This window comes from Archocentrus centrarchus, chromosome 9 (genome assembly GCF_007364275.1).
Source record: "Archocentrus centrarchus isolate MPI-CPG fArcCen1 chromosome 9, fArcCen1, whole genome shotgun sequence".
Classification (NCBI taxonomy): Eukaryota; Metazoa; Chordata; class Actinopteri; order Cichliformes; family Cichlidae; genus Archocentrus; species Archocentrus centrarchus.
The window spans coordinates 25,771,915-25,824,386 of record NC_044354.1 but is presented as its reverse complement, the minus strand read 5'-3'; the positions used below and the strand labels follow the sequence as shown (position 1 = coordinate 25,824,386).

The following is a 52,472-nucleotide window of genomic DNA, read 5'->3' as shown; positions in this document are numbered from 1 at the left end:
GGACCTGAGGAATGCCCGTAGGTTAAAAGGCATAATTTTTGGTTAAAACATATTTAAATACCACATTTATAATTGTATGAAGGAACTACAAAGCCAGTCAAACTGTAAAGCAGTAGAAAATAATTTTAAAAGAACCAAGTAAATGTTAGGGCTTTAGGCTTCCGATGTTCAGCTGATATCTGTCTAGCTATGTTCATAAAGTCTTCCTAAATTATCCCCCATTTTATGTCAGCAAGGACACTAGAGATTTAATTCTTTCATTGACAAATTGTTTGTTTTGTTTTCATGCTGAAAACAATATTTAAATCCCATGCTGTCTCCTGCTCTTATGTTATCTCAAACAGGAACATCTCCATGTGTGTGCTAGGACCCACAAGAAATTACTCTTAAATTGCTAATTGTCCAAAAAAAAAAATTGATGTGAAATAATACATTTGGCTAGCTGTTATTAAATAGAAAACTATACTACTAAATAAACATTGATTAATGTTAGTGTGCATCTTCTGGTGCATTCTCATAAATATATACTTAATTAAAAAGCACATAGGAACATGTTGCGCACACGTTCAGCGTGGATCGGAATTAACAATTTGGGGGGTGCGACAGTCTGGATTGCTGCTTTTGTGCCCTCTGCTTTTCCTGCTGGCCTCCTTTGCCCCCTACAGCCTCAGGAAAAGTGTCCTGGCTGGCCACACTTATAACAGTGGTCCCCTGTTCCAGGCATGCTTTTCATCCCCTCCTTGCACTGGTTCTCATTTGGCGAGTGGGTCCTTGAGGGCTGGCCATGCTTTTTCTTAATTCAGCCATCTCCTCTCTCAGCAGCCTGACAGTTTCATACAGTTCTGAGTCTCTAGGAGCAGCCACAACAGGTTTTTTGTTGCTCTTGGGTTTCACAACTTCAGCTGATTGCTCTTGAATTAGTTTAAGCTACATCATGACCCAGCTGGCTGCTTTGCATTTCTGTCTGTAAGTTCATTTACTTTTACTGGTTTGCTGCCTGTACTTTTCTTTTGCTCATAATTCATGCATGAAAGGGCTACGTGTAGAATGGGAGGTAGAGCCTTCAGATTTCAGGCCCCTCTTCTGTGGAACCAGCTCCCAATTTGAATTTGGGAAACAGACACCCTCTCTATTTTTAAGATTGGGCTTAAAACTTTCCTTTATGATAAAGCTTGTTAGGGCTGGATCAGGTGACCCTGAACCCTCCCTTAGTTATCCTGGAATAGGCCTAGGCTGCTGCACTGTTTCTTTTCATTCACCTTATTTACTTTGTTTATACTACACTCTGTATTTAATTATTAATTATTATTAATCTCTGGCTCTCTTCCACACCATTACCCCAAAATGAAAAATGAGTGTGGTCATGTCATTTGTGCATAATATTTTACGAGACACCAAGATGAAGCCACAACTTCATTAATGCAGGTTTTTCTTTAGATGCATTGCACATACTATACCTCAGCTGTGATGCTGGTGAGTCACGGGTTTGTCTTGTCCACGCTTGTCCACTTGCACCTGTGCCCTGCCTGATAGGGACAAATAACTGAAAGCAGAAACAAACATATTCATGTTTGATTGATTATAGTACTGTTAGTGATGGTTACTTCAGAATTACTTCAGAATTTTGATGCAGGTACTGAACATACAGAAGCATCTTGTCCATCTGAAATGGTACTGAAGATTTGCAATAGCTTGACAGCAAAGGCTACTTTTGATGCTCCACATAAACCTACTGTGCAGTCGTGAGGAAAGTATGTGGTTTAGACGGGGACTACATTGTGATGAGAAGGGCATGCATAGTGCTTGGCATTGCTTAACAAGAAAGCAAAACCTTTTGATCAAAATTACATAATCTGAGTCAAAAACACTGTAAGACTTGTAACAGGTACTGCCAATTCATGCACTGCCATCACATCAGACAGACAAACATAAGTATTTGTGATTATGTGATTTAATATTCAACACAGAAACAGGAAAGTTATCATACATACATGTTTGGTTTAATTGACTGTTAGAGCACTGAGTTATTAAGACTGAAGGAGTATGTTTCACTTTACTTTTTAGATGTGAATGTCAACTTACAGTTTATTTTGTTTTGAATTTAATCATCATTGTTATTGCTACAATTATTAATTTATTAGCTGATATGTTTGTTATTAAACATTTTATGGTTAGTATAGGGCACAATAATCTGTGAAGTACACAGACTTAAATATTACACACAAGCCGAGAGCCACTTGAACTGAGCGGCGTGAAAAGCCACTCGCAGTGATGCCAACTTAGCAACTTTTTTCTTCAAAAGTTGGGGGGTTGGGGGCACATACCTCCGCATACACCTCAGAAAGTATATACTATAGCTGCACCCCTGCAATCATTATAAGCTCACATGGGTCTGCAAATTTTAGTCACAGTCGTACAGCCAAGTTCACTGTATTCACGGACATAGTCAAAGTAGTACAGCCTCAGTCACGGTTGTACGGCGTTCCTATGGCCAGCCTGCGGGTCATATTATAAAGCGTGATATTTATATTTAAAAACGTAAATATTCCAAGTCCATCCATTTTCATCCGCTCATCGTTTTCAGGGTCTCAGGGACCAGGCTAACACAGAGAGACAGACAAACATTCACACTCACATTCACACCTATGTGCAATTTAGACCAATTAACCTAACCACACTGTCTTTTTATATATGCTGTGTATATGTATATTTTTCCTGTGAAGTTCAGTGCTATATTTGTTTGTGAGTCACTGTAAAGTATTGTTAATAGTTGATTTGACTGGTTTGGAAAAACACATCAAAGCAGGACAGACTGCTTTGCCTCAGATTCAGGTTTCTGCTGTGCTGCTGTGGTTAGTCGTTTGTACATTGTAGGACTTTGAGCAGTTTATTACTTGCTGTACTAACGCACTTCTGTGACATAATGACTAATGAAATTAAAGCCATATGGTTTTCAACATATGGCTTTGTTTCCACAGTTTCTGTGTTTGCACATGGCACCATGTCAGATGACTCGCAGCTACCTTACACTCACACTTGCACACCATTGCACTTTCTCATAGAAGAAGGAAAACAAAAAGCTTAAAGTTTCTCAATACTCTTGCACTTTATTGTTTAAAGCTCATTAACACAGGTTTGCCTGAAGGGACTACAGCAGAAACTCCAGACTTACAGGCAATAGATGTCGTGTATATTGAAAGCAACATAACACAGTGAGTGTGCACAATCTTCAGGGTGCCAAAATTAAAGGCTGCAGACTCCAGTGAGAAGTGTGACCAAGCAGGATGTCAAGCATATTCCAGGTGTTGCCAAATATGTCCCATCGCAGCCTGTTTATGAACATAGAAGGTCTACAGAGAGGCAAAGAGGCAAGAATGACATTCACAAGGCAGAGCTGTGAGGACAGAAAATTTGAGATCTCTTTTAAAGGAACTAAGATACAAATGGAAACCATCTGGAATGAGGCACGACAGAGAGAAAGAAAGTGCTCAGGAAGACTCGTGTTCAGGGATAGCTGAACATGTGGAGAGAGAGTGTGGGAAAAGCGGCACATGCAGCTTTGTACACTCATCTGCTTAAGGAGCCAAATGCCAAAATTCATAGAGATAAACTTTCATAAATCACCCACTTTCTAACAGGCAGTCGGCATGACAACAGATATTAATATATTTGTTTAGGAGCGTGAAAGCCATTATTACTTTACCGAATTTGCTGAGTCATCCTGAGGATACGATTGCTTGAACTGCTGCAGTCATCTGTTTTTGATCATGTTTTTCATTACACACTGAACTTTCGCAATACCAGATGTTAATTTTTTCAAAGGTGCTTGAACATAGATTTTTGCTCACGATGATCACGCGGATTCTCAGAAAACTGTGCTTTTCCTGAGATGATTTGAGGACAGAGCAGTGAGAAATGAGTGCTGGGTGGTGGAGCCAGGAGATGGAACGATAAGCATGTGACCCAAAACGGAAACAATCAGACCTTATTACAGACCCCACGTCAGAGTTTAGGGCGAGTCACTCAGCTGTGGGTGACACACACCAAAACACACGTTCACAGCGGGACGCACGTCGGGGTCCAGCAGTCGGCGTTGTGATGTCATCCGGTGGAGAATTACTGAAGCACTTTGAAGTGTCTGTACATGGAGAACTTCTCTGAATGTTTACTGTTAGGTGTGCTCTTAAAGTTGGCACGTAGGCTCAGTCCTTCCATGCCACCACTGCACCTCGTTAAAGTCCTTTCAAATCAAGAAATGAGAAAAAGTAAAAGGCACTCTCAAGCAGTCCTTACAAGCAGAACAGACACTAAAGACTTCCCATTTCATCACATTCCCTGAAAGCTTGCCATTCAGTGACAAAGGCCAGATTCATATTTCTTCCATAGTTCTGTAAATATTCAATTAGTGAGCTTTACATAGCCGAGGCCGCCTGTTGTCTCAGTAATTGAGGTTCCTGCTCTCTTGTTACCATTTTTAGCCGACCTCTGCTCTCATCTTCCGTGAGGGGGTTATCCAGTGCCCGAGTTGTTTGCTTTCTCAAACATCTCAATGCACTTGTCATCAGCTTGCAATAAAGACAGGTTTTTGGGAAGCTCTGCAGAAGCGCAAGTTATTTTTGTAAATGCAAGACTCTAAAAGGCAGCGGAAGCATCGCAAATTTTACCAACTGTAGGGAGTCGGAGCTGCGGTATTTGCAAAAAGACATTCACGACACGCTTCACGCATTCATGCACTGAGTTTGTCTGCATCTTTTCACTTTTATAATTTACACAAACTGAGCACAAGTGCCTTTCATCGAACTTAATTGTGGTCCACATGCTTTTAACAACTCGGAGGCAACAGAAAGGGTTAAACCTTCCCGATCTCTCTGATCTCCAGCTTTTATTTATACCTTCAGTCCGCGCTGGTGCAGAAAACCAACATCAGTCAATCTTGCGATTCGGTTTAACATTCGCAGACACGTTTGTGACAGCAGAACCAAGATTTGTTTGCTTTTTCACTCTTTGTGAGCAGGTTTTCTATCACTGCGGCCTGTCAGTGCAAACAGCAGCTCATCCATTTTATTCATTAGCGGGCCGCAACTTATTTTCCCAGGGCTCTTTGTTTGCTTGTGGTGCATGACCTGTGACCTGCAAGCTGATACTGTTGGACTGGGTGATGTGCAAACATCATGAAGCAGCATAATGCATTTATAGTTAAGCACGCAGTTCATCCAGGATTTTTTTTTAAATAGTTATTCTTTATTCTTTTACAAATTGATAGCATTTCTCTTCCCAACAAAATTCACTTGTGCTGCAAATGCATTGTCATGATTGCATTGTCATGGTTGCAAAACCTTCTCTAAGCTGACTTACACTTTGACATATATATAGTTATCTGCTCTGTTATAAAAATCAATAAATTAGAACAATAAATAGTGTTTTATTTGACACAAGCAGCAGAGGTATCAAAAGGCTTCTAACAAAAGAAAATAACTTTAGCTTTTTTTGGGAATCCATATATCGATGATGTGGCCCCTTCCCCACTCCACAATAATGCTCCAACAAAGCCATTTTACCTTCAAAGTGATGAAAACCGAGGAGTTGGAGATATGTCGGTGGGTGGGGCACATAGTGCTAGGTCAGTGAGACAAACCAGTTAAGAATGTTTGTTGCCCAGGAATGTGGCCCACCCTTGCCCCACTCCCCCTAACCATCACCTCAAAAGCTTCCCACAGTGGCTTTAAGTTCTCCAAGCCTGAGTGGTGGCATACATGTTTCTCAACTCATAACACCTTGCTATCACTGCAGCTCAGGGGAGTGGAAAAGAGGCATGTGAAGTGGGAAACGGGGTTAGGATAGATAACCCTGACACTGGGACCTCAACACAGTACCCACGTATCAGGAGGCCACAGGAGGCAGGCGGCGGGCCTGGAGAGTTCATGCCTTGTCAGGTTGCCTCAGGGAGGTCATTTTACTGCGCCAAGGCACATGAAGTGCTGATTAGTGTTTGCATCAAGTGGGGAGGCCAGAGATAAGTGGAGAGGAAGGCAGATGTCAGGGGAAAGGGGAGAGGGAGGGGGACAACTGGCCCACTAGTTCCCACCAGGCTGCAGGATGGGCTTGGTTCTTTGGGAAATCTTGAGAGTTTCTAGTCTTGTGGGGATGAGGGCATGCATCATTACTGACAACAAGCTGCTCATCTTTACTCTCTTCTTCTCCACTGTCCATATTCACCTTTGCATTATAAGATGAAATCGTTTCTGTCTCATGATACAAGATATGATATTTGTCCGCACAATATGCATTTTGGAGTTCTTATAGTTTCAGGCATAGTGACTGAACACTTTCAATCCCACTGAGTAACCCTTACAGAGATCGTAGCAATCGGCGCTCTCTTTCATCGCAGGCATTCTCAGTTCATCTCCCTTTTCAGCTTCTCATTGATTTTGTGTCCTTCCTCTTATTGTAAGACTTTCTGAAGAGTTTAGCTTTCTAAAAACAGCGTGGACTATCTGCAGCCACACTCAGCCACCACCATGCCTTCGTACTTGTACTTGTAGGTGACCACCCCCGTGTCGTCCAGATACAGCAGGGAGATGGGGTCCAGCTTGGTGGGCACACAACATGCTCGTGCTGCCTTCTGAGGGCTGTTGATGTTGACCAGTGTCTGGACAATGGCATGCTTGGTGGGTGTGACGTGCTTTGTCAGTGGGTAAGAACAAATTCCACTGCACTCAAAGGCATCGTAACCAGTGGGCGCCAGGATCCAACTGTCCCATCCAATGTCCTTGAACTCTACGTACAGAGATTGCTTCTTGCAGTGGTTTCCCTTGGCATTGCGGCGAATCCGGGAAGCTGAGTCGTAGATCAGATTGGAGCGCATTTGGAGAAGGTCTTCTTCATCTGACTCACGTTCTTCTGTTCCCCAAGTCCCCAAGTCATTCTGCAGAACCACATTGGAGGTTTCATGGTCAATCATCTCATTCAGTTCTCGCCTGTCTTCACGGTGATCACTACTTTGATCATCAGAGAATACAATCAGCAGAGGTTTGTGTTTTTCCTCTGGGCTTGTGTCAATCTTCATGTCCCCTTGTGGTGGACCGCTGTCTTTGTCGTCTTCTTTCATGTCTTGAACCTTACCGTCATCAGCAATGCTGGCGATATGCACTTCCAGCCTGTGTGTGGTTCCATGGTCAGACATGTGCCACCGCTGAGCAGCAGCAGTGAGGTCAAACGCTTCCCAGCCATTATCGGTGCCGTAGACCTGGCGTGAAGCCAGTTCCACCAAATCTATCCGCTCTTCTCCTGCACTGAATGCATCTCCTCTGGCAGCGTTTGCATCTGTCATGTTATCGTCATGCGATTCCAGCTCATAGATAGTGACCCTGCGGTCAACACCAGCGTAGAGGTGGCGATCGTTCTGCACTAGGGTGTACAGGCGAAGCTCAGCTGCTGTGATGCGTTCGTGATGTGGGACTGACACATTGAAGAGGAGAGGGTGGCGCCTCACTCCTCCAACACCCACAGCACTGGGAGAGGAATCTGGCCAAGAGGGAAAAAAAAGAAAGAAAAAGATCAGACATGAACTTGTTTATCCAAGACAGAGAAACTTTAAACTGCTATTTGAACTTTATTGCAAGCGCCATTTCAGAAGAGAAATTGCATTGTGAAATGAAAGGTCTACAAAACTGAGTATAAAGGAACATTGCTGTGAACTTAATCAATAAACTTTGTATATATCTGCAAGGAGACCCTTGTACTCAGTTTGACCTACTTGCGGATCACAGTGTGATGATAATCAAACTTTTTTTTTGTGATCAAAAAAAATCATTACACATATAAATTTTGCATTTTACTCTGTGACGTTTATGTCCTCATTAAGGGCAAGTAACCCTTATTCCTAAAGCTATGCTTTAGAGAAAAATTAAAGGAATGTTTATTTACATGAAGAATATTTAGCAAAAGCTGTACCATAGGGGTAGGGACAGGGTAATTTATCATCATCAGTGGGAAAGTCTGAGTGTTAGGAAAGAAAAGGTAGTTCTATTTTTTATGACCGACATGATGTGGAGAAGTGCCGTACCTTCATTTTTGAAGCTGCGGATGATGTTGGCAGTGGGCATGGCACTGTGGTCATTAGCAAAGCGGTTGTAGAGCTCCATCATGTACTCGGGTGGCTCCTGTCGTGTGCTTCCAGGAGCCAAGGAAGACGGACCCATGCCCGACAGGTTGAAAGTCCGCAGAAACTGTTCCTTCAGGCTCTCCAGCAGGTTTTGCACATCCATGTTGCCATCCTGCTCCAGCAATGATAAATCCACAACCCCTCCATGCCCGTCTCCGAGCCCTGGAGCGGGACGTTGTCTCTGATGGGCTCTGGAGATGGGGCTGCTCTCTCCACAGAGAGGCCCCTGGAGCAGTAGGATGGAGTATATCAAAAACAAGGTCTTGGAGGTGCAAATGGTTCCCAGTTGAGAGACCCAAGTGCTCGCCATGGGAGAAATAATCTGAAGCACTTTAGTTTATGCCCTCTAGGGTTGTCTTTGGATGAGCTCATGCAAAAAAAAAAAAAAAAAGAAGAAGAAAAAGTTTATGATCTCTAATTCAGAGGTTAATTTTGGTTAAGATCAGTTCATCTGTAGGCTGAGAAAGTTCTTCTAGCTGAGAAGTATTGGTGACCCTTGCACAGACCAGTGTGAGCCACTTTGCAGGCGTGTGTATTCCTGATGCTGTCTTCCAGATCTCACAGCATTTATTTTCATGCACACCTTTTGATGTCCTTTGTAGCAGCACTGTAGTTCCGGTGGCAGGGTGGCCGAGGCTCGTCTTTGTCTGTCCAACTCATCTCTGTTGTGTCCTGTCCTCCGTCAGTCTCTCTCTGGGCTCTGCTCTCTGTTGTCAGCTTGTTCTTTCTGTCTTTTCCTTATCAATGCTATGTTAGGGTCTGCATTGCTCTGTGCTTATGGGCTCTTTGCTGGGGTGTGTGTGTGTTTGGTGTGTGTGTGTGCGTGCGTGCCTTCTTTCCCTTGTGCGATGCACATGAGCGTGTGTGTTATCTCACAACTTCCTTAACGAGGATAAACATTGTCCTATTTTGTTTGGGTGGGTGCTCCAGGGTTTGATATTCTGCACTTGTTTATTTGCTTTGTAAATGGTGGATTTTTCGCGAGCTGCTGTCTAGGCTCCATTGACCATTTCTTTTTTGACAAAATACGACACAGGTCTGTTGATATCATTGAATGCAACAGGATGCATCTATTAGGCAACACTGGTCCAACTGAAATTGAAATGCAATGAGGTGTGAGGCCTTAATGATAGAGCATAAAAGATACTGATTTCACTTTGAGTCTGAAGAACACTTCTAGTAGTTCACGAGAACGACAGCATAATACAAAATCATCATTCCATTCAGCAAAGTAAGTATCAACACTCTGATGCTTGCTGAAAGTTACTTCCTCCTCTGGGAAGTGCATAGTATGCTTGAAATGGGTTAACTGAATGCAAGAAGAGATGAGGCACATTCACAACATTTCATCAGGGGCACACAAAGCTTACAAGGCATTCCTTCAATTAGAATAACAGGAACAAGTCAAAGGTGATGGCAGTGGAAACTGGGTGACTAATGGAGAAGACGTTTAAGTCCTTGCTGAATGTACTGATATATACTATACACCACAGGGTGACGCAAACAAACAGCTAAGCTGTGAGAGGCTCTGATGACATTAGCAATGATTCACACCAGCTTCTCACCAGATCTGAATAACTGCTCGGTTCATCACCTGAACCCTCGTCTCACTACACAACTGTCCTTCATTCCTGAGCTTCTTTGTGTGACCCGCAGATACACTCCTGATTTTGGTGCGTCACAGAGATGGGAAAGAATGAGCTTTTCCTGCCTCTGCCACTCATCTGCCAGGCTGACGGTTGTCAGACATTCTGTTATCTGCTGCTTTGTTAAACTGCTGTAGCAACAGACTGTCACATCTTCCTGATGGACTTAACACCAGAACTCACGGAATTTCTAAAACTACTAGAATTCCCATAGGTGGTCACTCTGACCGCCATACATTATTTGCATATGTAAATATAATTTATAACCACAAAAAAAATAAATCAAAGAATACGTGGATCTGTAAGGTTACCAGTCAACTAAAGCTGGTTGTGGTAAGGAACAGCAATAGCAGGAATGCATGTCTGTGTAGATTCTCAGTCATCCAGGTCATGGTGGTCTCAAACACTTGAAAAAAGGTGACTAGATTTCTTTAAATTCTTCTGAATATGTTTCACCTCTTATCCAAGAGGCTTCTTCAGTTCTAAAACAAAAAGGTGGAGAGTGTCAGGTATTTAAACCCTAGTGAGGGTTGTCCCCTTTGGAGGTGGTCTGAAAAAAGGCATGGGTCATTACCAGCAGGAGTAACATGAGGTTTATGTCAACAAAGATATTGCAAAATTTAAAAATTGTCAAAATGACCACCTAGCGTTATAAAAGCTTGATAGTAAAAAAATGCTTTTTTGCACATGTGGTCAGGCCCCTGCATATGGTCTCCATTATGGACCTCAAAGTGTATCAGCAGTGGATTTAGGGAGTACAGGGTTGCTATTTTTGGACTGAACCTTTTAGACAACACTAAGTGCTAATATCCTGTTTCAGCATTTTTATGATTTCCATCTGTGTTATGCTTTAAGGAACAAAATGTATTAAAATTAAAACAGTTTTCACCACAGAGTGTATACTGTAATATCATTTAGCCTTTTTTCTGTATTTAAAGCAGTACTTAATTATTTTTATCCACTTGGAGACAACGCTGACAAAACATTGACAAAGTCATGTTGTTCATAAACTTTGATCTCACTCCTGATATGATATTGTGAGGGGTTTAGTGGATTTTAAAGAAAGCCGTTAGAGCAGATTTGCAGGCTGGGCATCTGGTACAGTGAGCTGAGGTTTTCTGTTATGCTCCATAGCTTTGAGATAAAAGGAACCTGGAGAATCAGGTGTTCACTGGCTGCCAACTTGAAGCTATGTGTCACTTTTCCATGTCCTGTAGTTTTGTTTTGTTTTGTTTAATTTATTTTGGAAATACAAAATGATGATTGGTTAATTCAGCATTAAACAAGATGCTGTTACAGAAGAGTAATTTTAGTTGCAATCCAGTCTTACTGACTTTGGTGATGCCTTTTTTTTAAACTCAGACACCCATTTCATTCTGTCCAATGCTTTCCATTATGAATAAATGCAAGGCTAATGGTGTTTCCACTAGGATCCGCTGCTCTCAGTCTAACACAAATGCCAAGTGGGACCAAAAGGAAAATTTCTGGTATTTCCTCATAGACCCACTTTCCTCCTTGAAGAATGGTTCAACAGCACAGAGGACACAGTCACGGTGGGGTCTAGTTTGCACATTTCTCCCTGTGATTGTGGGCTTCCTCTGAATACTCCAGCTTCCTCCCACAGTCTAAAGACATGCATGGGGTGGCTTTCATGGGGCAATCATGGCTGAGGTGCCGTTTACACGAAGCCGTTTTCACTGGAAACGGCTTCGTTTTGATGCGTTTCAGCCTTTCGTTTACACGATGGCGTTTCAGAAACGATCCGCGTTTACACGAGGACATGTGAAACAATGAAAACGATGTAGTTCCCATGCCAGGCCACAAGTTGGCGTTGGTTTTCTCTTTGCAAAGTTTGTTTATGCAAGACGCGCATGCGTGGAGTGACACAGTAGGTAGTGCGGCAAATTGTTCATTACTTACAAAACGGCCAATGTGAGAGGTTTTGTGTGGACCGATGATGAGGTTGGATCGCTGCTGCACACAACGCTGAATTACAAAACGGTCAAAACACAGGAAAAGCATAAGAAGCACTCGTGAATCCGCGAGTACTGTTTATCAGTTTGCGCGTGCGCGAAAAACTGGCCGTTTCTGAGGTGCCGTTTACACGAGACCGTTTTCATTTTGAAACGGTGTCGTTTTGATGCGTTTCGGCCTTGCGTTTACACGACAACGGTGTCGTTTTGATGCGTTTCGCCCTTCTGTTTACACGACAACAGAGTGAAAACGATGTGTTTCAGAAACGGGGGCCAGAGTGGAGCGTTTCAGAAACGCACCGGCTTGCGTTTTCGTGTAAACACTTGAAACCGGGGTGATTTGAAAACGCTCGACTCGCACATGCGCACTATGGTTGCGACGGCCAGTTTTTCGCGCACGCGCAAACTGATAAACAGTACTCGCGGATTCACGAGTGCTTCTTATGCTTTTCCTGTGTTTTGACCGTTTTGTAATTCAGCGTTGTGTGCAGCAGCGATCCAACCTCATCATCGGTCCACACAAAACCTCTCACATTGGCCGTTTTGTAAGTAATGAACAATTTGCCGCACTACCTACTGTGTCACTCCACGCATGCGCGTCTTGCATAAACAAACTTTGCAAAGAGAAAACCAACGCCAACTTGTGGCCTGGCATGGGAACTACATCGTTTTCATTGTTTCACATGTCCTTGTGTAAACGCGGATCGTTTCTGAAACGCCATCGTGTAAACGAAAGGCTGAAACGCATCAAAACGAAGCCGTTTCCAGTGAAAACGGCTTCGTGTAAACGGCACCTCAAACACATCGTTTTCACTCTGTTGTCGTGTAAACAGAAGGGCGAAACGCATCAAAACGACACCGTTGTCATGTAAACGCAAGGCCGAAACGCATCAAAACGACACCGTTTCAAAATGAAAACGGTCTCGTGTAAACGGCACCTGAGTTGAATTCCACTGTTTTTGTTTTAACTGAGAATGCTGATACCGATGTCTCTATATTAGATTGGTAAATAGATCCACTGTGTCACTTGCCTAGTGATAGCTGTCTCCAGCACCCCCTGTGGGGTGATTTCAGCTGCATTTTCAAACATTGGTTTCTGTCAGAGACTGTATATAAAAGATGGATGCAACCATCACGCTATCACCCAGTCCTTTCTTGGCTGGTTCTTTGGAACCAGCAATGACCATATTTAGACCAGAGGGTGGAGTGCTATATCAGCTAAAAACTAGCAAGCTTGATTTGTGAGGAGCATTCATAAATGAGGGTATGCACAGACACACATATACCTATTAATTAGGGCTGAGTAACACACTAATAAAACACCTGAATTTCACTCACCAAAACTAGAGCACAGACTTATCAGATAGGCTGTACCACACAGCCAATTATGTATTTGTCAGATAACCCAATTAAAATACTCCAAAAAATATTCACTTGAAGAGGAAGTGAGGCCTTGCCAGAGCTATCGGCTACATCCGTTTGTGCCCCACCCCCATTTTTAACCCTTAATAAATGCTAAGAAGAGTTGGACCAAACTTGACCTCCTGTACAGTTCTTATAAAGGGGGAAATTAGTGAAACAGATCAAAAAATGTTTTTTGTGCAAGGCTGTAAACATGTTACATTCAAGCATGACATTTTAAGATGGAGTCAGCCTCACTTGCAGCTGGCTTCATTTTCATCCCCTAGAGCAGGGGTATTCAAATAAAATTTAAAGAGGTCCAGTCAGACACAATTTCATGAGGCCAAGGTCCGGAAGTCCAACTATATATATATATATATATATAAGAAATTATAGATAAAATAATTTTTATCTATAATAATTTATATCTATATAAATTTATCTATATAAATTTATAAATATATATATATATATATATATATATATATATATATATATATATATATATATATATATATATATATAGTTGGACTTCCGGACCTTGGCCTCATGAAATTTTGTCTGACTGGACCTCTTTAAATTAGTTTTCAGAGCATTAGTTTTTATATTTGGTTTCATGCTTAGTTTTAGTTTAGTTTTCGTCAGTTTTAGTTTTTCATACTTTGTTAGGTGCAAGAGTGACTATTGTGTAATAATAACTCGACAAAAGATACCGTTTAAAAATTGCATTCAACAACCAACTGTTCACAAAATAGTAGCATTACGTGTTTAATGTGTGTAATATTAACATGAACATCAACAAGGAGAAACATAAAGAAAAACATGAACTCCAAAACTGAATAAACTCTCCAACAAACTTCATCGTCAGTGCAGAACACGTGGTGTAAAACATCAGAACACAGCGAATGTTGGACAAAAGCAAACAACTCTTTGAAGGAGTCAATGCTCAAATCCAGCTGCATCCTGATGTTCTCACCACATGAAGCTGCTTCTGTTTTGGAGCTGCTCGGAGCTCAACCTACTTAAGTGGCCAACCATTTATGCTTGTGTAGCTGGATTGTGTGTGTTAATTACCTTGCGGTTGCGTGCTGGTGTTTTATGTGCCGGCTGGGACTTTTTTGGTCCTAGCTCTTTGTGCTCAGTTTTTTGGCTGCAAATATATTTGTCCCTGTTTTTCCACTTTCTTCATTTCCCCACATCCATTCCGATAATTCCAGCACTCTCCCTCCAGGAATTTGCTGACATTTGTGAGTCCTTATATTGATGCTTTGATTATTATTCCTGATTGTTATTCTCTCACTGATAAATTCAAACACTGCAGCAAAAAGTAGCCAGAAACGCACAAAGACTGAACAGGTTAATCACAACCTTGTGGGCTGTGTGGACCCGACATGTAGTTTGATTTCACCGGAGGCGCACGTCAGGTTACATTGACGGATCAGTGCGGTTTCAGCAGACCGCTGCCATTTGCGGACCGATGCGGTGAGCACGCACAGGCGCGCACACAGTTGCCCGATGGCGCTCCCAGCTTAAACTGTTAGATGATAAATGATTTCATATCAATCCACAAGGGTTGTGTAATAAAATTTACGAAAACAAAGGTCATTTTATCTATAATTTCTCTTAGTTTTAGTTAGTTTTGTAAACTCACAATACTGTTTTTTGCTTTTAATTATAGATTTTATTTATTTCAGTTAATAAAAATGTTTTTTTTCAGTTTCAGTTTTCATTATTTAGTTCGTTTTCGTTAACTATAATAACCCTGTTTGTTACAAAGTTTACCAGCCGGCAGGAACCAGCTTGGTGGTATCACGTGGTATAGCCAAACTTGCATGCAATTGGTCAGTGGGTTTCCTTGGACGCTTCACTACTACCGTAAGGACTGTAAAAGCTGCGCCGGTAAACCAGAAAGCGCTCAACAAGATTTTAATAAAGTGGTTATTTCTGTTTTCGTATTAGGTTCGGGTCCGCTTGAGACATCATTTCGGTTCGGATCCGGACCGAGGTCCGCCTATTGGTGATGGCTGCCCTAGAGGCTGCTGCATGGTTTCTTTCATGCACTATGTTAACTTAATTTTTTCAGGCATACATCTGTGCTGATGTTCCCAAATATTCGAAAAGAAACTTTTTTTTTTCTATTTTCTTTCACTCATTTGTGTGAAATGTAGAAAAAAAATTTGATTAGTGCAGAAAACTTGAGATGTACAGTACAATGATTTTGCAGATCAACAGAGACATTTAGATTTGTGCAGTTTTATTAATTTACCACTGAAACAAAACGTGATGACCCCTGTATGACACACACTATTTGCATTGTCCAGCATTTATATTAGATGATCCAGTCATCCTCTGATCACAGGGCTGGAACAAAGCTGATTTCTGACCCTAGACGTCCATGTAAGTAATTCATGTAAATATGTTCTGTATAACAGTTACACCAGATGAAGGAAGTTCATACACAGTGACGTGACTGCTGCAAAGGGGAAGGTCAAACATATTTAAAATCTCTCTTGTGTGATATTATGCCTCAAATACAAATTTATTAATCAATAATTTACCTATAAGACCACACAGAGTCCAAACAGAAACAATCCAGTGACTCCAGTGATTGATGCAAAGATTTCCTGTGTTAATGGGGGAGCCACTCTGGTAACTGGATCACAAATCCACTATAAGTGAATCACAAAATGACTTTTAAGCAGGAGAGTTTTTTCTCGTGAACTGTTCAATGTCTCTTTGCAGCTCCTGGTTGCGTCTCTGGGCCTCGTCTCTGCTACGTTCTGCATTTTTTAGGCAGATCTCCAGAGCGGCCACACGGCGGCGTTCTGCCTCCAGAGCAGACTGGAGTTCTGCAATGGTGGCCTTCAGTTCCTTGTTCTCCTTCTGCAAACTGTAAGAGGCAATGACAAACACAAATGGGTTCATGTATGCAGTAAGACAATCCAAAAAAACTGTCCTGGAAATAATTCCTGCTATGAGATTTGTTACTCCAAAAAAGACATCAGCATTCTTTTTAGGAAAGTTTGTTTCTGATTTAAAGGGTTTGTCAGGGTGTCCATGTGACTCCTTTGCTAAACTTACCTGTCTAGAAGCGGCTGCTCGGGGTCTTTCTTCAGTTGTGGCATGCTGTTGACCTGCTGTGTGGGGCTGGTCATTGGCAGGGTGTCTACACTCTTTTGATGAGAGAGAACCAGGGCAGACTGGGAGTTACTTTTAGGGCTTTGGGGGGCAGCAGTAATAGAAACTTGGTTGTCACTCCCCCTTCGGGTCTTTAATCTATCCTCTTCATCCTTGTTACTCATTTGAGATCCCCCGAAAAATGATCCGGAAGTCCGCAGGTCCAGGATTTTAAAAATGTCTTCTGACAACGTCCCGCACTTTTCATCCACGCTCTCCTGAATGCGACTCCACCTGAGGGCCTCAGTCTTGGCTGCCATCCCGGTGAGTGGACAGCTGAAGGAGGGTAGGGTCTGAGTGCGCTTGCGGGGGCTTCCTAGCCAGTCATCTGCAGAAGGAGATGAAGGCCCCTGCAGGGGGGTTTTGGGACTGTGGTCTCCCCTCAGTGGGCCAGGACTGTCAAAGTCCTCCTCTTCTGGAGACTCGGACAGACTTGCATCACCCATCTAACACAAACAAAGAGCTGAAGATTAGTTACAGATGAAGAGGGTTTTTTTATTTGTCTGAGTTTTACATGAGTTTTACAGGAAAGAAACAGGGGCAGAAGATCAGTTTTGAACTGAACCAAGGTAGCTTGGAAATGTGTGCAAAAATATGGGAATAACATTCTTTAAATCCTTTATGGTTTTGCAACTGTGAACAAAGGTCAAAGAACCACTGCCACATATTCCTGTTTATTAAAAGCTAAATAATACATGGCACTTTATAGCTTAAATTTCCTATAAAGTTGCAGTTATCCTCCTATTTATCCATGAAGTTGAAATACTTGATAACTTTTCCGTCAATGTACTGGTAAGAAGAAAAGCTGTATTTCTCAGAGAGGCTGAGACAGAGTGAAAATAAGTGTAAAATTACCAAAACATTAATGACAGCAGAGTCCCATTTATATGTTGTACATAACAGACAGAGTCTCAGGCACTATTAATGCAAATGTTAGCTGGTACAAATACCACGGTAGAGTGTATCGGGTGTTCTCCATTTAGAATATAGTAGAATATAGGGGGCCCCATTAGCTCTGCCTTAAAGTGCAGCAAGTCCAAATAGTTTTTCTACTCTTGGTTTTGTAGTGTGAGTGAGAGTGGGAATGCCATGGTCCCAATATGCTCATCTCAGGCATACTGCTCAGACTCTGAATACAGAAGCCCCATTCATTCCGTGTAGCCCTTTAAGACCTATAATAGAACAAGTCTGGCAGACCATATCGTTACAGTTATACATGCTGTGGTACCAGCATATAGAATATTACAACTCACTATACATCAACAGAACCTTCAAAACCCTAATTATAATAATATGTTTGAAGTAATCCATAGTAACTACATAAGGTAGCTAAAGAGTGCACTAACCCTCAGAGAAATTTAAAACCATTTTCTGTATCTACATATTATGCTAGATACAGAAATGCCATAGCTGTACATGCTAATGCACATGATAAAGCGCATGGAGTACGTGTTGCGAACCTTTTGGAAGGATACAGCGCTCTGGGACATGTTGAATGCATCATATGTAAGTGTGAATCCTCTGGTTTTATGTGCAAAAAAAGACTTATTGCTCTATCATATGTGGTTTCAATTTTACTGGCATGACATGATTGCCCTACTGCTGTCTATTTGTCTTTTACTTGCTTTCCCCTTTTTTGCTGTTGACATCAATGTGTTCTCATATATGTTTGTTGTTTATTTATGGTTTGAGGTTTCTGATTATTTCCTGCTCCATATTTTATAGTAGCTTTGCATGATTCACAGTTCAGAATAATCATTATCTATCTGGTACTGGGCTTTGAAATTGTTTTAGTTTACTTCAAGTAAACTTTCTTCTGATTGGCTGCCCCTCATAAACAACAGGTTTAAGGGTGAGGGGTGGGAGATCGGACGAAAGACATGCTGAGAATGCTGATACCAATATCTGTATCTTAGACTGGTAAATAGATCCAGCAACTTGTTAATTTAGCTTAGCATAAAGACTGAAAAGAGAGGGAAGCGCTAGCCTAGTTTTGTTTAAGATACAAAAATCAATCTACTGTCACCTCAACAGGTCAACTAATCCCACATCACACCATGCTTGTTTACCCTGTACACATAAAGTTTGTTTCAGCTGCTCCCTTATTCACAGGGGTCATCCCAGTAGATGGATCTGTATGTTTGGTTTGGCGGATTTTTATACCAGCTATCCTTCCTGATGCAACCCTAGTGATCTGAGTCTCCTCCTGGTCTCAAAGCAGGGATTGTTCACAGCCTAGATTAGCTGTTTCCAATCACTGTGTCAAGTAGTGGCTGTGCTACATAAATCTCCTCCATCTCCTGGAAAGGTCCATCTCCTGGATCCAGTTATATGTTTATATTCATTGTTCATATTGAAGAGATGACAGCACCAAAATGAATACAGTATTTCCCAACATCAGTAGCAACCTGGGAATAGTTACTGCTTTGGCCACAGATTTTGTTAATAAACTAACTCCGCTGTTTGCCATTTATCCAAATTCCAAATGTTAGTACATGGAAACTCTGGTTTATACAGTGCCAGTCAAAAGTTTGGACACATGGGTGAGTGTGTCCAAAATTTTGACTCATACTGTGTATTTTATCAATAAAAATGTCAGCATAGTAATGCCTTATTTTGACATTAGAGAGCATGCTGCAAAGGCTTGACGTGCGGTTGGTGGCTCGTACCTCTGAGGATTCCCAGCCCACAAAGCTTCGGGGAGCGTTCTTCTGGCTCTCTGCCTTGTTTGAAGGAGAGGAGGGAAGCACGTCTTTGGAGAGAGGAAACAGAGTCTCATGCTGTCTGATCATCACAGTCATCAGCTTTTGGATCTGAGGAGTCGCTGTGAAGAAAAACAAACACAAATGTGAAAAGATTATGATCAAAAGGTCTTATCTTTTGGCATTTTGATACACTTTCTTCAGTCTTTTGAAAATTCACTTGGATGGTTTTATACAGTAAAACCATCCAAGTTTTTGGATGGTTTTACTAATGGTCTCGTGTTATACAGACACGAGACCATTAGGTGGAAAAAGAGTGGCAACAGAGAGGCAGTAGAGTTTGTTGAGGTGGTTGTTAAGTTAACTGAGGAAGAAGCACATGTGGCTTCGTTATTTGTCTAGTGCCACATATTACAAAAGTATCTATACGGTACATCCTTTTTTTTGTTGTTTTGGGGGGTTTTTATGTTTTGTTTTTTAAAAAATGGCAAATCCTTTTCCAAGACTTGAACATATGCAGTTTATAAAATTGAGAAGGATGGAGACATGTTGCTGCTGTCACTTCTCATTTGGGGTGTTTTCTGGACAACGATGATGATGATGATGATGATTTGTGAGTTTGCACAGCCATAACAAGTGAATGTGTGTTCTCACCTTTCATCACAGTGATAGGGTCTTCTATCTGAGGTTTGAGCAGGTTGATGCCCATCACAGTTGCCAAGTTTTCCACGTTCATCTTATTTACCTTGGAGTGTAGCTGCACCTCAAACAAGAACCTGGAAACAGCAAGACATATGATTAGCACAGTAACCAGAAGAGAGGCTGATCTCAGTACAGTACTTGGCTCATGTCTTGAAACAGAGGGACTTTGTGGGAGCTTGCAGATTCACGGTAAAATTTCTCTCTCAAGGACTAATTAGATAACTTTCCAGTTAAGGGCATCTTCTGTAAATTCTAAGGGCCTGTGGTTTTTCACTGGAATACTGTGCTTCAGTGTGTACTCACCGACAGACATAACTGAGAAGGTTGTAGTTTATTCTGGGGAGAAGAGCAATTTGTTTCTCCAACTTTTCCCAACCCTGAAAGGACACATGAGCAACCAATTAAAGGACGTGTACAATCAAAACATCCGAGAATGTCCGCTTCATGTCCACACGTACACTCATGTCTGCAGTGTTTTTAAATTAAGTATACCTCAGTGCTGGTGAAGTCCAGCAGGTTGGTGCAGTCCAGGAAGTCTTGGTACTGACTCCAGGGCACCACAGGTTCAGGCAGCTCCCGCAGGTACAGTTTGAGCAGTGACGCCACCGTGTGGACATCTGTGTCACTGTGTCAATTTACACAATATTCATTACCCAGTGAGCATACATCAATGGCATGCAGATCGGTTGGTTACATACTGCATCTGTGTGGAAGCTCTTGAGTTTATCAGCACATCTTGTGGCGTTGAAATGTTTACCCCAAGTGTTCAGTTTTTTGTATGTTTTCCTTCGCACTAAGATATGTGTAAATATTTTATTGGACTTACAAAAAACATGGCATGGTGGGGTGTAGTGTGAACAATGTCTAGATCTCCTCTAAGGCTTTACTTTGTGAGTAACTTGGACAAGAGAACAATTCAAGAGGGAATTTATGTTGTACAGTGTCTGTCAGTAGGCTCAAATCTCATGGTCCCTGACTCTACTCACATTAAAATACAGACAAACAAACAAGTTGAGTTGAATGGATGTTTTCATCTGCAGTTTTCTGTCAGAGGAGCTTGTGATGTTGAGTAATAAAGGCGTCCTCCTCTGTGCCTGCCAGAACAGGATGTGGTATCACCCTTAGCTCTGAGCAGACACAAATCTATCAGCTTCTCTCTACATCTCTTTCATCGGTCCCTGCTTTCTCAGGAAGAGAGAAAAGAAAAAAAAGCTGATGCTGCTGATTGATTGAGGTTAGGATATTTGTCTCCTTTTATGGAAGTGGCCCTTTTAGTACATTTACTGTTTTTTAAAGTTTGTTTGAGATGTGTGACTTTATCAGTCTCTCAAATCATTGTGCAGAAATTTCTGGCCCACTCTTCTTTACAGCTTTGCTTCAATTCATTGAGGTTTGTAGGCATTAATTTATGCACAGCTCTCTTAAGGTCACCACCACAGCATTTTTGTCAGGTTGAGGTCTGGAGTTTGACTGGACCACTTCAGCACCTTGATTCTTTTCTTTTTTCAGCCATTCTGTTGTGGTTGTGGTTTTGCTTGGTATCATTGTCCTATAGACCCACATGTGGCCAAGCTGTAGCTGTCAGACTGATGGCCTTACATTTGACTTTAGAACACTTTAATATACAGAGGAGTTCAACTCAATGACTGCAAGGTGCCCAGGTCCTGTGGCTGTGAAACAAGCTCAAATCATCAACCCTCCACCACCGTGTTTGACAGCTGGTAGGAGGTGTTTGTGCTGATATGGTGTGTTTGGTGTTCACCAAACATGGTCCTGTGCATTATGGCCAAATATCTCCATTTTGGTCTGGCCTATTCAAAGGACACTGTTCCAGAAGTGCTTTGTTCAAATGCTGCCATGTCTTCATTTACTATAGAGGGAATAGTAAGTGCATTACCTAGGGAAAGAGGGCCTCTCTCCTGCATCAAAGGCATCTCTGAACTGTTTGACAGCGTTATCCTGACCAGGGAGACGGAAGATACCCTCCTCATCCAGCCCATGTTCTTTGATGAACTCCACACACTTCTGCACCAGAATTGGCACCATGTGAGGTCCAAAGCGTTGCTCGTATGTCACAATGTCCATGAGACTCTTTCCAAACACTGCAGATATACAGAGTATAAAGATATGACTCCTTCTATATAGTACAGTTAGAAAAATATTTAAATGAGCAGCTATCGCCCCGTTTTAGCCCCGACCACGTGAAAGTAAGGTGATGCATCGTCACATGAATTTATATGTTTACTTTGAGAGAACAGTTCTCATTTCTTGAAAAAGCATATTTATATCTGACATCAGTGTGAAAACAGTTGCGTTTTCGTTCATATGGCATTGATCAAGAAACAGTGTGTTTCAGATACAGCCAGACATTACTAGAAATATCTTGTGGTTTAGGCAAGAGGGCTGCCTGAACAGAATGTGCAGGCAGTTCCCACTCATAAGTGTGAATATGCACTGGAATATCAACAATGTTAATTCTCACACTGGCACAACCTGACTTCACACATCATGCTGACTTTATACTGGGCCAGTTAAAGGCTTGCTAACAACTGATATCACCACACCTGCATACCACATTGTAAAGTTCAGGGGTGCACTGCGTGTGTGAAAACTGCTACATCAGGACTCGGCAACTGGATGGAGCTGCAAAACACATTTGAGCCTAATAATGAAGCTGATATGGGCTGTTACCTTATCAGCAATACTCACTGGTGCAAATAATGGAAACCTGTAACCAAATGCAACTACTCCGCAGTGGGCTATTTATGATTATTTGGTACTTTTTTGGAATTTTCCATCCATCCACCCATCCATCAATTCAATTCAGTTTTATTTATATACCACCAAATCACAACAGTCACCTCAAATTCTCTATTTTCCCTGGTGGGTTTTCTTTGCTGGATTTGGAGTCGATAACTAGGGAGACTCAAGACTAAGAGATTAGTCTGATAAACTTTTCTTTTTTTATTCAGTGTGTAAGCTACATATATTTTTTTAATTCTCCATTTCCATTTTAATATTCATATTGTTTTTGTCCAAACAGCTGGTTTAACTCTGTCTAAAGCCAGGCTTGCTGAGGCAAATATGCCTTTGATCACTACTAACACATGACAACATACACTACATGCTGTTATAATAAATTCCTGAAATGTTGTGGTTTTATGGGAAGGTTATGTGTTTGACTGCTTCTTAGCTTTGTTAATGACTTCCCTCTTTATTCAAAGCTTAGCAAAGCTAAAACTAAACTGACTTGATTTTTGGTGCTGGAATGAGATTTTTTTTCTTTTGGTTTGTTTTATTTTTGGACGGTGCCAGGCTAGCTGTTTCCATTGCTTATGCTTAGTCAAGCTAAACAGCAACTGACCATAGTTTCATGTTTAAAGGTCAAATATGAGAGCACTCTTTGTCCTCACATCTCAACTCTTGATATAAAAGTGAATTTCCTAAATTTGTCAAACAGGATTGTTTCAGGGCAATGAATAAACTCCATAACAGATTTTACTGAACCTCCACTTGTTGGCATTCCGATGACTCTGCGCAGAGAGCGGACCCACTCTTCCATGTCGCTCTGGGAGTTTGCCATGAGCACATGTGGACATCGCTCTCTGTCTCCAGTTGTACCTGTTAAAGAAACAGCAAACAAGAAGTATAACAGGAAATATAAAAAGGTTTCTGATGACAATGGAAATGAAGGGATTCCCCGAAAGAGAGAACTGCTACAAAGGTCCTGGAGTAAAAATGCCTTGTAAGGCCTCTATCATAAGGGTCGGCTACATGCTTACGTGGTATGATCTCAAAGAGGTACTTTCCAGGGTCATCTGAATTTGGGGGGAGTTCATTAACTTTACTGAAGCGCAGCTGGATGACTCCCTACAGGCCAGAAAACATAAACACAAACACACACAGAAGAATTATAAAGTCCAAACTAGAAATCCTTCATACAGACATAGTGACGTTTATTCTCAGAACATCATATGACAGCAGTAATAGTGACTGCTTCCTTCTTGTACAGGACAGTAACTGCTGTCCCTGCCACGTGAGTGGTGGAAAGGCCACAACAGGTATCATCACCACAGGTGCAGAGCGGTTGCTTTTATTGTTAGAAAATGATAGAAATGAACAGCTGATCTGTTCTTATTTAGTTTAAGTTCACTGTTTATGGCAGAAAATTAACATTATACTCTATTTTCAATTCCTCTATCTCCCTTTGCTCTCTAAGTATTAAAACCCAGATCAAAAATCGAAGGGGCTCTTTGCAGTAACGCAGGAAGCAAATCACTTACAACAGAAGACGTTGGGAGAAGCTACAGTTGGCAACATGCTGCCTTAATTCCATTTTATATGTACAGAAATAAAATGTCGCTTTTTTTTTCCTTGATGTTTTACACTTTAATATGTCTACAAATTTACCAAGTTTTCCAAGCTCTGAAAATAATAGTAATAAAATAAAACACTTGCCTTCATTTTATAATGAACATTCGATCACGAATTAGTTATAAAGTGCTCATTAAGTCAACTCAAAGATTTTTTTGGTTAAACTCCATTAGGATTTTAAATTACAGCTACCAGTGTGGTTCAGCTACATTAGGCAGGGACGAGAAAGTTAACTAAGGACCTTCACAAAATAACATGACAGAAACGAGGTTGCAATTAATTCTTTTCCTTGCATGACAAGCAGTGATAGACACAGATAAGCATCAGCACAGCAGTTTGAGGTTTGCTGCACAGGTCTTTATTTTAACACTGAGCAGAGCATGACTCTGCATGCTCCATTCTGCTAACATCACAGCTATAAATCCAGTGACCCACTGCACTCTTAGTGTCAGCTTTGCTATTCTAGCATGAAGGTAGACAAAACACAACCTGAGCGCCTGAACTGTGGGTGGACCTACAGTATCAAAGTGCTGACTGTAGCAGACATGCAGACATTGGTTGGTTGCTGGCTTTTACCCAGAACTCTTGTTAACTGTGTACTGCACAGTTTGATTCCTATGATTTGTTATAGTGTGATGTGTACGCTGGAACATTAGAAATATTCCGTTTTACGTCTAAGTTGTGGAAATTGTGGAAAGTCTGTTTTTTGTTTTTTAAGGTAGAAGATTTTTTAAATGTATTTTAATTTCTTTGAGCATTTGGGTTTACAGAACAGTACAGTCAGGGCTTTTCCTTCTCAAAAGCTATTAATAAAATGTGCAGTTACTTTCTTGGTGCACCATCTTTTTGAAGGTTTGACCCTCTCACTTTTTGGCCCGGACAGACCTACAGCATCCTAACAAAGACTTAGTTTTTAATGGGATATGAATGGTACAGATGTTTATGCAAGCCAGTGGATCAAAATCGGGTATGAATGTGCAATAATAAAATGCTCTCAATGGCAGGAGACCTCTCTTGTGAGGCTTCCTGCAACAGTTGTTTTCTCTACAGGAAATGTGTAAGGTTAGCCACACAGCTAGCAGAAAGTTTGTGGTCTTAATTAGAACTGATAAAAAACACATTTCTTATTAAAATATAAATTCATCTAGGGCTATACAACACATTTATTGCAAAAAAAATAATATGTTTATATGACAGTAAACAGAATGCTGATTTGCCTTTATCTGCACTTATACGCATGCTTAACCACTGAATTAAAGAAACAGAGCTTCAATATGTAACTGAGACATGGAAATAATTTTAATGTCCTATCATTAAAAACATGACTTTTAAATCTTTGAATATATAGCATGTGAGTGACTTGTTTTGGAAACAACTGCATTCTAACAAAGGACAAAGTGGATATAGAAATATATCATTTAAAAAAAACAGCATTTATAGTTCACCTGGACAGTGGTCTCCTTATCATCTTTGTGGTAAGTCAAAGTGCTTCCTCTCAGAACAAAGTAGCGCTGCTGCCAGTTCTTGACTAAAGACCTCTGCTGCTTCTTCAGCCAGCCGGCCTTCAGGGGCTTGTCCATGAGCCTTGAGGAGCGTGGCGAGCCCTGGCCAGGGCCTCCCTCTCCAGGTATCACACTTTTGGATCGAGCTGCCAAACACCACAAGGAGGCAGTTGGTAAAAACGTCAAGAACAACAATCCCCAGCGTGCTCTGTCACAGTCGCAACTATGAAATATTACCAAAACACCAGCTGTACTCAACTTCAGCAGAGCACTTCCTCTTTTTGATATGAATATGCATCAGCCTATCAGGGTTGAGAGAACAGCTTGCTGTAGCCTATTTTTGTTCCCCATCTATTGAGTTTCAGGCTGACAGGAAACTGCTGGTCTGAGCTGACCAGTTTCCTGTGAAAGGTGCACGATTGCAGCTGTGATTGTACTAACACAAATAGCAGTAGACTGACCATCAAACAATATGATGGAAAGTTCAGCGGTTAAGTTCTGGATAGACAACATCACCTCACCTGTGACGCTAGAGGCCACAAGGTGCTGTTTAATGCTGTGATAAAAGAACAAAGGCAGAGGTGTACGTGGCTCAGAGAACACCAAGTAGGACAGAGACCTTTTGAGTCTCTGTCCTACTTGGGTGGTGAGACTTCAGAGATAGCTGGACTGAGACTGAGCCCACTTTCTCAGTTGTTTTTTAATTCAGCGTGTCTTGTTAGGCAAGATGATAGAGGAAAGGAGAAGAAGAAGGGCCACACTGGAGTAAACAGGAAGCGTCCACATCACTGCCGGAGGCCCGGTACACTTTGAAGGTCTCCACCTATAAGCTTGAGAGTCCTTTGGTCTCATTTTAATAGCGCCACCCTGATTAGTGGAAAGTTAAAGAACTGTTGAGGAACCGTGAGCCCGCACACAGCGACATCACACCACACCCTCAGCTGACAAACACACACTTCTTTTAAAGTCGCTTCAAGTCGTGACGAGCCACAGTCCCACTGCCCTTCAAAGATGTGCTCAGTGACCACTATTAAGAAGACGTGACAAGTCCAGCACCTTCACATCAAAATCCACACAGGGAAGAATGATGTTCAGTTTCCCACAGACTGTGGAGAGTTATAGAACTAATTTGTAACTAATTTACTTATTTCTACCGAAGTGTATAAATGTGAGTACATCCTCAAATGTACATGCCTATCCTTTTACCAGGCCAACTTTAAAGACAGATATTTTAGGAAGCATACTTTATATTTTCTTGATGTGAGTTAGCTGAGAAAATTGATCCCACTCTCATAGTTTTGTGTTAAATATATGTTAGCAATTAGATAGATTAGCATAAAGACCAGAAATGGGGTGGGGTGGGCGTTAGCCTGGCTTAGATCTGTTTTTTCATTTGCTTTGTTTGTTTGTTTTTTTTAAACAGGACATTGTTGTACTTAATTATATCTTATAATGTGGCAGTGGCATTTATATATTTTTTATAGAGCCAGGCTAACTATTTTTGTTCTTAATCTTTATCCCCCAAAACAAAACTTGCATGCCAATATGCTAACTAAGCTAACTGGATCTTGGTTACACTTTCATTGACTAGACAGACACATTAAAACTTACTCATTAGTACATGGTACATATACAGAACTGCCTCTAAAAATGTCACTGATGTGTTAATTAGTGACCGTTAGAGACGCCTGTGAACGTGTCTTTGAAGAGAGCTAGTTTAGCTAATCCCTGCAGAGCTCCTGAAGTCAGGAGATATTTTTTAATCACAAGATATGAGAGAATTCATTTCCATGCACAAGTTATTTACTATTAGTGAATTATTTATTTTTAAATCCTATACAGTTCTGTGCAAAAGTCTCAAGCCACCTCTCATTTATTTATATTTTGTTTTCAAGGAGCCAGACTTCATTGTCTTTTTTTAAAGTCGTCTTGAGCAATCATCCTCAAGGTTTTCTGAAGGGCTTTCAAAGCTCTTCTTTAGAGATTGGCTGCTTTTGACTCATTTTTAGTCCAGTCTTTGTACATTTTCAGAGGAATGTGCTTTTGTTGTTGTTTGTTTTGCTAAGCCACTTAACACTGACCTATGAATCATTCCAGCATGAAAAAGGCTCAAGTGATGAACCACTGTTGTGTCTACACATAACAGACAACTTGGCAAAGAACCAATTTGAAACTGTATCTTTAGGCATTTTGCTACTTGCAGCCAAAAAACACATAATTTGCACATGTTTCAATAAATTGCTGCACCTATTTCTCATTTTCCTTGCAAAGTGTAAATAAACAAGGGGTAGCTTAAGACTTTTGGGCAGTACTGTAGGCCTCTAAGGAATTTAGCTGCTAGACATTGATAACGTATGTAAATTAGGTTTAGTTTCATTCTGTAATTTTTTTCATATAATAAAATCCTTGTTGCTGGGCCCTATGGTGCACATTACTGCTCATTATGTTGTGTGCACAAAACTTCAATGTCTTACAGGACTTTAGGGGCTCCGCAGGTTCCTCCTTTTCTAGTATTTATGTAACCATAAGTTAAATTCCTTCAGTCCAAAGCTTCATATTTAATAGAGTAGTGTTACAGTTATTTCAATCTTCTCATTTAGTTTAGTAAAACAAGTATGTTTTCAAAAATGTCAACATATGACATTTCTTTGGGATCAAGAAGTGCTGGTGTCAAATGGTTTATGCTTTATTAATAACAACCACTCTGAGGGTGTGTGTTTGACCTTTCAGAACATTATGAAAGGACAGATGCAGTATGACTGTGCAGACATTTGCACATCACATTGCACTCATATATACAGTATGTAGGCAAAGTCACACAGCCACAGGAACTTGGCTCTTGCATCAGTTTCCTGTTGAAAGCCTCCATCACACTAGTTTTAGAGAAAAAAGAAATCATCTATCCAACTCAAAATATCTCCAGATATCATGAGAGGAATCATGAGGGGCCACCAGCTTTGAGGAAATAATACTTCCACACCAGCGCAAGATTGTGATATTAATATCCATGTGAAGTAGATAAATGCAGTGCAGGCAGCTACTTCCTTTCACAGTGCAGAACAACCATGACGCTGGTGGTAAAAATGGATTAGAATAAAAATTAAAGTAGAACTGTACCATAGAGAATTCACAGATTGGGTGGGTGAGTGCAAACCTGTTGTGATGTGAATTATGCAACTGTTATACCATGAAAACCTGAGAGCAAACACAGTTAATTATTGCATTGATTCCACCCTGTGCAAACACCAGTAAGCAAAGTATTAGTGGGTCTAACCCGCTGTGCAGTCACTTTAAAATACAAAAACAGTGTCAGTTGGTCAGCCACAGGGGACTACTCTGAGTCCCTCAAGAGAAGCAATGTAAAGTTTTAAAGCTGTTTGTATATAGAAACAATGTATTCTATTGTGTATAACAGTGATTTATATATTTTTTCAAAAATAGGAGGAGGTGCATTCACTTTCACCATGTAACACACAATGATTGTGCTGAAAAACCTGCAGAGAAAACAAAATGTCCATAGCTATACTATCAAAACATCTTTATCTTCTTTGGCTATAATATCTACCATTGATAATAGGCAAAGAAATTGAAGGGTCACAAACAAATGTAAATAAGAGCAGTACCTGCTGGGTAAATGTTATTTTTTTCCTCTCCATAACATGCCAGATTTCTTGGTATGTAAGTTGGTCAGTTTACATGTCGTTAGATGAGGGGGGAAAAAAAATGCTCAAAGTGTATTGCTTCTAAAATATGAAGTGTGAAAGCGTTGCATCTACTCTGGCTGTCATTGAACACAACACGGCCACGGGCTTACCTATGCGAGCTGTCTCTGCCTTGAAGGTGCTGAAGTCCCAGTTGCGAGGTAGTTTCAGAGACATTGTCCTTAATAATTCATCCCACAGGTCAGTGGTTCAGTTCACACAAGCACCTCACTGGAGCACGCGCGCACACACACACACACACACACACACAAACACACATAAATACACACTCAAACACACAGAGAAAGAGGAGATCTCACAGATCAAACTTCCTTCTTCCTGTGTTAATCTTTTTTTTTTTTTTTTTTTCAGCCCTTTACAGTGCGTCCCCTCGTGCTGCCTTTACTTCCATGTTCATACTTGTTCTTGTAGATTACAGCATAAACTGCTTCCAGGTTGGTTCTCTAAAAGATGCAAAGGCTTCAGGGCTTCATGTAGTGGAGAGTCTTCAAGTGACTTATGCTGAATGGTGTCACAAGAAAAAAAAAAAAAAAAGGACGGGGGGGGGGGGGGGGGGGGGGGGGGAAGACACCAGCAGCGTCTTAAAGGAAATGGTTTGTACCTCTTGGTGTTACTCCTTCACTGAGCATGTTGCTTCACAGCTCAGGTTTCAGTGAAACAAAAATCAGTATTTGCAGTGGTGTACTCTAGAAGGTGAAAGTTTAGGCGTCTCCCACTGGGCCACGACATGCTCCCAGCTCTGGTGTTTCTCCATCATAAAACAAATGGGTATTACATAGATCGGTGCAAGGAAGTCAACTGAATGTATTTCAAAATGGGGAAGAAGCCCAACAAGGGAGAAACACAACCAACCACATTTTGTTGTAATACATTTTTAATTTTCTCTGAAACAAGACAAAGCACATTTCAGCATCAAAAGATTACAGCTTTTCTCTAGACAATGTACAACGCAACACAAACCATTGCACATCTGAATAATTATATACTGAAAAATCATATAGTTGTGTAAGAGAACCTCGAACCATAAAATAAAACACAAGGGGGAATCTACACAGTACGTGGGACAGACACATCTCTCCCATACATTCCTTTTCAGAGGCTCCTGGCCTGGCAGGATGCACAACAGCAAAGTGGCACTGTGTTGATTAAAAATGGCACAGAGGTGAATCCTGGGTGCCCTTGAAAAATGGGGGTGAGGGTCAGAATCAGGTTTCTCTTTTAGTTTAAAGTGGCATGATTATCTCTTAGAAATTACCTGCTTGTGAGCAAATCTCAACTTTAGGGGTACTGGAATGTATCAAGCAGCAGTTAGAAAGGGTCAAACCCATCCACCCACAGAGTGTGACACTCCATCAGCTGAGCACAGGAGCTACAGCTCTCTCTAGTGGCCGTCTGAACACCAGGCAGTGAAATGGCAGTACAGAGCTGCGGGGCTAAAAACCTGCACCACTGAATGACAACGGAGACAGTGAGGCCCGAAAAACATGAGGTACCTGTGCCTGCTGAGACACTAGTTATCTGGAACCTACTAAAATAAGTGTCCACTAGTATCCAGGTTGATTCAACTTGCACAACCACGCAGAAGTAGACACACAACGGCTATCAGGGAAGAGCTTAAATAACACATCCAAATGTACTAAAGCCACAGCAAGAAAACACTTTTCTGCTATTTCAATACTTTTTCCTATATGGCAATAATAATAAATATGCCTCTAAGCAAAAATACTAAACACTCAAAATAATTTTTCTGAACATCCTCTTAATAAATCTATAATATAGTAACTTTGAAAAAGGTTTGCTTAAATAAAACATCTTAAAGATGACGAGCGGCTGGACGTCACAAAAATTGTGAATGGAATGAAATTCAAATATAGGAGGAAAAAACTCGTTTGGGCTATACAGCGGCTCCTTCTATAAAAAAATATTAAAATCAACTTTTAGAAATTGATTGCCACGATCAAGCAGAAGCAAAATCTGGGTAGCAAAAAAGGTTCTTTGCTTAAAAATACAACTTTGTTTTTTTGTTTTTTTTAGGTGAATATCTGATCAGAGGGAATTTAAGTTGAAATGAAGGAGTCATTTACTGAATCAGCTGGTTTTTATGGTTAGCATAGACATACTGACTAATAAACTGTATAAATAAATAGTATATTTATACATAAATAGCACTTCTTTTTTTTTTTAAACTGTCCATGGTCACATCCCTGCTACACTGACTACTGCATGAATGTTCATATTGCTGTTTTGTCCTTTGAGTACAGACTTCCAAATAAAAAACTGTTCAGACTGGACAGAAAGAAAACAATGAATGTGTACAAACATGATGCTGATTGGTCCTGTAGGCAAAGATCAACCATTCTCCTGTCCTCTCACCTGAAATCTAATCCACACCTCAGTCGTTTCTAAGCTTGAATGGAATAAACGGCTCTATCGCATTTAACAGGAAAAAGCCACAGAGGATGAATCAGCCAGACACTTCCAACAACGCATCTTAACAAACAGCGCCTTTCGCTTGATTAACCCCAACTCAAATGCCCACATTTTTCCACCAAAATTTGTCTTCAGATTAAGAGCATGAGTCAATGTGGCAGGTTTAAAAAAAACAAAGTGGTGTGGTACCCCTTTAACATCTGCAGCGTGTGTGTGAAACTCACTCAGAAAGCCAAACTGAAAGGAAACCAACTGTAAAGAAGCTCCAGCTTTTATATTTTAGAATTAAATCCAATACACACAGTTGAAAGTAGCATAAATAAAAACTTCCACTGGAAAATCTCTGGGAATGAACGGCAGCACGTACACAATAAGGAACCGTTTTGATGAAGTTTAACCTAACAAGAAAGCAACAGGCCACTTTACAGCAACGATTTCATTCAAATAGCTCGAGCTGACCGGTCAGTGTTTATGTGCCGTTTGCGCACTGAAGCCCGGAAACACAGTGACATCACAGCACGCAGAAGCAGCTGATGATGGCAGTGTAGAAACTCTGTGGCCTACTTGTTCTGTTACCGATTCCAGCAGTGTCAAAGGGAGCAGCTGGAATGCAACAATTCCTCTGTACCTTACAGTCAACAGGCAACGAACCGCAAAAATAAAATCAAAATAAAAAGCATTTCTATCAACAAGATATTGTGGATTTTATGTTCCTTACACCACCAACAGTTGTGAACTTAAAGACTGGATGGACCTAAAGTGGACCTATTCTGCTTTCCTTTCTTTCCTGTCATATATACACACACATACATACTGCTACAATGGTGGATGCTCATATTAAACATGGCTAACCTTTCAAATGTGAGGTCAGTGAATATGTAATCTCTGAGCTGTCTTTTCCTCTCTATTCTTGGCTCTGTGTGATATCAGTGGAAACCTGCTGTTCAAAACTGTGAGAGGCAGCCAATCAGAAGGAAGTTTAAAAGGGAAGGAAGCTGGACCTTGTTTCCGAAGGTGAACTGAGGACCTGCACCAAGGCCCAATATAAGATAAGGACTACTCTGAACTGCAAATCATGTAAAACTACTGATACCACCAATAATAATAATAGTGCTGCAACAAAGCATCATAGGTCCCCTTTAAGTGTAATGTAGTTGTTCACCTTAGACTTCGGCACAATCACGTTAATGATTTGGCCAAGCATGAGAGGCTTTGTTGAATGGCAGAAAAACAGACACAAAAAAACAAAACAAAAAAACAAAAAAACAAATGCATGTGGCAGATGGCAACGGGGAATTCAGTCTGAACAAAAAAAGACACCACATTAAGATATAATAGAACCATACCAAATATAAAACCATCTATGTATAAATAGAAAAACTCACAATAAAGAAACTTAAACTTAATTTAGAGGAGAGGGTGCAGCAGAAGTAAGAATACAGTGAGTAACAGGGCTGAGAGCAGTGCACTGAAATAATAAAAACTATAAAATATCAACACACAATAATAATAATAGATATATATAGAGGATATTGTGTGTACAGGTAGAAATGTACAGCAAACCAACATTGTGTTTAACAGTGTAAATAGATAGAGGGTGACTGTAATGGAAATGTGTAAAAGTACAGTGATTCACAAACTCAACCTGAAAACACTGGTGTCAGAAACATGATTCACAGACTGCAGGAACACAAAAAAGAATGACTCCCACACCCACATGAAATGGAATGACCCAAGGCTGTCGATTTTGTGGTTTTTCTGTTTGTTTTTCTCAGATGTGTTCTCGCTCACGCAAAGCACTGCGAGTCTTCCCAGAGCTCCAGGGCCGCACGGGGGCTCCCTGGGTGCCGCTGCCCTCATCTCCATTTCCCCCTCCTCTCAGGGCGAGCTAGCTGTGGTTGCTGGGGGGGTGGGGGGCTCTAAGCAGCGGCGACCTCCTCCAGCGCCGGCAGCAGGCCTTTCTCTGTCAGGTGAGCCTTCAGAGAGTTGAAGATGTAGAGCTGCTGATCGGGACGGAGGGCCAAGAGCTGCTGGATCACCTTGGTAGGGTTGGGGCCCCTGAGAGAAAGTGGGGAAATGCTTAAACACAAATCTTCAACAATACGGAAAACACACATTAAAAAAAATAAATAAATAAGATTTTTGTTTTAAGTGCAGTACAGAGTGGACAGGAAAGCAGGGAGAGAGTCGGGGGACTGGCACACAGAAAATGATCCGAGGTGGATTCAAAGCCAGCCCTCTGCAGTGACCTTCAGCATATGGGTCACATGCTCAACCAGGGGAAATACAGCAGTGTCCACAACTAATAAGCTTTATTAATAACGTGTCAGTAACATTAAGGGTATAAAAAGAAGACGCCAGACAGGCTGAGTCATTCAGAAGTACAGCTGGGGAGGAAAAGATTAAATTGTTGAACTATTTGTCTATTCAAAGAGCAAATAGCACATTTATTTTTTTCTCTAAATTCAGTTACATTATAAAACTTGCATGCCTTTGTGTGTTTTGCAAAGATATTACAGCTAAGATTTAAATTAAAAAGCATGGATTTATAGCATTTAACAATCTTTTCAACATTATGATAACAGCAGCAGCGTGTAATCAGCTCTGTATCAACACTGCAGAGACCTGATGATTTACGTCAGGTGATGCCATGTGTGCTGATCCACGCTCATGTGTCACTTTTTGGTTTGACTTCTTCCAAAGGTGTGTGTGTAGCTCTCTCTCCTTCCTCCAGGATGTGTGTGGGTGTATGTGCTGAGACAGGTGGAGCCTGCTGATTGGCTAGATTGAAGAAGTTAGAGTTTCTGGACTGGATCACTGGGTAAACACCAGCCTCTTAAACTCCAGCTGATAGTTTGTTATGTGACTTGAGAGTTTTGTGTAAATAGCTTGAGTGGCAGTTAGAAACTGAACTTTAGGGTTTGTAGATTCCCTTATCTGTGCTGTTAGCTGTGACCTTCCTGTAAATAGTTTTAGTAAATACTGATTATCACTGTAAATACTGAGCACCTTATTGGAGATTAGTGGGAGTGAGAAGCCCTTTGCATGAATACTATTTCTTGTGCTTTTTGGTCAGAAACTTAGATGTGTGTCATTTGTTTGCCTTTTACCCTTTGTTAGGTAAGAGTAGGGCTCACTAGAAGCTTTTGTTTGTTGTTCTAAATATAGATCTAAATGTACAGTACTGTTTAGTAAGACAACCTTAGCTAACATTAGCTAGCAGCAATCACCAAGACCACTGATTCTCCTCACAGCACAAGTAAATTTATCACATAGGGTCGTTATTTCTCCTGATCTTCATCTGTTTCTGGTCTAACAGGTTAATAACTGTAAGGCTGGAGTCCGGCATATACAAAATGATTTACAGTTTCAACCTCTTCATAAATATTGTTTGCATCCATATTTCTTAACTCACATCAACATAGCTCAGCTGCACTCCCTCATATAACACTATGGCCAAGTTCTTCCTGCTTTGTTTTTTAAAGTCCAGTACAAAAATCTTATTTACTGTATATGTGGAAAATCTAGTTATTGCTTCATTTTCCCACACATTAATTTACTGGGAACACCAACTTGCAAGTTGCTCTTTAACAACTGTTTCTCAGTGTAAATGATATTATTAAGGCCCCAGTCACACTGGCCTTGGGACTGGTCAGCAGTGCCCTCGCAACTGCTGGTTCCCAGGGAAAAATATGTGTTCCCTAACTTATTGCTGATGTTTGTTGGCTGCAAAGAGAACTGCACCAAAGACTTAATCTTGATTGCTTAAGGTCGCTAGCAGGACGCCACAGTTACCCCCAGGTTGCATGGAAGATGCCTTTGTGTTGCTCGCAGTCCATTTCAAAGAAACTATCTCTTTAAAGAGTGTGCAGATGGTGAACATTAACTTCCACTAAACTACTATTAGCTCCATTACATTACAAGCTCAACTGCTGCTTAGAGCACCATAAAGAGTGTACAGGAGCATAAAGGACACAATCTGACAATAAGCAAAATTAAATGCATTAAACTATGTAAAACTTTAATCTTAATATGGGAAATTCATGCTTACCTAATGAAGCTAGCAATGTAGACATTAACAAATGTGGCCATGAGGTACTGGCAGTCAAATCTGTCCATAATGCCTCCATGACCTGGAATGGTGTTTGCAAAATCCTGAAAGAGAAAAGAAAAGAAAAAAAAAAAAAAAGGCCTTAAATATATTTTCCCCATCCCTCTCAGGGCTCTGACTGGTTCCTGCCGGTCCTATGGCCACATCCCTACCTTGATCTTGAAAGCTCTCTTGAAGCCGCTGGCAAAGAAGCCACCGAAGGGTCCCACGATGGAGGCAAAGGAAGAGAGAGCAATGCTGTGGATCTGGAATGGATACAGGCGCACTGTAGTCTGTGGAGACAAGGAGGAAGTGTTACATCATCCAACTGCTCCAAAAGGTCTTTTTAACCTTTATTAGGTGGTGTTGGTTTGTTGGTGTTGAACAACTTGGTCATGACATTAAAAAGAATTATTTAAACTAAGATGTGGCCTTATATTTACTGTGAGTGGGTATAAAACTTTGTATACTATGTTTCTAACAGTAACAGGCTCTAAGTTTTCCCTTGGCACTGTTCAATAACAATTTTACAAACACTTCATACTGCGGTGTCACGATACTACAATTTCAAACTTAATATTAATACCCAGAACAATACTTGATACCATTTTCAGTACCACAGGGAAGATTTTGACCCCATCCTGCAACAAGAGCAGTGATGGCAAAGAAGTCATTTCATGAAAAAGTTAAATTAATTTTTAACTAATTTTCCCAATTGTCAGTAAGATTTACTGAAATAAGTATTTAAGATTATGTTTTGAGGTTTTATTCATTTTACAAATGATTTAGATCATTTCATTACAGATCATGAAAGTCAAATATATTTTATGTTTTAGAACCTACTCATAAACAAAGGGTACAACAGCACAATACCTAACACATCAAAATAAATGAATCACTGAAGAAGAAGAGCATTATGAAAAAGTTAAAAAAATTAATTTGAGATAAAGTGAGGAATTAGTTATATTAAAATAAAGATTAAAAAAAAAAAAAAAAAAAAAAAAGAGCACACTGTTAAAAACATTGCCTGCATTTTAAAGCTGACCTCACAGCTGGCTACAAAAAAATATGAAACACACTTTATTAAATTATTGTAAAAGTAGAAAAGTTCAAGTTTATTATCTTGACCACATCTGCCACCTCTTTCATATCCACCATTCACACTGCACGCCTCAGTCTGCAGCTCTTCAGGCCTGAAACACGTCTGATTCGGCTGCTCTGCTCCGGATTTCACTTTGTATCTGCTCAGATTCGTTCTCCACACTCTTGACTCTGCTCAGTTCAACTACGGTTCCTGTGCTGCTCTGCACAGCCAGCAATCCGCCCAGTGCTCCATGTGTCCGTAATCTGCTCTGTCACGGCTCAATATTCCATCAGCGACTCGTTCAGTCTGCAGTCATTCATTTTTTAATCTAACTACAGTCTGCTAGCCGCTACATTAATGATAACTTGTAACAGCTAATAATTAAACAGTTAATGTTACTGTGTGCACCGGCCAGGTTAACATTTATAAAACTTTAATACTTCATTGTTGTTGAAATGGGAGTTTTACTGACCTCTAAAATTCCTCCTAAATTGTTGTTCAGTGTTATGAATGTAAACTACTTCAGCTGTTAGTTAGGGGAGGAGATGTGCCTGACTGCAGCGGTGCTGTGTGCAGTTGCTTGTCAGCTGGAGGAGGCCAAGAAACCACTTTTATATTGATACAGTTGCAAATGAGTATCTTAATTCAATATTCATTTTAGTATCGATTCATATCCGAGTATGAATTTTTTTGGCAACCCTACATCATGTTATGAATGTCTTAGTGAGAGGACTTTACAAAGAGCATGAATAGTGGCACAGGATAAACAGCAAGAGACCGCGACTGAATCTTACCCATCCAGTGACAGACTCCAGCACACTGGGCAGGGCGTAGTCCTGGAGCTGAAACAGGTCTGATGGCTCACAATCCACCTGGAAGCTGTTGGAGTCATTGTTGAACTCCACTGGACACACAAAGTAGCGATAGCCAGCCATGACGTAGGAGAGCTGAGAGGAGAGCAAAGTTACACTTCAGTCGTGTCACTGTAACATTTATTCAGTTCAGAGATGCACCAATCAACCAGCCAGGCAGCAAAACTGACCAGTTTTCAGCGTTCTAGGCCCTGACAGGAGTCAGTCAGCTTCCCACGTGAACGATTATAAGACACTCCATGCATGTGCAACATGTGCACAGCAATGCAGGCAAATAAGCATGCCACTGTATGCTACACTCACAGCCACACACTAACATGTTGTTAGCATGGAAACTCTTTACTGCAAGTAAAAAAAATAAGTCAAGTTCAAGACTGATCAGTGCAGCTCTAATTTAGTTCAGCTAATGCCTTGATGCTTATGAGTAAACGATGAGGTGGCCGCAGGGTTAAAACATCCAGGGCAGCAGCCGCAATGACTTAAATAGGGATCCAAATCAGGAGGGTGTTTGTTTTACTGAAACTGGTGCGCCCCTGATTGGAAACTCATAACAGGAGACACTTTTAAAGCAGCTACAACATAACAGGCTACATTTCTAACAGCTAAAAGGAAAAAGATCAAATTCACATCTTACCATGATGCCAAAAACAATGGTGGAGAAGAATCCACCAATGAAGCCCTCCCAAGTCTTCTTAGGTGATAGCTGCAACAGCCAATATCAAAGAATTCATGCACCACCATAAAGAGCACAACAGTCTTTAGGTGATTTGCTGCAGGCATCAATAATTTATGAGAAACATTATTTAATAAAAATAAAAAAAAAATGATGCATTTTAGGTTTAAGTGACTTCAAATGTTCAAAATTACCGACCTTGATGAGAGGGGTTCGTCCAAAGAAGAAACCGAACATGTAGGCCATGATGTCATTACAGATCACACAAGAAATGGGCACAATGAACCTAATCAGACAAAAAACAGTATACATAGCACTTGTACTAATACTTGGATTATAATGAAAACATCAAGATAATTGAATTTAAAGTACATTTTACTTTTTGAGTAAAGACTGTCAGAGAAGAAACTGTGTTTCTGCTTCTTAAGTTTGACAGTACAGTGTCAAAGCAGATAAGGAGCCTTTTACATACCAGATCATCCCCTCAAACAGGTTGTGTATGATGAGGTGAGACTGGGTCACCACAATCAGGAGAGTCACATGGGTCCAACCAAACTGTGGAGACAGCACAAGACCGATGACACACAGTTCATAATCCATATGTTACTGGACAATGGCAAGGTTTGTACCAAAACACATTCAGGTGACAGGTGTGGGCTATTCTTTCATTATATCATAAGTCAAGCAGGTAAGAGGTCTGGAGATGATGCCACATGTGGCATTTGCATTTGGACGGTGTTGCTGTGAGTCCACAAAATGGAGGTCAGAGATGCTCTCAATGCAAAAATAAACAGGGCATTCATACACTGCAACAGCAAAGAAGTAATTTTTCTGTCTAGTGTTTGCTCTTTTCGTGAAGAACTGTTGTCATGTTGCTGGATGTTATCTGTTTTTTTGCCAAACACATTTCTGGTGGATCTGCCTCTGGCCCACTTCTCCTTTTACTTGAGGGTTTGTATTTTAGCTAGCCTCATCAATAAGACAGTAGCCTTGAGGCAGGATGCATAGAGGATGCAGGGGGGTACTTACCATGTAAAACTGAAGGCGGTAATGTTTCTTCACCAAACTCAGCACAAACATACAGAAACCTGCAACAATAGCACAAATTACTTATGACATACAGAACACTGGCACCTGTGAAGAGGAGGAAACAAATTAATTCAGAATCAAAATCATCTTTGGTCAAACTCTGATTAAATTTAGCTTGACCTACTTCATACCATGTGCAGTTAAACGTGCAGTGAATAGCTCTAAAGCAGAGAATATCTGAGAACAATGGGATTTAACTAAGTGAAATAAGTCAGCTCAGACATACTGAAGGTGTTTCCTCTTCAGAGGGACAATAATGGTTTTCCAAGCAAGAAATTAAGATGTATAAGATCACAAAACACAGCAAAGCTCAGCATTTTCTGTCACTTCAAATTCTGAGCTTCAGAGCCTCTCTGCTCAAAGACAAGCTGGGCCATTCAATTTCACCTTAAACTTAGTACGCAAGACAGTCGGGGTGCTTCCTTCCTCCCACATCCTGTTTGGCACCAGCTAGAAGCTACAGTAGTATTGTGTTACTGACTGACACACAGCAGTACAGGAAGTGGGACATCGCTAGTTAGCGTAAAAATAATGAGCTTTGAAGAAAGTAACATAAAAACCTGAGTGTGCTGTGACTCATTTCCTCCAAGAAAACGAGCAGAATTACTGCTTTGCTCACGTGTTTTTCTGCCAATCAGTCGAGTCATAGTTTACATCCTTTAAAACTCATAACATATGCAGTGAAGAATTTCATATGTGGGCACATATTTATTTGTATATAAACTTTGAATATTTAGTATATGAATGATGTTATGCTGAGCTCAGAATAACACTGTACCAAATTTGTAGAAACTTCTTTGAGTCATTCAAGAGATATCCAAAATGGAACTAAGAAATATTACTAACGCAATATTTATTTTATCAAGACAGACTGATCAATCGCTGATACGTGTAAAAGAAATCAAAGGTATGCTGTTGCTACTGTATGTCTCCTAGTCAGATCAGAGCAGTGTAATCAGCATCTCATGTCTATTTGTTTAAGGGGCAGTTAATATTTACTAGAACAAACTGGTGAACATGACATGACTAACTTCAGTGCTTCTTGCGGCCTGCTGGCATGATGATGACGTTACCACAGAATTTTAAACTTGACTTTATGTTTTTCTACCTGTGAGGTAGAGGGCGAAGGATATGAAGCGGTGGTATTTGCTGAGGATGCGGAGCGGCTCCTCCCTTTGAACCAGTGTGAAGAAGTAATCTGTCACAGTCTCACCATAGAAGAAGTAGTTCACACATAGCAGGAAGTACCTATAAGGCAGAAGGCTGACGTAAATGTACACATCTCACAGTGTTGTGGCAGCAGCTCATCAGACTCTGAATTCAATATGCCAGCAGAAAAATCAACAAGGCTGACTGACTGACTTCCCTTGTTGAAAACAGCAGATAGCTGAAAGTTTTGCCGTTACACTGATTGTACCACGGAGAAAAGTCTTTCAACAGGTTTTCCAGCCTCATGGCATAGTGAATATCAGGGCTCTTCTATCTATTACACTACATTGTAAACCACTACTGCTAAAAATCAAAGAGAGCTAATGATTCATTGTAATTCTGCTATTATATGCTCTTCAGCTTAATCTCTTAGATACCGATGATTTAAAATAGGCAGATAAACAAACCTCAGGACGTCTGCAACAAAATAAAAACACGAGACAATACAATAAGAAAGAAGCCAGCATGGATATTTGCTACGTTTATGTCCGATTCCCTGTGTTTGTGTGAGTGTCCTCACCAGCTCAATGTCCTGAACCAGGGCAGGTCGTAGGAGTGGTACACGCTGTAACCAATGGTGATGATTTCTTGGAAGCACTTGATCTGAACACAGAGGACCTGCACAGAGAAGCACTGTGTCAGCAGACAAAGGCAAAATACTGATCACGCAAACTCAGAACGGGCCTTTGAGATGGGGAGAAAACGTGGCAACAAGTCAGATCAGCCAAAGTACAGTCGAAGATGCGGGCTACTTTATTTCACAGAAATGTATGCATGTCCCTGGTATTTCAGACCTTTTGATGAGTTGATGAGCAAAAGTGTGGATTATATTTTTGTAAGTGTGACCGCAATAAACAAAACTAGTTAAAAAAAAAAGCTCATGCTATTAAAACGCTGATGATTCTCCTTTAACTCGTCTGTGCAGGAAAAACCCCGATCACAGCTCGATGTGTGTCTGTGTGTGTATCCAACAGCATGGTGTCCCACTGACAAAATGGCTGACAGGCCTATTTTCAAGGTATTCCCTGATGACAGAAGCAGCAGTCCTGCACATTATTAGACAGCCTGCATCCCTTTTAATCCATTATATTAGGATTTTCATGTGTGTTAAAAATTAACTGAATGTACTGCTTTAAACAGTTCTGAACCTTAATACGTGCTTAATATAAACTAAGTGAGAAAAAAAGTCTGATCCTTAACATAATTCATTTTAACAGAACAAATTTGGTATTAAAAAGGTCCACTTGTCTCAAGTCGCAGGCTGAACTGACAAATCAGCACATCCCTATATTACAAAAATGTATTTAAAAAAACTTTGTTGATTTCACATTTTTGGTAGAGCAAGTACTCACAATCATCATAAGCACCATGGGGCCCAGGTAGATGATGAAGAAGAAGAAGCAAATCATGGCTAGTGTCAGGATGCCTCGTACCCACCAGTTTTTCCATCTGAAGAAAACACGCAAAACACTGGATTGTCAGTAATACTGATAAAGTGACAATAAATAAAATAAAGCAACAATAGCTGTGATGTAGGACTGCTCAGAGAGAAGGTTGATGACAATGTCTCATTTACATCTATGTCAGCTATCCTGCATATGCTGTGCTTCTCCCACGGGCTGCACTGACGGAGTCACTTGTGGCAGCTTTTTTAAAATTAAAGGCACTGAAAGAGCCTGGGCTAAAACTTTTAATTATATTATTTTGCCAAAAAGTTCTACACGCTCCCCTGAACAAACCTGCAGTTCAGTGATTCATATCTGTTGCTTAAATATGTGCTGAGGAATTCCTTTGTGTGAATCATGACACCTCCACAAATGTAACACTGCTTAAATGCAGTCCAGGAAAAACTTGAATGAATGAATGAATGAATGAAGGTTTTATTGCCATGTGGGTGAACAGGTTCACACATTGGAAATTGCAATTAACAGAACACCCATCCAAGAATACAACAAACACAAACACAACACGGGGGGACAGGTGTCCTGAGGTTATGCAGCCGACTTGCAGCGCTACCTTTACAGTTCCCCGAAAAAGAAAACAACACACATCATGGGGTAGTTAGGTTAAAAAAAAAGTCATCTGGTACAGTGCTCAAAATGAGCACTGTACCAGGGCCTCTTGTTTAGATGGGTGGGTTTAAAATGAGCACATAGCAACTCACAGCAAAAAAGAAATAATGGGGGCGTTGAATATCTATAAATAATACTGAGCACGCTCAAGCCCTAGGAAGAAGATGAACCTTTATGATCACACTTTTAAACACAATGCAGAAAGCAACACAAAAAAGAGACATAGTATATACTGCCTTCAACACTGGGCATACCTTGAAGAGAGTCCAGATAGGGCCTTGTTTAAAACCTCAGGGGTGTCATCAGGAGGGACTGGCACCTCTGGGACCCCTGAGTCCACTTTGGACTCATTATCTGACACCCCATCTTTTTCTGCCTTCTGCTCACTGTCTGAACCCTGACAAACAGAAAAACAACAGAGGAGAAATAAGACACTTAGAGCACAGATATGGCTCTGTAGGGGAAAGAGAGCAAGTCTTCCATAACAGTACGTTTACGTTTGTGTTGTTTAATCATAGATCTAAGATAAATGTAGGAGAGCTGAACTTCATTGAGCTATCCAGGGATATGACTCATCTATTTACATATTTCCAGGAGCAAAGGGCTGGTGCAGCTGAAGGAATGGTACTTTTGTCATGTCACAGTGTATACAGTCAAACTAAGAACATAAATAGCATTTACATGGCAACCAGCTAAAATCCCATGATAAAATAGCTAGATTAGAGGTCTCTTGGTACTTTTTGGCCAAACGTGACACATTTCCCCAGTGCAAAAAAAAAAAAAACACTCCACCGACAATGAATACAAACTGAAACATCATAGATTACTGCTTGTGTAATAATTTATTTCCACTAAAATAATCAATTATAATAACACGCTGCATCTCAAATTATGCCAAAAATGTAACTGACAGTACCCAAAATGGTAATTGATGTAATCCTGAAATACCCACCCAGTCACAGTAAAATTAAGAACATTTTATTATCATTATATTATTAGAACTATATTATATTGAAAACAGGCTGGTTAGAATGGTCTGTAACCCTTAACAGATGCTTTCAGTTCTGCCAAATTACTCAGGTTGAGGTGAGGTGGTAGTTGTGAAAACACCACACAATTTAAAAATAGCACTGAAGTGGTTCCTCTCTAACAGGCTCAGTAAAAAAAAAAAATATAATAAACTGAACTAATTATATATATATATATATATATATATATATATATATATATATATATATATATATATATATATATATATATATATATATATATATATCAGTGACGTGCGGTGAGGGTCGTGACTGGTGAGGCACTGACGTCATCACATCAGATTTACAAACATATAGCTTATTCACCATTTGATTGGCAACAGTTGTTTTGTTTAACATTAACATAGTCTGAAGCAAACCTTTTAGCTCCGGTGTTGGTCTTCCTTTAATTATTATCTTCTGCTTCGATTGAAAGTCCAGTTTAGAAAATTCTTTCAGTTGAGTTATGTAATCTTCCATGTTGAACATAAGGCCAAGCAACAGGAAAAACTAACTGGCCTTGCTAACTGTTTATGGTAGCTTGCCGCCGAGGAGTCGTAGAGTCCCTGGGATCACCAGCGCCCCCTACCATGAGGCACGAGAACTGCGTGCCTCACCTAGTGTCTCTTCGCAGCAGTTTCATGATCGCTCAACACAAGAATGCATTACACACACATACAGTTGTTAATGAAAAAAACAACAACAAAAAACTGTGCATTATATACACCAGCTAAAATATAGAAATTTAGTTCATATAGTAAAAGTGTTAGAACATTTTAATAGCCACATGCAAAGGGAAAGTAATCCGGTCTCACTGCATAGCATGCCAGCACAGTTAGTAGTCATTGGCAATGACTATACTGAGCCGCACCACGGATTGCGCAATCCGTGGTGCGGCTCGCCGGGCTGGTGCCTCACCGTTCGTCTCTTAGTATTTGACCGGCAAATGCGAAAATTCAACGATTTTGAAAAAACTAATCTAAAAATGGTGTAGTTAAATGGAAAAGAACTTTAAAATACAAATCACTGAATGAATATAACCATTTAATTTATTTTTTAATTTTATATTTCCACGATGACAGGTGAGGCCGTGCCTCACCTGCCTCCCCTGACTGCACGTCACTGATATATATATATATATATCCACAGGAAGTATCAGCCAGAATAATTAGAAACACCTGTGAATCCCTGGTGTGGACCGCCTCAGAACCCTATTATGCAGTTTTATTTAAAACACATATATTCTGTGTACTGCAGTTGATTTACACTCTGAATACAAATATTGCTACAATCACTTTTGAAAAAAAAAAAAAAAACAGCACCGGCTTCATCTGACATGAACATGCTGTAATTAAGGGATCAGGAGCTGGTCTGCCAGTGCACAGTTGTGCGTGGGTGGCTAAACACTGCTCCAAACCATCTCCATACATATTGTTGATTTCTCAGAACCATGTGTTCACTGATGAAGGCCTGCCTACAGCACACTGATCTTTACCTCTGCATGGTAACAATACTGAAAAATATGAATGTCATTATATGGTCAGAGCTCCTGCGCCAATAATAGAAAGGGTTTTTTTTAGGGCAGTTTGTCCTTGCATTTCTGATTCACCCCCCCTGCTGCCCTCTCTGCTGCTGGTGACCAAATAAGGCTTGGAGTTGTCACATCAAATTCACCCAGCAGATGGTTGACTGGTGGTTTTGTGATGCCCACTCAGTCTCACATTTGCAATTTGGCAAATGATCCATACCACAGTACTGCAGCTGGATATTTACTAGATTAATAACAAACACAACAAATGTTAGAGAAATCTGAAAAGACAATCAGCTGATATACTGGATTTTTAAATTCTTAAATAGATATCAGTCAGGCTCTGGCTTTAATACAAAGCTTCTTGTTGATGATGCAATCAATCAGATATTTGTATAATCATATATGATATTTTGGAAATCAGTCCAATACAAACTAGCTTGATAGCATATCTGGTGACATTGTGCTGATTTGTTCAATCCAATTCCATTTTGTTTTATATTCACTTACCCACATGGAACAGATACAGATACCTTAGCTTAAGGTAAATTAAATTAATACACTGTACTCATCACAGTGAGGAAGAGACTGGGAATTATTTTTTTTTTCCTTCAACACAACATTGATTTGCTAACTTCATAAAAGAACACATAGCAACTAACAAGAATCAGTATTACCAGTTAAATATTAAATGAAAACAGAACCAAAGTAAATAGCATTAAAAAAAGTATTCACCTAATTTATTTGCACCAGTCTAACTTCAGCTCATTGTGAGTGTAACTGTGTGAGTCTTCAGGTCACGATAGTTTCTCCTTTCCTCCTCTCAGTCTGCGTGCACCTCTTTTTACTGCTCCTTATACACAAATTACATTAGCAGTGGAGCTGGCAGCAGACATGTGAAATGAGCTAATATTAATGGAGTTGGCTGCAATAGGTTATTTTACCATAGGTGCAATAAATGCTTTCAAAGAACAATGAAGAGACTCAGTCTCACACACACAAGTGAGGAAAGAGATCATCTCACTGGAGCTTTCAGCTGCGTCAATTCCACTGACAGCAGTTTGCAGTCAAATGAAAAACTACTTCAAACATACAATGAAAATCTGTTTGTGTAGGAGGAATGAAACACCAAAAACTGCTGCTTTTGCTACTAGCTTCCTCCATGTTAGCTCTCCTACTAGCAACAAGTGAACTGAACTAACTGGGTCAAATGTAGATCAGCTTGTTGACACCGATATCTAATCCAGGTTTCTGAGTCAGAATCAGACTGATATTGCTAATATTGGATGCTAATGTCAGATATTCTGAATCTGCCCAGACTCCAGGGCAAGGTATCTGTATCTGAACTGAAAGACTGGATCAGATAAGCCCTAATTTTTAAATGTTACAATACTAAAGATCTGGTTCAAGGCAAACAGTTTATAATGTGAGAAAGAATTTAAACTAGAATGGGTTCTCATAACAAAAAAAAAAAAATACTGCTTTACTAGTCAACTTGCTTTTTAGAGAGATTTAATACTGGGGTTGGGGATCACATGTTTCTATCAGTGTTGTGAAGCCAAACAGTGATTTAGGGTTTAATATTTTTCCCGAAAATGACATGAATCAAATCCCGGGAAATGACGAGCCATTTCCCGGGAATCCCGGGAAAAAGTTTATTTATTTTTTTTATTTTAATTAGGCCAGCTGTAGCCTGTGTCGGCCTTAACCTATTGTGATATTGTAGAGGTAGCTTTCCAGCTATGTCCTGTTATGCCCAGTAGGGGGCAACGTCGGCTTGATTAACGCAATAAAACCTACATCTCGACATTTGAGTGCTCGAGCTATGCGGTGTTGTATCGTTCCTCAACACTCCCTTAACAAATATAATTCGAATATTCCTGCATTGTACATGGAATTATACCAAGCTATTTTACAATTGCTGGTGCAAAACAATACGGTTCATCTCCACAGCATTGATAAAGGCTCAGCCACGCTGTCGTGGCGACATCTGTTGCGCTATATCTCCACCAGTGGAACGCTGTAATAGTCATTGAAAAGTTAACTACCGTACTACACTATAATATGGCATAACACAGGGCCTTGAGTAATGCACCACGACTTGGTCATTGCCATTCTGGCAACAACAAATTTATAACACCTTGTCTGAGGGTTAAAGTAGGTTCGCTGTGAATCGCCTTTTGAAAAACTGGCCAATCCTTATAGCCTAAAAAATATACATTTTACTCAACTCCATTTTAAAAGCGAAATATGTTAAAGCAATCTATTTCATGATAATTTCTTCACACATTAGGCCCGTATCCTAATTCATGATTGTTAGTAAGCGGCTGCAAACGAGGAAAAGAAACACTCGAAGTTAAACAGATATTTCTTTATTGTTCAGGGCAGGCATATTTTATAGGCTATATAATGCAATATAACAATATATAATAATATAAAATTATATAATACAAAATACCTTAGGGTAAACACATTGCCTACGATTTCAACAAATTAAAGAAGAAAAAAGCACAACTGTGTAATACCTCTATTAAAACGCTTGAGATGAAGCTGAAGCCTTAAACGGAGGCTGAACGTGCCTGAAATGAAGAGTAATGCTTTTCGCATTAAACGAACCCTTCTCTCAATATTTCCTTAAATTTAACTTTCTGAAGCTTTCTTTTCTTTCTGAAAGTCAAATCGACGCGCGCGACTTTTTTCCCGGTTTCCCGTCTAACGTTTCCCGGGAAACGGGAAATGGTTCTGATCGCATTTCCCGGGAATCCCGGATCCCGGGATTAAACCCTACAGTGATTACTTACTTGGCTACCTCATCTCTGCAAGAAGTTATCCAAAATTTTAAATTAAAAACAAATACACTGTGTTTTTACAAGATTTAGAAAACTGAATTAATTTCCCTGAAACACTCACTAGTGTGCACTATCACCCAGATGTCGAAACCCACTGGATGAATGCAGAAGCAGACACATACTGTAAGAGTACACAGAGGCCCATTCTCCCGTTTCCTGGTTTCTATGGAGACAATATCCGTCATTCAGGATGCTCAAGTTAAAAATAGATGCTCCTTTCACATAAATACTCCTTCCCTTTTATGTTGTCTTGCACATCTGTTTTTTTTTTTCTTTAAACTTCAGCTGATTAGAAAAAGCTACTTCTGCCAGCCGTAGAGCTTACAGTTTTCATGCCAAAGAGAGTGTGATTCCTTCACGCTGCAAATTCATTTATCACAAACATTTAGAAGGACCTTTTTTTTTGGAGCAGTCAAAAATGACAACTATGTCGAATGGTTTAAAGTCTACTGACGTCACCAAGGCACTGCAGCTACTGGTAGATTATTGGTTATGTAACCTAATCAAAGACCGAGTCATTTATGCTTGTGAATTGACTTTCACTATACTTTGTTTTTATTTTTGTGTGTGTGTGGTGGTGGTGGAGGGGTGTCAATACAGCATAGTATCACAATATTTTGTGTAGCAACATTGTATCAATATATGGATGCCAAATATCAATATTTTATTAAATAAATTAAAATACTCTGGGAATACTATGAACAAGCGGGCCCATCTCATGCACCACCATCCTGAGAAAATGTAGCTGAGCAAACTTTAATTAAATCGGCTCGACCGAAAACCCTTCCAACACTGGACGAGCAAGCTAATGGCTCAGTCACACGAGTAAAAATAGGACAACCACCTATTTGCATCTACAAGAATCAGTGGCTGCCTGGTGATTGCATTGAATTTTTTCATATTCTGCAACCGACTGCAACTTGTGGTGACCAAATGGTTGCCCACAGCTTGAGGGTCTTGCACACTCACTTGCACGCACAGGTCGCCTGATAGAAGGCAACCTTTCAGCAAACTGTCATAGTCTGACTTGGACCGACTGCAGTCACTCTCAGAGATTACTGAAGGTTTGCAAACATTTGCTGTCTACTTTATAAATGCAGACAGATTGACAGCATGTTGCCATAACTCTAAATGAGTCTTTGTCAGTGACAACTCGTGGGGACTCGACTCAACTGGCTGCCAGCTTACTGTATTCTGCTTATATTCCCATAGAAGAGGGAGGTTGCCTAGTTCAAATGTAATAGTAAATGTGAATTTCCATCTATGTAGACAGCAACAGATATGTCATTTTCAACAGTTTATCACAGTTATTTGCTGTATTATCTGAAACAGACTACAGGGTTCTAGCCAGAACCGGGGGGGGGGGGGGGGGGTGTTCCCCTTGGGTATCGGACTTGACCCCATTCAGTCAGACTGACTGTCTTATGGCAACATTTATGTCAGGTTTTCCACAGATGCAGCACGTCACCATGTTCGTCCACATATGCACCACCATCAAGCTAGACTTTTTCAAATAAATCCTTTTTCTGCTTTGAGGAGTCTGGCTAAATTTGTGTTTTTTTAAGCAGGATGTTGTCTTAACACTGCATTTGTTAATAATTCAACATTAAGACGTATCAATCAAGATGTGGCATTTAAGTGTTTCCATTTTAAGCTTTATCAGACAAGCTACTGCTAAATAAAAACTTAACTGCAAATATACTGGATGGGTGTTCTGTATTCTCGATGTCTATTGTTTCAGCAGTGACAGACATAAGATATATATATATATATATATATATAGATAGATAGATAGATAGATAGATAGATAGATAGATAGATAGATAGATATATATTTACCTGACTGCACAACCTGAGCACCACATCAAAATTAAAAGATCAATGTGGTAGAGCAGTAGGCTGCTCTGAAACAAGTCAAGGCAAAAAGAAAATAAAGAACACGTTAAACTAGTCAGTCACCTAGTGCACTTCCCTGGAAAACTGCATTAGCCTGCGTGGTTTCCTGTGAGAATCCAACTAATGCCTCCCCTACTTTCCCTGCTGCTTTAAGCCACTCTCCATTTTTCTGTAATTATCTCGCCCTGGAGAACCACACATCCATCACCACGCCCCTCTCGCTATTCAATGGGGCGCATCTTTGACGTCCATGCTGACAACACTTATATTGTTATTTTTTCCCTTCACTCTGAAGGCAACAACTTAATTACACTATGTTCAATGAGCTTCGCTGTAATATCGCGCTACACATCAGTCTACGACTCGATGTAAACTGGCAGCGACCATGTTCGCGAGCCTGGCAGGCTAGCGGTTACAAACGAGCCAAAGTAAATAAACAAACAAATAAGCAAATAAAATAAGTTTAGCTAACGCTGCTGTTGAACATTTAACATTACTGCTAGTTGTCAGAGGAGGTGACACGGAACCCTTAATCGCTTGTATAACTGTGTGAATCGTATGTGGCTAGCTTGCAAACCGCCTTACCAACCCTCAGTTTAATATTTTACCATTTGCTGGTAAACTGCTTATCATTAAACAAACGGCCTGTTCAAATAAAGGTCAAGATTTATGTTATACAAGATTAACTGTCGTACATATCGGCATAACGCAGGTGAAGAACGCAGCTCCCATTTCGATGCAGTTTCAACTTTTGTATTTGGTTTGCTGTTGTTTTCGCAGCAAACGCACACACAGGAAGACCATGAGCAGCATCAACCAATCAAATTTAAAATGTGAGTGGTTTGGCGGATGGTTTGTATGGCGTCTTTTAGAGGCTTTTAAGAGCTTTTACGTTAGAGCTGCTGTTTTTCTTATAACCTGACAGCTGACTCCTAAAACTCCAAAATGCCGGATTTTCATTAATTCTGACATGACCTTTTCAAATCACACCCGTCACAGTATAACGATAATTTCAAATAGCTAGCTGGCTAGCTAGCGTTAGGACCTCTAAATGGCAGGACCGAGCTCCAGCTAACGTTACCTTGTCATCTGACGGCTGCTGCTGAAATGCAGGGTCGGTGTCTCTGGCTACACGGTGCCTCAGCTCTGCCATCTTACCGGGTCGTGACCTAACGACAACAGCGAAGGTGCTGCGGCTCCCACAAACAAACTCCCTATTTCGGAGATTGATACCCCCTCTGCTAAGCTCCGAGCAAGACTCTTGCCAGCAACACTTTCCACCCAATGCACGATCAATCATTTCCTGTTTTCAAAATAAGGTCCTTATTGACTACATCAATCCAACACAGCACTACCCAAGATCAACATTCAAATTAGAAGTAATCTTAATGTTGATGTCAAAATTTATTCATCCATGTCTTTTGGGATTACTTTCAGAAACTGAGCTTTTATTAATAATTAATAATTTTACTTAATAATTAAACGACAGTTTAATTATTTGAATTACTGCAATTTTTTTGCACCCCCCCAACCACAAAAAAATTGATTATTTTCCATATAATAAACAGTAGACGGATGGGGCATTGGTGGTGATTAGAGCCATGGATATGTCAAAGATTAGCAACAAAATTATTTTGATTGCATTATTATTTTTTATGTAGTGTCAGATACCCCCTCTGGAGACCTTGTGGCCAAAAATGCCCCAATGAATTCCAGTGAAACCACGTTTCTTTTCTTTTCTTTTTTCTTTTTTAATCTCACTGCGGTTACAGTATAAAACCATGCATTTTGAAGAAAAGTTGTGATATTTAACATTTTTACTGTATTCCATCAGATTCAACCATTTTTTCCATTATAGGCCAATGCATGAAATTCTTGTAATTTTGTCACTTATATTATGGAGCCATGTGGCTACCAGGAGGTCCCAAGAGTGTGTGTGTGTGTGTGTGTGTGTGTGTGTGTGTGTGTGTGTGTGTGTGTGTGTGTGTGTGTGTGTGTGTGTGTGTGTGTGTGTGTGTATTTATTGTTTGGTAGTTTTGAGCAGGTTTGAAGTTGATTAAGGGATTTATGAAAAAACAAGCCAAAAAAAAACGATGTATGACGATTAAATAGAATTTTTTTGGTGCATGTTCATTTTTGCAACGAAGGTCTCCAGGGGGTCCAAAATTTGAGGAGGGCACAAGTGTTAAATCCTGAGCTGTTTAGTCACAGACATTTAGAAATGTTAACCTGCTCTCAGCATGAACTGGAAAAGCCTCAGAAATTTATGAATTACAGTCTCCTTTTTAG

The 52,472-nt window shown here is 40.4% G+C and overlaps 3 protein-coding genes across 3 annotated transcripts; all 3 read right to left on the bottom strand.

Moving 5' to 3' along the window:
- Positions 1-5,321: 5,321 nt before the first annotated feature.
- On the bottom strand, positions 5,322-8,474 carry bmp10 (bone morphogenetic protein 10). The gene is made up of 2 exons (XM_030738435.1): positions 8,066-8,474; positions 5,322-7,524 (listed from the first exon to the last, which is right to left on the bottom strand). Exons 1-2 carry the CDS (start codon positions 8,472-8,474, stop codon positions 6,491-6,493), a joined length of 1,443 nt encoding a protein of 480 aa, XP_030594295.1. The 3' UTR covers positions 5,322-6,490.
- A 6,963-nt stretch (positions 8,475-15,437) lies between these two features.
- arhgap25 (Rho GTPase activating protein 25) lies at positions 15,438-29,663 on the bottom strand. Its single transcript, XM_030738434.1, has 11 exons — positions 29,456-29,663; positions 25,585-25,787; positions 23,548-23,635; positions 23,273-23,386; positions 21,663-21,867; positions 20,258-20,390; positions 20,069-20,142; positions 19,718-19,839; positions 19,031-19,185; positions 16,266-16,807; positions 15,438-16,074 (listed from the first exon to the last, which is right to left on the bottom strand). Exons 1-11 carry the CDS (start codon positions 29,517-29,519, stop codon positions 15,879-15,881), a joined length of 1,896 nt encoding a protein of 631 aa, XP_030594294.1. The 5' UTR covers positions 29,520-29,663; the 3' UTR covers positions 15,438-15,878.
- A 597-nt stretch (positions 29,664-30,260) lies between these two features.
- cds2 (CDP-diacylglycerol synthase (phosphatidate cytidylyltransferase) 2) lies at positions 30,261-51,475 on the bottom strand. Its single transcript, XM_030737256.1, has 13 exons — positions 51,265-51,475; positions 43,137-43,279; positions 42,163-42,259; positions 41,331-41,428; positions 40,710-40,849; positions 39,542-39,600; positions 38,985-39,067; positions 38,711-38,798; positions 38,474-38,542; positions 37,762-37,914; positions 36,057-36,176; positions 35,845-35,948; positions 30,261-33,851 (listed from the first exon to the last, which is right to left on the bottom strand). The coding sequence occupies exons 1-13, from the start codon at positions 51,334-51,336 to the stop codon at positions 33,713-33,715; spliced, it is 1,365 nt and encodes a 454-aa protein (XP_030593116.1). The 5' UTR covers positions 51,337-51,475; the 3' UTR covers positions 30,261-33,712.
- Between the last annotated feature and the right edge of the window lie 997 nt (positions 51,476-52,472).

Excerpts from the sequence above, each read along its gene's own strand:
- bmp10 (XM_030738435.1), bottom strand. The coding sequence starts at position 8,474 with ATGGCGAGCACTTGGGTCTCTCAACTGGGAACCATTTGCACCTCCAAG. Across the intron at positions 7,525-8,065 it reads CCGCAGCTTCAAAAATGAAG|ATTCCTCTCCCAGTGCTGTG; the intron begins GTACGGCACTTC and ends CCTCTTGGCCAG.
- cds2 (XM_030737256.1), bottom strand. The coding sequence starts at position 51,336 with ATGGCAGAGCTGAGGCACCGTGTAGCCAGAGACACCGACCCTGCATTT. Across the intron at positions 38,799-38,984 it reads CTGTTTGAGGGGATGATCTG|GTTCATTGTGCCCATTTCTT; the intron begins GTATGTAAAAGG and ends TTGTCTGATTAG. Across the intron at positions 37,915-38,473 it reads CCATTGTTTTTGGCATCATG|CTCTCCTACGTCATGGCTGG; the intron begins GTAAGATGTGAA and ends CTCTCCTCTCAG.
- arhgap25 (XM_030738434.1), bottom strand. The coding sequence starts at position 29,519 with ATGTCTCTGAAACTACCTCGCAACTGGGACTTCAGCACCTTCAAGGCA. Across the intron at positions 20,143-20,257 it reads TGGACTTCACCAGCACTGAG|GGTTGGGAAAAGTTGGAGAA; the intron begins GTATACTTAATT and ends GTGTCCTTTCAG. Across the intron at positions 16,808-19,030 it reads TGGGCTGGGAATCCTCAGAG|ATGGGTGATGCAAGTCTGTC; the intron begins GTACGAGCCACC and ends TGTTTGTGTTAG.